We start from the raw sequence: 72,089 nt of genomic DNA, 5'->3' as shown, positions 1-72,089 counted from the left end.
GTTGCTAGGCAACTTATGCAAACAAATCAGGAGCCCTGGAGGGTTCTCAATTACCTCACCACAAAACTTTAAAGAAGTTTGTTTAAGAGCTCCAATGGCAGCGCTGTCAGTCTAATTTTAGGATGAGTATACCAACAGTGTTTTATATTTCAAAATATATTAAAATGCAATTATTCCAACTAGTCACTGTTGGGCTATTTGCCTTACGCAGGGTCATCCCCAGTCTTTTTGCCTCCTTCCTCCTGGTTTTTCTGACCTCTCGCTGTTGGCTCTAGGACTCTGAGCACTTTATCACTGCTGACCAGTGCTAAAGTGCAGGTGCTCTCCCATCTAAAGTTGGTATGATTGGCTTATACCTAATTGGCATATTTAATTCACCTATAAGTCCCTTGTACAGTGGTATCTCTATACCCAGGGCCTGTAAATTAAATACTACTAGTGGGCCTGCAGCGCTGCTTGCGCCACCCACTGAAGTAGACTTTCAAACCTGTCTCAGACCTGCTAGCGCAGGGCCTGTGTGCGCAGTTTTCTGCCACAGGGACCTGGCATCTAAACTTACTTGCCAGGCCCAGAACTCCCCTTTTACTACATGTAAGTCACCCCTAAGGTACGCCATAGCTAGCACTATGGGCAGGGTGCTATGTATGTAGAGGGCAGGACATGTGCCAAGTTGCGTGGCCTGTCCTGGTAGTGACAAACAGCCTAACTGGTGTCTCACTGCTGTGAGTGCTGCCTTCTCATAGGATTGCATTGGAGATGCCCTGCCTTATGTGTAAGGGGTATTGTCTGATTTATGAGGGGTAGCGTAGGCGTGTTTCTTATGGTTGTGATGGTGATAATAAGTGCTGCTTACTGGTGTGGGTGTATTTTTTATTACTATCACAGAAATGCAACTTCTAGAAAGTGCGCATTTATCTGTGCTTATGCTTGTGTTTTGCAGCTTGACTCCAATCCACGTCTGGGCAGAGTGACAGATGGGGCTTTGTGCATATTTCCAGACAGCCTGTACACAGAGAGGGTGGAGGTGTCACAGAGGTACATCTGCATACTGAATAGTCTTCCTGGGCTGAGAGAAGGGAGAGGCAGGGCACACCTGCGTTTGTAAAGACTGTGCCCTGGCCTCACACAATAGGGTCGTTAACCCCCCACTGATGTTTGGAGCCTGTGCTGAAAGGAGAGAGGGGGCACTCCCAGAACCAGCTGTAACTGGCTGGAACCTCCTCTCCCTACCATTGTAAAACACTGTAAGAACTGACTATAAGTACAGGGGAATTTTCCCCACAATTTGGAGACTCTTGGAATCATCTTGGAACTGGACACCAAAGGTTGAAAGGACTCACCAGGAACCGCCATGGACTGCTGCTGCTGTGCTGACCTGTGACCTGCCTGGTCATTGTGAAGGGCTTGCCACTTGCTGCCTTTCCCTTGTGCTGGCCTGTAGCTGGGCCCTCCACCTGAGGACCTTGTCTTAAGATTCTGCTCCCCAGGGGCAGGGTGCTGTGGTCCCTGACCCCGGCATCCATTTCTTCATGAGGGGTGCTTCTCCGTGGTTGCAGCTGCCATAGTGCTGATTGCAGAGCGCTTATGGAGCCTTGGGAGCTCGTAGGCTCCTTGCTGCATTGTGCCCCTTTAAATAAGATCACTGCAGCAGCCCGGGAAGCTGGAAGAACATTCGCGCACCGCATCGGGTGCAGGCGAGTGTTTGCTCGGGACCCAGGAGGGGTCTGATCTTCTTGTGGCTTCACGGCAGGACCAGGGGAAGGTGCGGGGAGTGCCCCCTGGCCTCTGCGTTAGGAGCAGGACGCTCCTTTTCTGCTGTTAGGTAAAACGGGCATTATTGTGGGCCACCCCCTTGGTGGAAGGGCCAGTGGAGGCCCGGGGGGCCCCCCAGAGATTGCAGGTCCCGGGAGGGGCCTGTCATTAAACCGGAGGGGGTGCGTGGTGCCCCCCTCCTGTCCTAAGTTGTTTTTGCTGGCTTTGGCCCCCCTCGTGAGGGCCGGTTGTGGCCCTGGGGGGCCCCCAATAATCACCGTCCCCGGAGGGGCCTGTCTATAAAAGAGAGGAGGTGCATGTCGCCCTCCTATGACCCCAGAGTATAAGGGAGGCCCCTGTTTTGTGCATAGGAGTGCCGGAGGCCCCATTGTTCGCCTTCTAGGCACTGGAGGTGCCTTCATCCAACAAGGTACTGTTTAAAGGACTAATATAGTTGCAATCCAAAGTTCTTTCTACAGACTTTTGTTTGATTCATATATTACCTACCTGCGTTTGATGTTTTTACATATGTGTATGCAAATGTTCCTTTTATGGGCATGACTTGCTAATATGTTTCCCTAACTTGCCATATGTTTTCTAATGTTCCTACTATGGGCGTTTTTTTTTATATTCTTATGACAAGTGTTCTAATGTGATAACGTGTTTCCTGACTACTACTTATGTTGCAGAATACTAAGTAACCTGTGTGTTATGTGTGACTACTGCTGGTTTGCAGAGTAACTAATGTGTAACGTTTTGACAACTGCTAAGGTAGCAGCATAGTACTGATATGTGATGGTTGGTCTGATAATTACATTGTGTACAATACAGTATATTTTCATATAATCTGGTGTTGTGTTTCCTTTGTGGTGGGGATATTGCGTCACATGTGTTGTGTGTGTTGTGCAAACGCTTTACACATTGCCTCCGGGTTAAGCCTGACTGCTCGTGCCAAGCTACCAAGGGGGTGAGCAGGGGTTATCTTGGACGTGTAACTCCCTTGCCCTGACTAGAGTGGGTAAGTTCTGCCTGGCTGAGGTGCATACCCTAGCCAACCAGAAACCCCATTTCTAACAGTCACTCTTTTCTTACAGGTTTTGATGGCCTAGAATTGCCAGAATTGTCACACTTCAGGATGTATGAATGTTAGTAGTTGTGTTGGGGCTGGCATTGGCAGCACTGGTAGGGGCAATAGGTGGTGCAGACTGCAGTCGCCTCCTTGGAAGGGCCTTGGCACTTAGATTTTTACAAATTAGGCACTGACTGACTGATTTTAGGCCTGCTGAAACCGATAGGCAGGAACTTAGTCATATGGAATCCCATAGCTCAATGCACAATAAAGTGGCTTATTGAAACATAATAGTGCCACACAAATGAATGTATAAACATACCAACAAACAAACAAATAAATAAATGAATAAATAACTGTTTACTGATCCGGACGCAAATCTTGATATTCATTTATTTATTATCAATGGTTAATCACGACATGGAACATCTGATAATAGAAGCACATAAACATAAATAACCACACTCCCAATTTTACATTAACAAACATTTTATTCAAGAATAGTGACTCATGCAGGTTTTGCATTGCATTGTTAGTGGAGCTGGTCATGTTGGACTTGATTACATTAACACTAGAAAGGGGGCTACATGTTTAGCTAATGGTACAATAACAAATTTTGGATGTGCAGCCTCTCACTCATTCTCATTCTGTCCCTCTTGTGCTCCTGCTTGCTCGCTCACGCTCTTTTGTTCTATCTCTCTTAGGTTCTCACTCACTTTCTCTTACATTCTGTCTGTGGCAAGTCCTGTGTTCAGTTTAGTAGGTCATTGAAACCCTCCAGCATAGCTGAATATTGTTTTTCACTCTCTCATTGAGTGCATATTTGTAATTTGTAATGTAGGATTTGGCTGTATGTACATTATGTACATTATGCTCAGTCTTCCATATTCTTCTGGGTAATTTATGTAATTTCTTGATTGCAAGAAGATTTATGTATATGCATGATTGTACATGAGGTACAACTGGAAAAGGGGAAATTCCATCTTGTTAGACCTGACAGCCTTAGGGTAGTCACCCCTAACTTTTTGCCTGCCTCCCTCCACTTTGTGGATACTGTTTTTGCTGGTTTTTAGACTCTGCGCACTTTACCACTGCTAACCAGGGCTAAAGTGCATATGCTCTCTCTCTGTAAACATGGTAACTTTGGATCATACCTGATTGGACTATTTAATCTACTTATAAGTCCCCAGTAATGTGCACTCCAGGTGCCTAGGGCCTATAGATTAAATACTACTAGTGGACCTGCAGCACGGATTGTGCCACCCACTTAAGTAGCCCCTTTTCCTTGTCTCAGGCCTACCAGTGCTAGGCCTGTGTGGGCAGTTTCACTGCCACCTCGACTTGGCATTTAAAAGTACCTGCCAAGCATAGAGCTCCCCTTTTTCTACATATAAGTCACCCTTAATGTGTGCCCTGGGTATCCCCTAGAGCAGGGTGCTGTGTAGGTAAGAGGCAGGACATGTACCTGTGTAGTTATATGTCCTGGTAGTGTAAAAAACCCTCAATTCGTTTTTGCACTGCTGTGAGGCCTGCTCCCTTCATAGGCTAACATTGGGGCTGCCCTCATACACTGTTGAAGTGGCAGCTGCTGATCTGAAAGGAGCAGGGAGGTCATATTTAGTATGGCCAGAATGGTAATACAAAATCCTACTGACTGGTGAAGTCGGATTTAATATTACTATTCTAGAAGTGCCACTTTTAGAAAGTGAGCATTTCTTTGCACTTAAATCCTTCTGTGCCTTACAATCCACGTCTGACTAGGTTTAGTTGACAGCTCCTTGTGCATTCACTCAGACACACCCCAAACACAGGGTACTCAGCCTCACTTGCATACATCTGCATTTTGAATGGGTCTTCCTGGGCTGGGAGGGTGGAGGGCCTACCCTCACACAAAGGACTGCCACACCCCCTACTGGGACCCTGGCAGACAGGATTGAACTGAAAGGGGACCTGGTGCACTTCTTAGCCACTCTTTGAAGTCTCCCCCACTTCAAAGGCACATTTGGGTATAAAACAGGGCCTCTGCCCTACCTCATCAGACACTTGCTGGAGAAGAAACCGGAACCAGAAACTACATCCTGCCAAGAAGAACTGCCTGGCTGCTCAAAGGACTCACCTGTCTGCTTTCTACAAAGGACTGCTGTCTTGCTGTTGCCCTGCTGCCTTGCTGAACTCTTGTCTGGCTGTGAAAGTGCTCTCCAAGGGCTTGGATAGAGCTTGCCTCCTGTTCCTTGAAGTCTCAGGACCAAAAAGACTTCTTCCTTTCACTTGGACGCTCCGTGCGCCGAAAATTTCGACGCACAGCTTGTTTCGCGGCGAGAAAAACGCCGCACACCGACGCTGATCGACGCGACGCCCTCGGGACGATCGAGACTTCGACGCACAACCTCGCAAGGACAAAGCCGCCCGACTTTCCAGGAGAAATCGACGCGACGCCTACCGTGAGTGCGAAACTTTGACGCACGGCCTCGCAAGGACAACGCCGCCCGACTTCCAAGGAGAAATCGACGCGACGCCTGCCGTAAGACCAAACTTTCGACGCACGGCCTCGCAAGGACAACGCCGCCCGACTTCCAAGGAGAAATCGACGCGACGCCTACCGTGAGATCGAAACTTCGACGCGCAGCCCCGCAGAACGACGCGCAGCCGGAAAACAAGCAGGAGAATCCACGCACAGACCCGGGACATCTGGTAATCCCCGCGATCCACAAAAAGAGACTGTCTGCGCGCCGGAAAACGACGCCCGACTTCCCCGCGTGGAAAAGAACGACGCAAGTCTTTGTGTGCTGAGGAGAAATCGACGCACACACCCTTTTTTCACGCATCCCTTTTCCTGTGGCCCTCTGAGGAGATTTTCCACCAGAAACCAGGTACTTTGTGCTTGAAAGACACTGTATTGCATTCTAAAGACTTAAGACACTTTATATCACTTTCCCTGTGATAGTTCTACAATTTTCCATTGCATCTTTATTCTTTTTGACCTACAATTATCCTGATAAATATTATATATTTTTCTAAACACTGTGTGGTGTATTTTTGTGGTGTTATATGGTGGTATTGTATGACTTATTGCACAAATACTTTACACATTGCCTTCTAAGTTAAGCCTGACTGCTCGTGCCAAGCTACCAGAGGGTGGGCACAGGATAATCTTGGATAGTGTGTGACTTACCCTGACTAGAGTGAGGGCTTTTGCTTGGACAGAGGGTAACCTGACTGCCAACCAAAAACCCCATTTCTAACATTGGTGATCAGCGGTGAGGATAGGACTTGTATTTGTGCAGTGACATACAGTAGCTAAGTATTTCACTACCTACCCACAGTTGAAGGTCAACTTGGTTTTTATCTCTTTTTGAAAATCCGTTTTTTCCTGACAATTTTCAAAAACTAAATCCTCACTCAACATGTCTCTGACTGGGTCTCAGACAGGGGACTTTGACCTAGTCCAGTTGGATACATACACGGTCAAGCAACTAAGAGGATTCTGCAGGGCATTAAGGGTACCCACCCAAGGGGCCTCCAGAAAGGAGGACTTTCAAGTGGCGCTGAGGGCCTGGGCAGAAGCCCATTTAGAGGATGAGGAGGAAGAGGAGCCAGAAAATGGCCCCTCAGAAGGATTTTCACTATCTATGGATGGTGTTACCACTGCAATTGTGCACCCTTCCAGACCAGGGAGCAGTGTCTCCATGCAAAGCCTGACCGCAGAGGAAAGGAGAGAGGAAAGGGAGTTCCAATTGCAAATGGCAAAACTGAAAATTGAGGCACAACAGGAGGAGAGGAGGGCAGAAAGAGAAGCCAAACAAGCTGAGGCTGAAAGAGCAGCCAAACAGATTGAAGCTGAAAGGACAGCCAAACAGATTCAAGCAGAAGCTGAAAGGGCAGCCAAACAAGCAGAAGCTGAAAGAGCAGCCAAACAAGTGGAAGCTGAAAGAGCTTTGGCTGAAAAGAAACTATTGTTAGCTCATGAACTGAGTCTCAAGGAGCTGGAGATCAAGGCAAGACAGTCTGAATCCAGTAATAATGGTGGCAGCATACAGACAGGACCTGCTGGAGAAAAGAAGGTTCGTATACCCAAAAATGTGGTGCCCAGTTTTGTGGTGGGAGATGACATAGATAAATGGTTAGCTGCTTATGAAGTTGCACTAAGGGCTCATGAGGTTCCTGAAGGGCAATGGGGGGTAGCTATGTGGGGTTATGTGCCGCCATTGGGGAGGAACACACTTCTCACATTGGATCCACCGGATCAAAACACATACCCACTCCAGAAAGCCACTTTACTTGCCAAGTTTGGGCTGACCCCTGAGGGATACCGTCAGAGGTTCAGGGACAGCACCAAACAAACCACACAAACATGGGTAGATTTCTTTGATTTCTCCAGTAAGGCACTGAATGGATGGGTGCGGGGCAACAAAGTAGCAGATTATAAAGGTTTATATGACTTGATCCTGAGAGAGCATATGCTTAATGTTACTTATACAGATTTGCGCCAGCACCTAGTGGATAGTAAGCTGACTGATACCAGGAAGCTTGCTGAGGAGGCGGACCTCTGGGTTAGCACCAGAGTGTCCAAAAGGGTACCTGGGGGGGACTCCCACAAAGGTGGTCAGGGTTCCCAACAGAAGAAAGAGGGGGGAGATAAACTTACAGATAAGGAACTCTCTAAAGGCCCCCAAAAGAATTCCCAGGGAGGGGGTGGCAACCCTTCCTTTTCCAAATTTGGGAAAAAGCCAGGGACATTTGACAGGTCAGGAAAATCTAGCCCCAAATGCATGGAGTGTTACCAATATGGTCACTACAAAGGCGATCCACAGTGCCCCAAGAGGGCACCGTCCACTACCGGACAGGCACCTGGGTTGACTAGTGTAGCACTCGGGGGGAGATGGACCCAACTAGCTTTGGGGAGCAGGTAGAGATTTCCCTAGTGTCCCTGGGGGAAGGAGAAATGGTGCCCAAGGCCCACATGCCCAGAAATACTTCCAAGTACCGGCAGTGGGTCACCATTGATGGGCAGAGGGTGGAGGCTCTGCGTGACACAGGAGCCAGTATGACTACTATCAAGAGTCAGCTGGTGTCAGCAGAGCAGATAGTACCTAATGCATTCCACCAGGTCAGAGTCGCTGACAATCGCGAGAGTCACCTACCGGTGGCTCTGGTTCCCTTTGAGTGGGGGGGGGTCTCTGGTACTCTGAAAGTAGCTGTGAGTCCTGCCATGCCTGTAGATTGTCTGTTAGGCAATGACCTTGAGCACACTGCCTGGAAAGAAGTGGAGCTCAGGTCTCACCTGGAGATGTTAGGGTTACCTGAGTGGGTCTGCATGACCACACGGTCCATGGCTGACCGAGAGGGAAGTCAAGGGCATCTGGAGCCTGGAACGATGGCCCAGAGAGCTGCCAGGAGGAGGGACCAGGGGTGCGGGAAACCGGCCCCCGCTGTTCCCACAGTGGCTGACGGGGCTCCTGAGGAGGAGGCTTCCGAGCCAACTGGGGAAGACATCGCCGCCCTAGGTGACTTACCTGAGCTTGCTGGCTGGCAAGTTGAGGGTGGACCCACCAGGGAGGAATTCTGCAAGGCGCAGAAAGAATGTCCCACTCTAGAAGGTTTGAGGAAACAAGCCTCAAACCAGGCAGCCGGCGACGCCTCTGGCGATCACCACCTATATTGGGAGAATGATCTCCTCTACAGTGAGCCTAAGGTTCCGGGCTTTGGGGCAGCACGTATGCTGGTGGTCCCCCAATGTTACCGAACCTTCCTACTGGGTCTGGCTCACGACATTCCCCTGGCAGGACATTTGGGGCAGGGCAAGACCTTTAACAGGCTTGTCACCCACTTTTTTTGGCCCAAAATAAGGACACACTCAGACAAATTCTGCAGATCCTGTCCTACCTGCCAGGCCAGTGGTAAAGCAGGAAAAAGGATTAAAACCCCCCTGATTCCACTTCCTGTCGTTGGCACCCCCTTTGAAAGGGTGGGCATCGACATTGTTGGTCCCTTGGACCCCAAAACTGCCTTAGGCAACAGGTTCATCCTGGTTTTGGTGGACCATGCCACCCGTTACCCAGAGGCAATCCCTCTAAGGACAGTAACTGCACCGGTGGTGGCCAGAACCCTGATGGGGATATTTACCCGTGTGGGATTCCCCAAGGAAATAGTGTCTGACAGAGGCACTAACTTCATGTCTGCATACATGAAGTCTCCGTGGGATGCGTGTGGGGTAACCTACAAGTTCACCACACCCTATCACCCCCAGACGAACGGTCTTGTGGAGAGATTCAACAAGACCCTGAAAGGCATGATTGGTGGCCTTCCTGAGGCCATGAGGCGTAAGTGGGACGTCCTCTTACCATGCCTTCTCTTTGCTTACAGAGAGGTCCCCCAGAGAGGGGTAGGGTTCAGTCCCTTTGAACTTCTCTATGGGTACCCTGTCAGGGGACCCTTAAGCATTGTCCAGGAGGGATTGGAGAAAGCTCCAAAGACACCCCCTCAGGATGTGGTCAGCTATATGTTGGCCCTCCGCAACCAGATGACCCGCTTCTGGAAAGAAGCCCAAGATAACCTTGAGGCCAGTCAAGAGGTGATGAAACAATGGTATGACCAGAAGGCCACCCTGGTAGAGTTTCAACCTGGAGACAAAGTGTGGGTAATGGAGCCAGTAGAGCCCAGAGCTCTCCAGGACCGCTGGTCTGGCCCATTTGAAATAAAGGAGCGGAAAGGGGAGGCCACTTACCTAGTGGACCTCAAAACCCCTAGGAATCCCCTAAGGGTGCTCCATGTGAACCGACTAAAAGCTCATTGTGAGAGGTCGGAGATCAACATGCTTCTGGTCACAGATGAAGGAACGGAAGAGGAGAGTGAACCTCTCCCCGACCTCCTCTCTGCACAAGAAGGTGATGGGTCAGTAAGCGGGGTCATTCTGTCTGACTCCCTGACTCTAAATCAGAAAGGAGACTGTTATGAGCTGTTGGAGCAGTTCTCCCCCCTATTCTCCCTTACTCCTGGGCTGACCCACCTCTGTGTTCATGATATTGACACCGGTGACAGTCTCCCTGTGAAAAACAAAATTTACAGGTTGTCGGATAAGGTGAAGGCCAGCATCAAGGAGGAGGTCTCCAAGATGTTGACTCTAGGGGTCATTGAGAAATCCAGTAGTCCCTGGGCCAGCCCAGTGGTATTGGTCCCTAAGGCTACTGCCCCAGGTGCGAAGCCAGAACTCCGGTTCTGTGTGGACTACCGGGGTCTCAACTCAGTCACACGGACTGATGCTCACCCCATCCCCCGAGCTGATGAGCTCGTGGACAGGCTAGGCGCTGCCAAGTTCCTGAGTACGTTTGATCTTACTTCAGGGTACTGGCAGATCGGCCTAACTGAGGGGGCCAAGGAAAGATCCGCATTTTCAACCCCGGATGGCCATTACCAGTTCCGGGTGATGCCGTTTGGGTTGAAAAATGCCCCCGCTACCTTCCAACGGTTGGTTAACGGGGTCCTAGCTGGCAAGGATGCCTTCTGTGCAGCCTACCTGGATGACATAGCTGTCTACAGTTCCAGCTGGGAGGAACACCTGCTTCACCTCAAGGAGGTGCTTCAGGCCCTGCAACAGGCAGGCCTGACCATCAAGGCCAGTAAGTGCCAGATTGGGCAGGGTTCCGTGGTGTACTTAGGACACCTAGTGGGTGGTGGCAAGGTGCAGCCACTCCAGGCCAAGATTGAAACTATCAAGGCCTGGCAACCACCCCGAACACAGACGGAGGTGAGAGCCTTTCTAGGCCTCACAGGATACTACCGCCGATTTGTCAAGGGCTATGGTACCATTGCAACACCCTTGACAGAACTCACTTCCAAGAAGCAACCTAGGTTGGTGAATTGGACAGAGGCATGTCAGAAAGCCTTTGACGCCCTGAAGGAAGCCATGTGCACGGCCCCCGTGCTCAAGGCCCCTGACTACTCCCAGGAATTTATCGTGCAGACAGACGCTTCAGAGCATGGCATAGGGGCAGTTCTAGCACAGCTAAATGAGGAGGGCAGAGATCAACCGGTAGTCTTTATTAGCAGAAGACTATTACCACGGGAACAGAGGTGGAGTGCTATTGAAAGAGAAGCTTTTGCTGTGGTCTGGGCACTGAAGAAGCTGAGACCCTACCTGTTTGGAACTCACTTCCTAGTTCAGACAGACCACAGGCCCCTCAGATGGCTCATGCAGATGAGGGGTGAGAATCCAAAACTCTTGAGGTGGTCCATTTCCCTACAGGGGATGGACTTTACGGTGGAACATCGCCCAGGGGTTGACCACGCCAATGCTGATGGTCTCTCCAGGTACTTCCGCCTTAGCGATGAGAGCTCCCAAGAGGTCGGGTAGCTCTCCCCACTTTCAGCTGGGGGGGACACATGTTAGACCTGACAGCCTTAGGGTAGTCACCCCTAACTTTTTGCCTGCCTCCCTCCACCTTGTGGATACTGTTTTTGCTGGTTTTTAGACTCTGCGCACTTTACCACTGCTAACCAGGGCTAAAGTGCATATGCTCTCTCTCTGTAAACATGGTAACTTTGGATCATACCTGATTGGACTATTTAATCTACTTATAAGTCCCCAGTAATGTGCACTCCAGGTGCCTAGGGCCTATAGATTAAATACTACTAGTGGACCTGCAGCACGGATTGTGCCACCCACTTAAGTAGCCCCTTTTCCTTGTCTCAGGCCTACCAGTGCTAGGCCTGTGTGGGCAGTTTCACTGCCACCTCGACTTGGCATTTAAAAGTACCTGCCAAGCATAGAGCTCCCCTTTTTCTACATATAAGTCACCCTTAATGTGTGCCCTGGGTATCCCCTAGAGCAGGGTGCTGTGTAGGTAAGAGGCAGGACATGTACCTGTGTAGTTATATGTCCTGGTAGTGTAAAAAACCCTCAATTCGTTTTTGCACTGCTGTGAGGCCTGCTCCCTTCATAGGCTAACATTGGGGCTGCCCTCATACACTGTTGAAGTGGCAGCTGCTGATCTGAAAGGAGCAGGGAGGTCATATTTAGTATGGCCAGAATGGTAATACAAAATCCTACTGACTGGTGAAGTCGGATTTAATATTACTATTCTAGAAGTGCCACTTTTAGAAAGTGAGCATTTCTTTGCACTTAAATCCTTCTGTGCCTTACAATCCACGTCTGACTAGGTTTAGTTGACAGCTCCTTGTGCATTCACTCAGACACACCCCAAACACAGGGTACTCAGCCTCACTTGCATACATCTGCATTTTGAATGGGTCTTCCTGGGCTGGGAGGGTGGAGGGCCTACCCTCACACAAAGGACTGCCACACCCCCTACTGGGACCCTGGCAGACAGGATTGAACTGAAAGGGGACCTGGTGCACTTCTTAGCCACTCTTTGAAGTCTCCCCCACTTCAAAGGCACATTTGGGTATAAAACAGGGCCTCTGCCCTACCTCATCAGACACTTGCTGGAGAAGAAACCGGAACCAGAAACTACATCCTGCCAAGAAGAACTGCCTGGCTGCTCAAAGGACTCACCTGTCTGCTTTCTACAAAGGACTGCTGTCTTGCTGTTGCCCTGCTGCCTTGCTGAACTCTTGTCTGGCTGTGAAAGTGCTCTCCAAGGGCTTGGATAGAGCTTGCCTCCTGTTCCTTGAAGTCTCAGGACCAAAAAGACTTCTTCCTTTCACTTGGACGCTCCGTGCGCCGAAAATTTCGACGCACAGCTTGTTTCGCGGCGAGAAAAACGCCGCACACCGACGCTGATCGACGCGACGCCCTCGGGACGATCGAGACTTCGACGCACAACCTCGCAAGGACAAAGCCGCCCGACTTTCCAGGAGAAATCGACGCGACGCCTACCGTGAGTGCGAAACTTTGACGCACGGCCTCGCAAGGACAACGCCGCCCGACTTCCAAGGAGAAATCGACGCGACGCCTGCCGTAAGACCAAACTTTCGACGCACGGCCTCGCAAGGACAACGCCGCCCGACTTCCAAGGAGAAATCGACGCGACGCCTACCGTGAGATCGAAACTTCGACGCGCAGCCCCGCAGAACGACGCGCAGCCGGAAAACAAGCAGGAGAATCCACGCACAGACCCGGGACATCTGGTAATCCCCGCGATCCACAAAAAGAGACTGTCTGCGCGCCGGAAAACGACGCCCGACTTCCCCGCGTGGAAAAGAACGACGCAAGTCTTTGTGTGCTGAGGAGAAATCGACGCACACACCCTTTTTTCACGCATCCCTTTTCCTGTGGCCCTCTGAGGAGATTTTCCACCAGAAACCAGGTACTTTGTGCTTGAAAGACACTGTATTGCATTCTAAAGACTTAAGACACTTTATATCACTTTCCCTGTGATAGTTCTACAATTTTCCATTGCATCTTTATTCTTTTTGACCTACAATTATCCTGATAAATATTATATATTTTTCTAAACACTGTGTGGTGTATTTTTGTGGTGTTATATGGTGGTATTGTATTACTTATTGCACAAATACTTTACACATTGCCTTCTAAGTTAAGCCTGACTGCTCGTGCCAAGCTACCAGAGGGTGGGCACAGGATAATCTTGGATAGTGTGTGACTTACCCTGACTAGAGTGAGGGCTTTTTCTTGGACAGAGGGTAACCTGACTGCCAACCAAAAAACCCATTTCTAACACATCTCATCTCTCCAATGGCACAATTTATCTGTCCCTCCATGGGAAAATACCTCACTCACCAATTTCTGATGGTGATCCCTTTCCAGCTTGGAAAGAGATTTACTCCTCAGTCAGCAGGACTAATCAGCAGAGTGGGAAGAAGGTGTCTGGAAGGAACTTGACAATACCACAAGCTTGCGTAAAAGGTGTTACGACACGTTCATGGAAAGCCCACTTTGGAACACCCAAGTCCAGCTGCTTGAGTCAGATTAACTGTTACGCAATATTACTCTACTGTAGGATAATAAAGTGCATGAGTAAAAGACCTTCACACGTAAAACGATTTTAAGCCATATGCGCTGAGTGAGTGAATCTAGGCCCAGATTTAAGAGGGCCTAGTACCTTATTGCATCACATTGGAGTAATATTTTTTTAATGCTAATGTGGTTCAACAAGGCCAAATTTGCCGTGCCAGATTTACAAAGTGGTGCAATGCATGCATTGTGCCATTTTGTAACCCCTTGCGCCACATTATGCCTGCACCATTGGGGGGCCCGCAAAAATGGTGCAGTGGAATCCATGAGATTCCACTGCATTATTTTTAGAGTTATTTTTAACACCTGCACAGAGCAGGCATTAAAAGGAGGCACACCATTAATTATAATGGGCCTCTATGTACTTTGCAGGATTAGCACCAACATTTTTGTCGCTAATTCTGCAAAGTACTATGAAAGTGTCAAAAATGTTGATGCTATTGCCCACACCCCGCGCCATAGTGCGCCATATATTAAATACAGGGCACACATGGTGGCGGGAGGGGGGCTCATGGGTCTGTAAGAAAAGTGGCGCCATCAGCGCCTTGAGACCCTCACGGGTGAGTAGCCGCACTTTACAAAAAAACAATTGATTGATTGTTTGTAATGTAGCGCCACTTTTCTTACATCTGGCCCTCTGTGAGGTATTGTAGTGAATACGTTTGTCAAGGCAAGCACTACATGTGTAATACCAATAGGCTTGCACATGCCAGGTATGATCATAAACGTAGAGAGAAAGGGTAGGGTAATGTAGGGCTCAAGGAGGAGAGGAGCAGTCATTAAAAACAGTCAAAATTTCAGAACTTTGTGGGGAGTCACGAACAGCCCCAATCTTTTTTTGCTCTACCCATGCATGACCAACATTGGCTAAAGAAAGAGGACGAGGGAAGTTTGAGTTTAGAGTGTTAAAGTTTCTCAAATGCCCCCAGACCTTCAGTGATTGTGGAAGGTGGCCCTATCCGCATGGGAAATAATGCTTTCTGTGTCGAGGGGGTAAAAAACATGGCGAAAGGAGGGGTGGACAAGTGTGTCTCTCCTACTATTTTACCTATGGGTTGATATAGTTTTCATACCTGTTAGTCTTCCCCTGTGGATATTTGTGACTTCAAAAAATAACAGAAATTCATTTTTGAGCACCACCTCCTTAAATTTCTGACCTGAAGTGAAGGACTTACTTCGAATGTTTTCTTCTGTGATATCCTCAGACAGGGTTTAGTGAGGATACCATTGCACAAAACGTATTCCATTTACATGCAGTTTTGTTACATTGTACTCAAACACACTTGGAATAAAGCATGTTTCATAGTCATGTTATACAAAGTAAATCATCTGGTAGCTATATTTCGCGCTCAGGGTTCTGCTGACGCACGGTCTTGTCTTCCCGCCAGGACCGGTGCTCTATGGCAGCGAAGCCCTCCAGTGAGGTACAGCTTTGCACGCTGTGACAGCCCTTACATTATACTCCGTCGGTGAGGAATGCATGTCTCTAATTCTGCTTCACCAGTAGTGCATTTCTTTATTAAAGAAATGTTGCCAACCTATGACACAGTAACTTGTGAAATAATCATGTGCCATAGAACTATGGAGCGTAAAAGGCCATTTATTAGGACAGGTTTGCAAACAGTTGGGCAACCTCAAAACAACATTAACATGTGTCAAACATTTTTGAAACGCCATCCTCATCTTCACCCAAGAGTTCTCACTTCTCACCAAGCCTTCACCACAAGCCCCAGACCCAGTGCTTAATTTGGAAATAAAAAGGTGCATGTGCCCAAAGCTCCCCTCTTAAACATGCAGCTGCTGCAATTAAATGTGCGAACATGGAATACTGAGGCAGCGTAATCCTGAAACCATATCTTAGAATCATTTAAAGCCACTCCCTGCCCCTTCAACTCAATCCTCCGGCTTTCTGCTTTCTCGCTTTGTGACGCCTTATCAGTTTTCTCTTTCTCCATCTTTCCCATATGTGTCTTTTGCTCGCAGCAAATGCTTGAGGCAGAAGAAAAAGCCCCGGCCCTAAAAAAAAAGTGCTGGTGCTCCGCACCGTAAACAACAAGCACAAATTAAGCACTGCCCAGACCTGTTTCATTCTTTCTCCTTTCACTCACTGACCTTCTTCCATTCCACAATCTTTCTCTCACAACATCTACAAATACAACCTCCATTGAAGCCTCCTACCCCTGTCCAAAGAATCCCTCATACCGTCTTCCTTCACCAGTGCTCCCTCCTCCCCGAGGGGTGGATACGCCCCATCTGACTCTCTACCCTCCCCAACTACCGCTGAGTCCCTTGCAACCTGCCTTATGATGGCATCCCTGCGTCCGATCTCCGTTTCTTCACTTCATCAAATTGTGTGGTGTGGGTGGGTGGAAAAAAATTCCCTCCCCTTTGCTGGTGGTGCAGGAGTCAGGAAGAGGCTTTCCCTGCCTCTCCTGACTCCTTAATTGCGACCCCTACAAGCCCACCCCTTCCCCTGTAGCTACCTATCCTGTGTGGCCCGCCTCCATTCCACAAAGTTTCCCGGGGGAAGACTAGCCTGCGTGTGTCACTTCCCTGGGTCCCTCTAACGTGCTTCCATCTCCATGCCACTTCCCTGCCACCCTGTAAAGAATGCCGGGGCTCAAGGTTTAGCCAACCATTATTTAGGGTTTTCATGTTTTCCTGCAGAGCGTGAAAGGAATTGTTACAACCGTCTTAAATGATTTAATTATAATATTCGCTGTGACAAGCAAAGCAGGAATGTTAATTGAAACTGCTGGGGTGTGCATATGGCTGGCAAGCGTGGCTGACTGCGGCACTCCGAAAGTCTCTGAAATGACGTTGCCGGGAGGAAAGAATATTTCTTAGAAAAAATATTGTCTAATTGAGAATTTGTGAGGTACACCTAACGGAATATGCAGATTTTTTAAAAAAAATTTAATATATTTCTTTATTGATAGTTTGGAACATATTACATGGAACAGTGCAGAACCATTATGAAGAAAAAACAAGCATTTGCAATCCAATAGGACTCGCATATTTTGAACAAGTTAATTGTCATCTTTTGACAACAGCTGCCACGAGCAAAAACAAAAGAGAACAATAGAAGAAACTGAGAAAAAACGACTTGGCAAAATAAAATAACGTTAGCTTTAAAAAATACTACTTTGCAGTTTTGTGCCTGCTGGGTGCATGTTTGCCAGTCACAGAAGAGCCTTCTGTTTGCAGGGCACTCAAAGTTAAAAAAGAAAACAAATAGTACCTTGATAACATTGAAGGAAGCGGACGGCACTAATTAAGTTGCATCAATTAATGCTTAATCCCTGCTCCACACAGAGAGACGGAAGTGATGCCAGGCGTGCCTTGGCAAATTGAGAAGCTGTAAAAAAGAGTGCCATGCAATCCAACAAATGCTGACAGACAGGCAGGCTCCAAGCCCTGTACTGAACACATGCTAGCACATGCACTTGCAGGCTCAACCCTAATAAAACAGAGAAAAAAAACATTTCTCCGGGTATCGAGAGTCTACATATAGCTGCATCATGTACCTGTTCCAGAAGCATCACAAGGTAGTGCATAACGAGAAGAGCTCTAGCAGTCACAAAAACAATCAGTAATATCTGTGGGATATACTGATGTCTACCTTTTAACAGAGGCATCATGTTTCACATGATCGTTTCCACATAGCACTTTCCACGTGACTGACCTCTATCACACCATGCAAATCACATGACCTCTCACGGACCGTACGCTGTCCATGATATCTAACAAACATTTGCAATACATTTGGCTTTAATGTGTTATCCTGCGGAAACACATGCATGTCCAAATGCACACTTGTGCAAGCTTGTGTTGACATGCGTTAGTGTTAGTGCGTACCTGATGGGGGATGTCTCCAAGTTTCTTTCTTAAGGATATGTGTTGGTATGTGAAGGTTGTGTATCGTGCGGGGTATCTAGTGGTGAAAAATAGGTTCTGACAGGCAGCTAAAGCTCTCTGTAAGCAAATATCAAATTTTGAGGTTTTGAGGTTTTCCAAAAAATGGCTAGAGATTGGCAGCTTCTCTGTGGATTGGGCAGTGTGTTCCAAAGCTTAGGGCCCAAGTAGTATAATGAACGACCACCCATACAGGCTATTTTGACTCTGGGGAGCTTAATGAGGTGGTAGTTGCTCGAACGGAGTGAGAGATTTTGGTGGTAATGTTCAACAAGCTGTTGTAGATAAAGTGGACCAACATTTGACCTATCTTCATGCACATAGCATAGGGCTTTAAAATGAATATACTTGTCCACCGGAAGCCAGTGGAGATCATGAAGCAGATTAGATATTGAGGGGTGCATGGGAAGATGAAATAGAAGCCTGCAGAATAATTTTGAATTAATTTTAGGCATCTGATAGAGGACTTGCCAGCCCCTAGATAAAGAACTTTCCCATAAAATCAAGGTTTGGATAACCATCCTTTGAGCCAGACAGTGAGTATCCTAATGCTTTTCTTTAACAATTTCGGGACTGCAAAACAAGTGGCGGCTCCCTTTGAGATTTGATTTTTCATGGATATCAAATGGTAACATTTTGTGTCACTGCATTGTAGTTTCACTGCTGAATGTTTTTTATGGCAGGCAATATGTTAATGTTGGCTGCGGGATAAACATAATTAAGAGAAAAAAAGCTCAGGAAAGCCAAGTTTAGCATTCCTAACACTTTTTTAACAATGTCCTAAGACAGCGGTCGCAAGAGAGATGCCGGGGGTCGCAAGGGACAAATTGGGGTCACAAATGCGACTTCCGGCGACCCCTAAATGATGTCCATGCCAAGTCCATTCATCCACACATTCCCCTCTAACTTTTAAATACACAATAAGCAAAAATCCTATATAAGACACAACACATAGACAAATGTTTGCGCATCATATATCTCCCATGATGTTTCAGACAACACACATTAATCATTGCCAGTGCTTTAAATGGGGCAGGTACTCTCTGGTATTGAGTACTTGCACTTCTTTAACTTGGATGGTAGAGTACCTGACCTTTTTAGGTCGAGCATTGAAGTGCGCAAGTGCTGCTTTTCTGACGTGTTGGTATGGATCTGAGCTTTTAACCACGTCCACCACATCCCCATCACTATCACTCGGTCATGGGCTTGCCTTTCAAAAATCCTTTGTTATCATTGGTAACTGCTTTACGTTTGTCCCTCCGTAGGGCGGTTTTGTTACCACCTTGGCCGTTGACCCTGTTACATGGATAATTGCACTCTTGCCGATAACTTTGATGAAGAGCGAACTTCTTTTTCCTTTTGTCTCTATCCTCCGCGCTCATGGCGGCGCTTTTAATCGGCTAGCTTATGTCAAACTGTTTTACTTTTTATTTTTAGTTTGTGTGGCAAGAAAGTTCCAGTTAGAAATTTACAACGCTAATAGTTGTAACTCGAGCAAACACAAGACCTATTGCATTGCAAATGCTTGTTAGTACTGCTGCAATCTATTCAAAGGGACAGAACCAACGCTTCTCAGGAGCAAAAAGATACACTCAAAAGTGAGAACCTGCACTTATAAAGTTCCATTTAAAGAACTGCTCATGCCCCAGTATTCATCACACATAGCCCATGAAGCACCACATGTCACCTACCACAGCAAAGCAGCTCCTACTTCAGCTGACTCGTCCACCAGGATGCAGGTGCTTAAAAATGTATTGGAGCATGAGTTTTGCCCTCAGCTGAGTACTGCAGGGGGCCAGCATAAGAAGGATCGCCCTGGTAGGTCTAGAAGGGAAATGTGACAAGTGTTCAGCCACATGGGTGGATCATACCCAAAGTCACAATCCCATTTACTAAGTTGGATTGTGCAGCACTTCATACTGCTGTGTTACTAACAGTACTTTCATTTTCTTATGAAGATATGCACTGGGCTAGATAAAAGGTATTGGGGGTGATTCTAAGTCTGGCGGGCGGCGGAGGCCGCCCGCCAGACTTCCCCCTCCAAATTACCGCTCCGCGGTCGGAAGACCGCTGAGGGTATTCTGGGTTTTGCACTGGGCTGGCGGGCGACTGCCAAAAGGCCGCCCGCCAGCCCAGTGCAAAACTACCTTCCCACGAGGACTCCGGCTCCGAATGGAGCCGGCGGAGTGGGAAGGTGCGACGGGTGCAGTGGCACCCATCGCGAATTTCACTGTCTGCAATGCAGACAGTGAAATTCTTTGTGGGGCCCTCTTACGGGGGCCCCACGGCAACCCATACCGCCATCCTGTTCCTGGCGGGCGAACCGCCAGGAACAGGATGGCGGTATGGGCTGTCAGAATCCCCATGGCGGCGCAGCGAGCTGCGCTGCCATGGAGGATTCAAATGGGCAGCGGAAAACCGGCGGGAGACCGCCGGTTTTCCACTTCTGACCGCGGTCAAACCGCCACGGTCAGAATGCCCAGCGGGGCACCGCCAGCCTGTTGGCAGTGCCCCCGTCATTTTAGCCCTGGCGGTCTTGGTCCGCCAGGGTTAGAATGACCCCCATTGTGTCTGTTGGTTGATTGTTGAGTTAGTTCTGTGCTCGAGCATCACACAGGACCTCCCTGAAAAGCCAGAGACTATTTAGCATCTCTGCCTAGAGAGTCAAAGGCAGTAGGGATTGTACTTGGTCCAGTATGCAGAGCCATGATAGGAGGGACACAATGGCAAATGACCTTAACCCCACTGTTGGGGTCTAGTAGCCTCTGGCTGGCCCGCGCTTCCACCCTTACTCTCTCAAATGAAAATAACGTTTTTGCAGAGAATGTTCAGCAACACTGAGTAATGCAGATGGCTATGTGTTTTTTTTAATCTGCGACTGGTGGCTTATAACACCAGTGTCAATACAACACTGACAGTGGTCAATGTTGCCAGCACCTGCTGCATAACATCACAAATATTTTCTGTTAGACCCGACAGCCTTAGGGTGGTCTTCCCCCTATCTTTTTGCCTTGCTCCTCTATTTTTTCTGATCTCATTTTAACTGGTATTAGGACTCTGCACACTTTACCATTTCTAACCATTGCTAAAATGCATGTGCTCACTCCTCTAAACATGATAATACTTACTTACCCCCAATTGGCAAAGGTAATTTGCATATATGTCCCTTAGTAAAGAGTTCCACATATACCCAGGACCAGTAATTAAAATGTTACTAGAGGGTCTGCAGCACCTATTGCCCACCCACTTAAGTAGCCCTTTAAACATGCCTCTGGCCTGCTATTGCAGAATATGTGTGTGCAGTTTTAAACTTCCAGTTCGACCTGGCAAAATAAACCTTTTGCCGGGACCATACTTTCCTTTTCACTGCATGTCAGTAATCCCTAGGGAACGCTCTGGACAGCCCAGAGGGCGGGTGCAATTTATTTAAAAAGTAGGACATATACTTGTAAGTTTTACATGTCCTGGTTGTGAAAAACTCTTAAATGTGTGTTTCCCTTTTGCAAGACTTCTCTCTACAATAGGATAACATTGGAGTCGCCTTACTACATTTTGTAAGTGTAATTTCCTAATGAGAAGGGTTCATTATTGCATGTTTGGTGTCTCTGGAATCCCATTTTAAATTACTAACTCGTACTGAAGTCAGATTGTACATTGCAGTTCTGAAAATGCCACTTTTAGAAAGTTGCCATTTTCTTGCCTTAGCCATTTGGTGCCCGCAGCCTGTATCTGGTCACATGATTGGGTGTAGTTGGAAGTTGGGATTGGTATATTCCTCCTAGACAGCCACACACAATGGGAGCTTAGGTGTGAGTGGATGGGTAATCACTTGAAGGTTGGGAGGGATGAACTGGACCTAGCCTCACTTACACCTGAATAGACTGTGTCCTGTCTCTACAAAGGGCTGCATACCCCCTGTAGTTAGTCTGGAGCCAGGGCAAGGAAGGCAGGGCATCTGTTCACTTCAAATGCATGCCTATAGAAGCTTCTCCCCACTTCAAAGGCTTCCTGATGTGAAGCCTCAGGGACATAACAGGCTTACAACAACATTGATTCCCTGCCACATGGTGTCACCCCAGTCCTGGACATTTGGAAGTGGGCTTAAGATGTTTTGGCAGCCTGTCTGGATCCAGCGGAACAAATGCATCTCCTCTGCTTTGCGGCACAACCCCGACTCATCTCTGCTGCTGCATGGATTGGACACGTCGCTAACACTTGCATTTCCACCACAGCCTGCATTGTCATCAGAACCCCTGCTGCACGGTGCATCCTTAGCACAGGCCCTTGCATCTCTCACTGACAGAAGCCTTGAGATCAACCATGAACTCCGCATCACAGCATTGCAGCTCCTTGCAATTGCTGCATCTCCCTGACTCCTTGATGCATCGCCGACTCCTGACTTCACATCACAAGCCCTAGTCAACAGGATCATTGATGCTGACCCAACAGGATCATGCACCGCAACCTCGCCGCATCTCAGAACTGATGCATCTCTTTAGCTGTGCAATGCATCTTATACTCGGATTCATGGAACACTCCGTAAACCAGGATTTAAGGCAATCTGTTCAGCTGGCCTAACTGGGCTCCTGTAGCTGGTCCATGATCCATGACAGTCAGCCTGAACTTGTGTCTTTGTCCCGGTCTGTCGTGACCAGATATCCACAGTTTGTGCTTTATTCCTTTTGGCTCCATTTGCTCTAAAAACGTTTAAATTAAATATCTCTGGTTATACTTATTGGATTATTATTGGATAAGAGCACAAGAAACTATATGGTCTTGTTTTATTTATTCAAAATTACTCTATTTTTCAAATACTGTTGTGTGATCTTTTTGTGGTGTGTTCTCACAGTGTTGGTGTTTGAAGTGTTGCACAAACACTTTACACATTGCCTCTAAGTTAAGCCTGACTGTTATGTGCCAAGCTACTTGAAGACTGAGCAGAGATTAATTTGGGGTTTGGTAGCGCCATACCCTGACAAGGATTGTGATTGCTGCTTGGCCATGGCTCACACCCCAGTCAACCAACAACCTAATTTCTATGTTTGCAGAATAGGCGGAATGATGCCATTTTGAGAGTACAGTGAAGTTGAAATTAATGCTGCTGTAACTTTGCTAACGCACTATTAACCTCTTTAGTGTATTGTCAAATGGCCAATCTGCCACTTTACCATTGGTGGAGTGCAATCAGATTGATATCATAGGCTTAGACCTGTGGAATGCTGCTGTTGGTTCACTGCCCCCATATGATCCGTTGAGCACCATCTGTAGAAACAGTGATACGGTCACATCAGTGGTGTACCACCACCATGGATTCAATACAAGTCCAACATCAGTTCAAGGCTACCAGTGTGTAATATCTTCTATAGTAGTATATTTAGAGCACTTTTAATGTAGTTTTGATGAAGTTGATTCATCCGTAGAATGCCCTCCTTATGGAATGACTAGCACTTTGTTGTGTGTAGAGAACTGTAAATGTGGCACCTCTGTAGAACATAAACTCTAGAGCACAGTACAATCAATGGCCCTTTAACAACGTGGAATTACTGCCATTTTAAAATCAGTGGCGTTGTGGCATCATTGGAGGGCTGCCAATGTGGAGTAACTGGTATTACTGTGGCACCAAAATACTGTCAAAATAGCATCACGGATACAGTAATATCACAAGGGTCCTGTCAGCATGAAACTACTGTTGAGTAGTATGATACTGTCAAAATAGAAATCAGTAGTACTAACGCATTAATAACAACAATAAAAGCATGAGTGAGAGTTTTAAGGTGACAGCATCCCGCTGATGTTATTATGCTTGTAAGCACTACATCAGTACTGTCACTGTAATCCCATTGGTATTCTAAGATCAGTGGTTTGTTGTCAACATATTATCATGGAGGTCGTAACATTAATGCAGTAGTGTCATCATAAAATCGTGACATTATATCCTCTCTGTATTACTTACAGCGTGTAATTATGTGGATTGTAATGTCGAAGATGAGTCTGTGTGAAAGAACTAGCACTGTCTGTGGCATTGCCAGAGTACTATTACTATAGGATCATGGATAGTGAATTATCATCAGCAGTCTCCCAATGAGTAATTACTGAAAATGAAACATCAGTAGAGCACTGTCTGCATGGAATTACTTGCACTGTAACATCGGAGTTAAGGCAGCATGATAGTACCAGCAATGTCTGTGGCATTGCCAGAGTACTGTTACTATAGGACCGGGGATATTGTACCATCAGCAGTGGACTGGCAACGTCGAATTACTGTAATTGTAACATCAGTAGAGTACTGCCAGCACAGAATCACTTGCATTGTAAAGTTGGAGATGAGTCAGCATGAAAGTACTAGCACTGTCTGTAGCATCTCCAGAGCACTGTTACTATAGGACCATGGATATTTTTGCCGCAGCAGTGGACTGTCATCATCAAGGTACTGTAATTAGAACATCAGTAGGGAATTGTCAACACAGAATTAGTTACATTGTGTAGTTGGAAATGAGTCAGCGTGAAAGTACTAGCACTATTTATAGCGGCGCCAGAGTACTGTTACTATAGGATCAGGGACATTATACCATCAGCAACAGACTGTCGCTGTGAAATTACTCTAATTGTAACATCAGTAGAGTACTGCCAACATAGAATTCTTAGCATTGTGAGATCAGCAAAGTTCTATGAGCATAGAATCCTGGAGTAGAGTAACATCTGGGGATGACCGTCAACATGAAATCTCTGTCACTGGAACGTCAGTAAAGTGATGCCAACTTGTAATCACGACATTGTAACATTAGTGGAGAATGGCACCAGAGAATGACTGGTGTTACAAGAGCGCCAGAGCTATATGGGGCATAGATCCCCGGTGCACTTAAACATTCCCAGCAGATATTCCTAACAACGGGTGAAAGCGCGGGCTCAGCTGCAAATTTTCACCGTGGCCGCCCCGAGCAGCACCCCCTTCATCTTCCAACGCTGCGGGGTTGTGTTCATATATCACCATGAAATACGGCCCGTGACACGTAAAACAGAAAAACTGCGAGTTCTATATTCTCAGAAAACTCCAAGTGACAGAGTCACTGAATAATGTTTGAACTCGGTATGAATCAGGATTTGTTTTTCCTCACACGGAGGAAACTTCCTTTCGTTCCAGAGACGGCCTTGGAGGCAGGGCGGGTAATGGATGGTCCCCCTGGAAGGGTAGTAGATGGGCCCGGGTCCTTGTGCGCGTGCAGCCTCGCGCCACTACTCACGGCAGAGGAGAGCACTCACCGGGATTGTTCCACTCCGTGTTATAGGAGGAAAGGGGGGCTGCAGAGTAAGGTATTTACCGTAATCAGGGGCCTTATATATTGGGATGTAACTGCTGCTGACATCCCTCGTGACTACTTTTTTATTAATGCCTGTGATTTAATCACTCTGACTTTTGTGCAGTGCAGTTTTTTTTGCACCTGAAACCAATCATGTTTATTATTATTATTCTTTTTCAATTTACTTCGACACACAGATACAATTGCCAGAGAGGGGTAATGGGTTAAGAGAAAAAAAGAAGTAAAAAAAAAAAAACACTGGCAAAACCAAATGGATTAGACTTGGCAAGCCTGCAATTTTGTTTCACTTTTTTTCTGCAAACATATGCAATACACATTAAAGGTTTATAATTAATAAAAAGTTAAAATTGCTACATCTAAAGGTGATGGTCTTATGCTTTACAAAACACAGCAATTAACCATCACAAAAAATACATTAAAAAAACAACAAACACAGGAATTTGCCCACCAACCCAAGCACTAAAGTCGACTTCTTTTGAGGAGGAAGTGTACAAGCAAAGTGCTTTTGCAATGAAGCAAGCCATTCCCCGACTCAGTTCCTAATGTTGCATGCTCTGGTGGAACGAAGCAAAACATGAATGACACTTGAGCAGACCAATGGATGAGGAATGCTGAGTTAAAGCCCCTTTGCAGATAGATAGGTCGGTGTGTGTATAATTATTTTTCTTTTTTTGGAGTATATGAGGTTAGTGAGACAGATAAAGTTGTTACTAAGTTAGACCTAAAAAGAGGGTGAGAAGTTAGAGCGAAGGAACCTGCTTTTGCACACCACACACTCACACACACACACTCACACACACATGCAGGAATGCATGCACACTCTCTTTCTCAGCCAATTGCAATGTTTTCGTACAATTCATAGTAGATAGTTACAACTTGTTCTGACCAGACAGAAATCATACTATGCTAATTAAAAATTCCCATTCATCAACATGCTGCAAAGTCAGGTTTTCAGTATGGGTGGGCGGTGAACTCTGCTCGCGAAATTTGGTGAGTTTGTCCCACTCTGCACTCTGCTTAGAGCATGGAGTTTTTTCCTCTTTCACGCCCGCCAAGGTTAAGTTGGTGACCGCAAGCGAGAAAAATCTTACTCCAGACCACCTCTTGGCGCGATTTCTCAACGGGGACGGTCATGGATGGTCACTACCACTTGCTTTGAGAAAACTTTGGTTCGCAATGAAAAAGCTCCCAATCGAGTAGAAAATCTACTTGAGCAGCAGAAAAGAAACAGCGCCCTCGTGCTGTGCGTGTGGTGCCATTTGCGCTGATTTTACAGCACAAGACAAACATACGGCGCTAAAAATCAGCACAAACAGGGCGACCTAACACACTCCACCATTTGTGGAATTCCAAGTAACGCAGTGGAGTGTTTTGGTCATATTGCAGAGTTTCACTTAGTGGAACTCCGCAAACTACGCCCAGGCCTAATTTTCAGTAGATTGTTTAAAAGGTACACACGACCTTTAGTGTCATTTCCAGGGACCTAGTTTAGTCAATTAGATTGGGGGGGGGGGGATGAATTAGAATTTTCCCAACCATCACTGCCATAGAAAGGGAAAAATGGATGAAATTAGTCTTAAATGTAAACCTTTTTATTTGCACCACTTAAGAGCCATCCTGTCCCTGGTTTATTCTTGACCTGTTTTGTATGAAAGGGAATAAGAGGGGTAGGTCGATACAAGGTCTGCAAAGTTTCATAGAGGCCTGTGTCTGGGCTGTGAGAGCTGCTAATCTGAGCAGAAACCCAATCACACACACTGCTAGCCCGACTGGAGGCCTCTGGACCCAACTACACAAGCCAGAATCCATTTATTTAGGGGATGTCAGACCCCAAACACAACTCCCTGCAGGTACGCCCCTGGTCACTTACTGTGAATTTGTGGGGGCTACAGGGCATGTTATATGCTCTCTCAATCCCCAAATTTGTGATAAAGTTTCAACCACTGGTGCATCATGACATGATTTAAATGAGAACGCAAGGGTTAGGAACACACTCTGTGTCCTTCCGAGCTCATATTCGTCATGTTCTGCAAACATTCGTGTAATACAGGTGCTTGAAAAATAGTGTCACGCTGCAGCCCCGCAGCTGTCCTTGGCGCTGCTCAATGTCACTGCTTTTCTTTGTTTCTACAGTTTCCTGCTTCCATCGGTGCACAATGTGTCATACACGCTTTTAGGCTGCTGTGCGCACGCGCTCTGATGAATACTGGGGTCGGAAGGCGTAGCTCATTGAAGCCCAGGACAGGTAAGGGACATAGGCCACACCCCGCAAAGGGTCATTCCGAGTGCTGCATCCTGTTAAAAGCTTCCGCACAAATTGAGCTAATTTCTTGAAGTTTTGCAGCAGAAGTGGGGAAAATGCATGGCCCAAGAGTGCGAGGAGGGGATCAATGTGCCCAAAAATATCACCGAAAAACAGTGCTTAATTTGTGCTTGTTGTTTCCGGTGCTGAGCACCGGCACATATTTGTGAGGGCCGGCGCTTATTCTTATGCCTCAAGCATTTGCTGCGAGCAAAAGATACATATGGGAAATACAAAAGAAGAAAAAACTAAAAAGCGTCATAAAGGGAGAAAGTAGAAAGTTGTAGGATGAGCTGAAGGGGCAGTGGTGGCCGTAAATTGATTGAAGAGGCCCGAGATGGCTTCAGGATACGCTGCCTCAGTATTCAGTGCTGGCAGATTTAATTACAGCAGCCTCGTGTTTAAGAGAAGGGCTTCAGCACCGGCACCTCTTTATTTACAAATTAAGCACTGCCGAAAACGTTTTCACAGGTTATTCCACCCTGAAAGCCACTATGTTTGAGTTTAGGAGAAAAATCTGGCATGAGGCCATGCACAAATATCATTTACTGTTAGAGGGGGGTGGTAGGTGTTCCTAACATGGCTCTGCAAATAACTCCATACGATGTGAAAACTAAGCCTTATGTCTGCTTTTTAAGGTATTCACATGCAGTCTCTTTCGACTCATGTTTATCATATGTAATTGGGCACATACACCACGGTTAGGCATTTGTCCACTTTTAAACTTTGTTGATTCACAACACATTACATACATTTCACCCACCAACACTAAAATTGTAAGTATTTTTAATGACAAAAGGTCACGGATTTCAATATACGTCATGAACACTGAACACATTTGTGTGATTTCTCAAATTTGTTGAAAATGTTTTACCTGATCCTTAATATACATGTGGTGCTAGGTTAAGTGCAGAAAGTTCCTTCTTCGTGCTTTGGAGAGGGGGAGCCTCGTAGTCACATTCGTCAAAGGCCACCCTCTCCGCACCACCTACTCAGAGCTCCATTTTCTTCCCAACGCTCGACATGGTCCGATGGGGGTGACCTTTGACGAATGTGTGACTACAAGGCTCCCCCTCTCCACTCTTCCATGAAGTGCGAACATCCCGTAGTCACATGGAGTGTTTTTGGTCCTAAAGAAAGCCGCAGACCCCTTGGTTGGCCAACTAAGGGCTGAAACATGTCGACCTAAGTAGGACAGGAGTATCATAATTGAGCCTCATTTGTCCCATTACACATTTTAATCATCCCTTCACCGCCTGTCAATAAAACGAGGTTGTCCTTTTAGTAACTGACAGGGATTTTGACTCGATACCTCCCTTTCCTGACTCTCCCTAAACTCTTCCGCAGTCTGTTGACAAGGGGCCCACGCACCATTATAGGATGCCTTGGCGACCGTGGGATGGCCAATGATGAATCATGACACCTGGGGTGTGTGTGAGGCCACCCCATTCTTTTTGAGCAAATGTCCATTGGGTTCTATAGGTGGAACGGCAGGATACACAATCCACCCACAATAGAGGAATCTCTCACATAGCATCGTGGTGTAGCCCCTAACCATGGCTCATGTGATAAGGGTAAGTTTGATATTGTGTGCTTGGTTGCTATATTGGAAGAGTACAAACATTTGCCCTATACATCTCTCTCCTCCCAGCCCTACAAATTGGAGGGGCACACCTGTTAGAGGTACACTGGGAAGCACACATTAAACTTCCTTCTATGTCCAGCTAATGGGAAATTCTTACTTTGGTACAGCTTTCACCTACAATGTAATTAGAGTAAAGCACTACAGAATTGAAGCCCTACAGGCTCATAATATAGCCACAAATGATTGGGGATATTTATTTTTGAATACCCAATAAAGTTACAGGTCGTGCACAGGCTGCAATGAATTCATTCAATGTCCCCTCTTTGTGAACATCACAGGCAGGCTTAGAAAGTAGTCGCACTAGCTCTGCCAGTGCACATCCACACTTTGAAGAGTGGACGTGCAAACAGACCAGATCCTCTCAGTCCAGCTGAGCTCAGCATACCTCATTTTAAGAGGTTCACACCCGGTGTTAGCACTCAAATTCATTTTACCACATCTTACAGTGAGTGAGACTGTTTGACAGCAGAGACAAAAAAAGGGCATCCCAAAAACCCACAAATCCAGAGGGTAAATAGGTCAGAATCCCAAATAATATAATCTCCCAAAGATCCTTGTTAGCTTGCAGAATAATGCAGTTATATTTACCAATCAAAAGCACAATGCAGGCATATTAAAATACTAAAAGGTTAAAAATAAACTCAAAACCTCAAATGAAAGAATACATTAAAAAAGGCTTTCAAAATAAGAGTATTGTGTGCATGAAACATAACAAAGTAGACCAGTGGATGTTTACAATCACCGCAAGCTTTCCCTTTTCCAAATCCTAGGTCCTTCCATGTTGAAACTGGACCCAGTGCCATCCCCTTACCCTCTTGCCTCAAGAACGTGGACCACCAACTCATCATCTACTAAACTGAAAAATCTCAGAGTGATCATTAATACTGAGCTCTCACTTATTCCACATGGTAATAATGTGACCAACTCCTTGATCTTAAGCATGAGGTGACTGTGTTTCCTTTCTTCACAACTTGGGTGCCTTACAAGGTGCAGGATATCACTGCCCTGGTCCTCCCGCATCTAGACTATGCAGTAGACTATTGTTAGGTGTCCCACTCTAGCTTTTCCTCACCCAGATCAAGAATGATGTCACCAGGCAACTTCCAGACATCACCTCCGCATTGGTGAGTGCTGCATCCTAGCCCTTTAAGCCACCATTAGTTCCTCTAACAAGACATATTTCATTGAAATCTCTCAGCATCTCTCACTGTATCCACGGTACAGGACCAATCGTCTTTCAACAGGAACTCTGCATCTACTACCAAAAGAAGACCCTCTGAACCAGATTCTGAGCATTTCTGTGCTCAGAAAGTCTTTAATTGGAAGTACACCATTTACAGTAGAAATGGACAAGCTCTGGAACTCCCTAACTCAAAGCATAAGGAACCCCTAAGGGACCTCAAATTTCTAAGAGCCATGACACAACATGGTTGCTCCCAAAAAGTCCTCTCAGGAAATAGGCTTTTCCTATAATGTGACCCGTCGCTCATCGATTAACAGTGGCCCTCATTCTGAGTGGGATGATTACTCCATTTACCGTTCATATCAGAAATATTAATTTACTTTTTTTTTTTATCACACGAAAAAAATGCATGCCCTTTTAAATTTTGCAGTTCAGACCTGTTGGAATTTAATGGTGGAAAATTGCCTGGCGATAATGAGCCATGCATTTTTTGGAAGGATAAGCGTTCTTCTGAGTACATCCGCCCCTTTTCGTAGCTGAAGACCATTAAAGGCCAGTTAGATCATCCTTTATTTTCATGGGAAGTCTTGTAGTTACTTGAAGACTTTCAATGCTAAGATACTTGAATGTCAGCAGAGTAGAGAAAGTCCAGTGAGTTGGCAGCCTGCACTGGGGGCTGAGCCCTAAAAAAACTGGAGCTCATCCCCACTTTATGAGGCCTAAAATTGCCAAGATTGTGCCACAGAATGGGAAAACCTGGCCCTGTTACATACACGGATGGTAATAGCTCAGTGTACAAACATTGGGCAACTCAAACTGCACCCCACAGAAGCTCTTTGCCTTACTGTTTTATGTGCAGCAACACGGGCTCCTGTACCATTAAAAAATGGTTAGTTCCAGTGCTTTAAGTGGGTAGGTACCATCGGGTACTGAGTACCTTTGCTTCTTTAATTTGGAATGAGAGTACCTGCACTTCTCAGCACTGCTGTATTAGATTTAATGTGAGAGTACCAGCACTTCTCAGGAGCAAACAGGTACTCAATAGAGCGGGGACCTGCACTTCGGTATTTCCATTTAAATCACTGGTTTGATCTCAGATTTTGGCTTGAGCGCCTGCAAAGCTCTGGTTCGAGCTATTATGCGCTTTTAAGGTGAAGGTGTGTGTTTGTTTTGCGGAAACTGTGAGGTGCCCGTGTTTATTGATTCCACGGTGGTGGAACAGACAAGAAACTCCTCCAACCCACGGCCTCGTCTCGGCTTCAGCAGCCAAGGCCCCCGGAAGAGAACAGCCTTCAGGTGCTCAATTAAGATCGATTTTTACGTGGAGTGGATCAACTTCTGCGACTGGGAGACTTCCAATGTGCCAATAAAATCTATTTCTCAGCGTCTAGCAGTCGATATCCCTCCTCCACAGGCGTTCAGCAGTTGGAATAATTACACATAATTACATTTTTCATGCCGGCAGACATTGTTAAGACGTGTTTCTGGCCTCTTTGAGGTCCTGGAGCATCAGAATGTTGTTGCGATACACGCACTATCGCCTAACGAACGAGCAATTACTGGTATGTAATTATGAACTGGAAATTACAAGGTCCTCCGGAGAGGAGCTCATCGCCACAGCCTCTTATTTTCGTATTGATTATGCTGCAGTATAAAGAGAGAACCAGAGAGAAACAAACAGGCTGCGCTCTTTGTGTGGGATTCAGAATCACTAATGAACTTGCAAAATTAGTGACGCCATTTTGGTTCAGTCTGGAAAGTGAGATGATCACATGAATGTTGAATGAAGTTGAGGCCACCATTTAACACGACTCGACAAAGAGTGGATAAGAATGCAAATGAACCCAAAGACCAACAGAACAATAACACTGTGACCTGACCATAGAAAGCCAGGCCAAAGAGTGCAGAGGTGAGGTCTCACAAGGGAACCCCTGTAGATGGTAATGCACCGCCGGTCACTGGGGAGCAACTTCAACTTGTCCAAAATCCAAAACGAAGCCCACCATCTTGACTACAGTAAAGCAAAAAATCTTCAATTTGGAGAGTTACTAAAAAAATATAAATAACTTTTTTTTTATTCATCAATTTATTTTGTGGAAAAGATAACACAGTAGTATCAAATCTAAGTTTTTTGGTGAAAATGTAAATTGAAAGCATGAAGAGTTTGGGAAATTGCTTGTTGAAAGGAAAGTTCAAGGCGTAAAAGGAAAAAGCTAAATATTTTTCACAAAAAATGGCTGTGGTAGTGTGTTGTCTAGTACAGTTGTGACTGCAGTAGTAGTAGTACAGAATACACACACGTTGAGGAAGAGGAGGGAGTTTGAAAATGGCAAAAACTATCAACAAAAATGGTAAAACGCATCAAGGAAAAGATGGACCCAAGGACAGGATGAAGAGCCAAGTTGGGAATGAAAAATGGAAGATGAAAATGACGTGGAGAAAATACAGAAGGACTCAATTATGTGAAAGACTCATGTAGTGGAACTTAAGATGTTTCAGGTACAGGAAGAAGTCACTCCCCCTCCTTCCAGAAGGAGCAAAAGGAAATGCGATAGAGGAAAGACAGGAGTAGAGAAAACAGAGGTGTGTGTGGCTGGGTTGCATTCCAAAACAATGCAGTTGCATTTACAATGGATTACATAAGCCCAAGAAAAGGTCATTTTAATAGTGATATCTTTCGACAGTCTTGGTTCATTAGCCTGGTGACTGCCATTTATTCTGAAAAGTAGGAAATGGTTTGAAAAGAAGATGTGATTTCACCAACAGTTATCAAATAGCAGCATCACAACTTATTCTACTCACCTGGTGTCATCTTTCTCCATTAATGACTAACAAAATGAAAAAATGTGCTGGGGTCTCCCTGCGGTGACAAGAAGTGGCCCTTTACAGACTGTCTGGAAGACATCAAGAGCCACATTTATCAATGTTTGATGCAGAGCAGTGTGGTATGTCAAACAGAGAGGGCAGGAATGCACCATATGTACTAATATATGGTGCATTCTCGCTCTCTCACTGCGCTGCCACACTGGGTGCTGCCTAGCACCAACACATGCATTGTAGGCAGGATTTTCTCTGTGCAGGAAGGGATCCTTAGAGGTGTTTTCTAAGAATGTGAATGCGTACTCAGGTTTACTTTTCTTGGTAAGTTTCAGAATGTGCCAAACTAAATGGATGGGAACACCTACACTCCAACCATGTAATGACTTCCCAGCGCAGAGTAATTCAGGACAGCGACTTGCCTTGCCTTGTGTTAATGATGTTTACAGTAGTGGCTGCTGTGGGGAGTGTGGGGTAGCATGCGGAGCACGGGGGGCTGGGGCTATAATTTTTTTTTAAAACTTACCTGCTCCCTCGGTGTTCCGCCGCTCCTACCGCCTCGATTCTTTTTGTCTTTTTCCTCCCATCTCAATCCTGATGCTGCTCTCATGCTGTTAGCAGCATGAGAGAAGTGCCGGGATTGGCATGAGTGGGCTGAAATATCCAGGGAGGGAGTGGGAGCCTGGGCTGGTCTCTACCCAGCTGTGCAAAACAGCCAAGTGGAGAGTTCTAAGTACACATATCAGTTTGGCTGACCCCAGACGGCCGGCCAAACTGATATGCGCACTTAGAAGTGCGCACACCACTCGTCCTCCCTGGTGATGTGGGGGTGGCTGGCCCCACCCTCTCTAAGTGGAAAATTAAAGTGATAATAAACTGCCTTTATTATCGCTTTATTTTTCTGCTTTCAGCAGCGGGGTGACGCTCCTTCGCCATAGTGGAGCGTCCGCCCCTGTATGTTTACCAAGCCATGCTATGCCATGCAAGGTGCACTTCCATGGCTTGGTAAAACTGACCTAAAGACTGATGGAAGGGCAGCACAATCTCTTGATAAATCTGGGCCTTTTCCTTCCAAACTAACCCTCTGTGCTCAGTCTTCAGTGAAAAGAAATATTGAGACTAAGATTCAGCTGCTCCAGTGGTGTAACAAGCTTTCATCCCTAGAGGGTTGCTTACTGTGTTAAAAGCAGACCCACAAATGTAGTTTTTGAAAGACAATCTTATGACCATAAAAAGGTTGTTTTCCAGAGTAAAGAATGCTATGTGTGAAGACTGTTCAGCAAAAATGTTTAATTTGAAAAATAGAGGCCCTAGATGAAATGGGCAAAATTCGCAGATGTTCTAATTTTTTAAAGAAGAGTTGTTGACTTTTTTTTACTACTTTTTAATAGAAATTAATATTTTTGCATGTTAATTTGACTGAGTTTTTTGATCAGTGCACCACACAGCATTTCACCAAGATATGGTGTATACAGAAATAGTATCTCCCTGTGCACGAGGACATTTGCAGATTTTAGTAGAATAGAAAAAAGAAGGTGATGGATTAGGTAAATTGGTGACACCAGGATAGGGCACACATTTTTCATGTATACATATAAACATAATTAAAGTTGCAGAGTGGTGTTGAGATTGAACTGCAAGAATGATCTTGGAAGACATGCAACCTGACTGCTGTGTCAATAACTTGAGCAGAGGGATGGAGCGAATTTCAGCTGGAAGGGAGTTCTGGTAGGATTATGGGTATCCCATGAGAGACCATCAGTTATTACAAAAAAGTCCCAGCAGATAATCTGTGGCACCAGGGCACTGCATATGTTTCAAACCATAATATCAAACCATAGTAGCAAAAGCAAGGTTATTGTGTGTGGGATGTTTAAGTGGAAAGCAGATCATGCCCAAAAATATTGTTGCCTCTGGCCAGATGTGCAGAGTACTCGATAGGGGTTGTAGTGTAGAAAAAGATGAGCTATATTTATACTTCTCAGGCTGGTGTGCATGACCTTGAGTGATACTTTTCAGCTTTGTGGGGAATGGGAGGTTGAGAAAAGGCTCAGCCAGTCATCTTGTTTTAAATGCTTCTTATTCCACGAGTCTTGCAGGGGTCAAGGAGACCCAGGCAGGCGAGCCTTGTGCGTGTCGGGAGTAGCTGTGTGCTTCATTTACACAGAGGATGAAGAGGCCAGGATCCTGGGTCCTGTATTGGTTTCTTGGAAGATTCGGCCTGTCCTTGTTCTTACGGAAATGGTGTTTATTGTAGGCATGCTCGCAGAAGTGCTTTATTTGATTGGATCAATGAAGGAGCTTTCAAGACCACGTAGGGGCATTGTGATAGCGCTTTAAAATGAAAGCACAAAACTCCCCAGAGCAGATAACTTTTTGTTACACATCGGATGTGTTTTGACACTCGAGTTACACTCGCTTAAAAATGAGGTGAATTGTATGGAAATGTTGTTGCACCAGTTTTAGCTGTGTTATTATTGATTTTTCAGATTTTTCATCTACTCTATTTACATGCAAACGGACGGTGAGAACAGTTTGTTCCAAATGGAAGACAGTGCAGTTTGCACTCAGATCCTAATCTGGAGTGACGTAAAACAAGCTGAAAATCAATATATGTTCATTTATTGGGACCACTTGCGTGAATATGATGTAGTAAACACACATGCCACCAGCCTTCATAATCTACATAATTGAATGGTTACAGCAAGCAATGCAGTGCAAGCTTCACTGACATGGAGAAACAGGCCCAGACAGTGTATGCAACAGCAGTACAGGCTTCCTTCACTCATAAATAGCACACACAGGATATGCAGCGGTAGAACCAGCTTTCCTCATACATAACACACACAGGATGTACAACAGCAGTGCAGGCTCCCTTCACTCAGAAATAACACACACCCAGGATGTGCAGCAGCAGTACGGCTTCCCTCCCTCATACATAACACACACAGGATGTACAACAGCAGTGCAGGCTCCCTTCACTCATAAATAACACACACACAGGATGTGCAGCAGCAGTACGGCTTCCCTCCCTCATACATAACACACAGGATGTGCGACAGCAGTGCAGGCTTACCTCCCCCTTACATAACACACACAGGATGTGTAGCAGCAGTGCAGGCTCCCTTCACTCATAAATACCACACACAGGATGTGCAGAAGTAGAACCAGCTTTCCTCACACATAACACACAGAGGATGCGCAGCAGCCCTACAGGCTTCCCTCGTACATAACACACACAGGATGTGTAGCAGCAGTGCAGGCTCCCTTCACTCATAAATAACACACACAGGATGTGCAGAAGTAGAACCAGCTTTCCTCACACATAACACACAGAGGATGCGCAGCAGCCCTACAGGCTTCCCTCGTACATAGCACACACAGGATGTGCAGCAGCAGTGCAGGCTTTCCACCCTCATATATAACACACATTGGATGTGAAATAGCAGTACAGGCTTCCTTCACTCATAAAAAGCACACACAGGATATGCAGCGGTAGAACCAGCTTTCCTCATACATAACACACACAGGATGTACAACAGCAGTGCAGGCTCCCTTCACTCATAAATAACACACACACAGGATGTGCAGCAGCAGTACGGCTTCCCTCCCTCATACATAACACACACAGGATGTGCAACAGCAGTGCAGGCTTACCTCCCCCATACATAACACACACAGGATGTGTAGCAGCAGTGCAGGCTCCCTTCACTCATAAATAACACACACAGGATGTGCAGAAGTAGAACCAGCTTTCCTCACACATAACACACAGAGGATGCGCAGCAGCCCTACAGGCTTCCCTCGTACATAGCACACACAGGATGTGCAGCAGCAGTGCAGGCTTTCCACCCTCATATATAACACACACTGGATGTGAAATAGCAGTGCAGGCTTCCTTCACTCATAAATAACACTCACAGGATGTGCACCAGCACTGCAGACTTACCTCCCCCATACATAACGCACACAGGATGTGCACCAGCACTGCAGACTTACCTCCCCCATTCATAACACACACAGGATGTGCAGCAGCAGTGCAGGCTTACCACCCCCATACATAACACACTGGATGTGAAATAACAGTGCAGGCTTACTTCACTGATAAATAACACACACAGGATGTGCACCAGCACTGCAGGCTTACCCCCCCCCATACATAACACACACTGGATGTGAAATAACAGTGCAGGCGTACTTCACTCATAAATAACACACACAGGATGTGCGGCAGCAGTGCAGGCTTACTTCAATCATAAATAACACACAAAGGATGTGCACCAGCACTGCAGGCTTCCCTCCCACAAATAACATACACATGATGAGTTGGAGCTGTGCCAGCTTCCCCCCTCTTGAATAACACACACAGGAGGGGCAGCAGCATAAATACCAAACACATGGGCAGCATCGGAGCAGTGCAAGCTTCCCTCCCACATAAATAACACACAAAGGATGTGCAGCAGCATTGCAGTCTTCCCTCACACAGAATATGTAGCAGCAGTGCAGGCTTCCAAACCTCATAAATAACACACACAGGATATATAGCAGCAGTGCAGGCTTCCATCCCTCATAAATAACACACACTGGATAGGTGTCAGTAGTGCAATCATCCCTCCCTCCTCAATAACATACACAGGATATGCAGCAGCAGTGAAGGTTCCCTCTCTCATGAATAACATACGCAGGATATGTAGCAGCAGTGCAGACTTCCTTCCAACAAAGTACCACACACAGGAAGTGCAGCAGTATTGCAGGCTTCCCTACTACATAAATAACACACACATGATGGGCAGCATCGGAGCAGTGCAAGTTTTCCTCCCACATAAATAACACACAAAGGATGTGCAGCAGCATTGCAGGCTTCCCTCACACATGCATAACACACACACAGGATGTGCAGCAGCATTACAGGCTTCCTTCCCAAAAATAAATAACACACACTGGATATGTGGCAGTAGTGTAATCATCCCTCCCTCCTCAATAACACACATAGGATATGCAGCAGCTATGAACATCCCCTCTCTCATGACTAACACATGCAGAATGTGCAACAGCAGTGCACGCATCCCTGCCTCATAAATAACACACACAGGATGTGCAACAGCAGTGCAGGCTTCTCTCCCACATAAATAACACACACATGGTGTGCAGCATCGGAGCAGTGCAAGTTTCCCTCCCACATAAATAACACACAAAGGATGTGCAGCAGCATTGCAGGCTTCCCTCACACATGCATAACACACACACAGGATGTGTACAGCACTGCAGGCTTCCATCCCTCATAAATAATACACACAGTATGTGCAGCACCATTGCAGGCTTCCCTCACACATGCATAACACACACAGGATGTGCAGCAGCATTACAGGCTTCCTTCCCAAAAATAAATAACACACTGGATATGTGGCAGTAGTGCAATCATCCCTCCCTCCTCAATAACACACATAGGATATGCAGCAGCTATGAACATTCCCTCTCTCATGACTAACACATGCAGAATGTGCAACAGCAGTGCACGCATCCCTGCCTCATAAATAACACACACAGGATGTGCAACAGAAGTGCAGGCTTCTCTCCCACATAAATAACACACACATGGTGTGCAGCATCAGAGCAGTGCAAGCTTCCCTCCCACATAAATAACACACAAAGGGTGTGCAGCAGAATTGCAGGCTTCCATCACACATACATAACACATACAGGGTATGGTGCATCTGTGCAGCCTTCCATCCCTCGTAAATAACACACACAGGAGGTGCAGCAGCAATGCAGGCTTACCTCCCACATAACCAACACACACAGGATGTGCAGCGTCAGAGCAGTGCAAACTTCCCTCCCACATAAATAAGACACAAAGGATGTGCAGCAGAATTGCAGACTTTCCTTACACACACATAACAAACACAGAATATGTACGAGCAGTACAGGCTTCCCTTCCACATACATAACATACACAGGATGTGCAGCAGCACTGTAGGCTTCCTCCCTAAAAATGAATAACATTCACAGGATGGGCAGTAGTGATTATCAACAATAAAGGCGGTGAACGGGTAAATGAGGATTAAGGGCAATCCTATAACCGCCAAAGCCATGGTGGTGGTCAGGCTGCCGCACTCCAGGTGGTCGACCACCAGAGGAACGCAGTACCCACCAGGAATATAGTTCCCAATGGCCTGATGGCATTCGGAGATGTGGTCAGCCACGGCGGCACTAGATTCAGCACCACTGCGCTGATCACAAGTCCAGTTTCCGCCAGCCTTTTCATGGCGACCCAATCATGAAAAGGCTGACTGAAACCCAGGCATGGCCCCCCCCGCCAACCACCCTCAAATGCGCACTGTCTGCTATGCAGACAGTACGCATTAGAGGGTGCTGGTGTGCTATGGTATAGGCGGCCAATATTGTAGCACTGTTCCTGGCGGGCTGTTGTAGTACGATGTTCCTGCAGGTCAGCCTGGTGGGAACATCGTAATATGGCAGGAGGGTGAGGCAGCACAAACTCGTAATGAGCTCCTAAGTATGGTGGATATTCGATTGTGCTTTGCCAATGTAATAAAGTTGCAAACATGGCTGAGAACAACCTCAGTTCTCTTTGTGTTTCAATGCTAAATACCCCCTCATACAGGTACTCCATATAAAGAACAGGGGCAACATGTTTATCTAACAGTAATGGGATCAAATGCATCACTAAAATTCAGACTAATAGAACTTAGACATGAGAAATAAAAAAAAAACAAGGACCATTCGGTATGTACCTGGCAACAAAATATTGGCGTGCATCTAATCTGAAACATGCTAGAAATTGAATTTGAATTGCAATCAAGGATTGTCAGGGGAACATTTAGTATCTTGACTCTTCCGCGTTGACCATTAACTTCAGTGTCACAGCCAGTGGCATTGAAAATAGACAAAGCAGTCAACCAGAACCCAACAGCAAAGCAGGGGCCGTTACCGAGGGATTATGCAGCCATTCATTGATTGGAAGACCATTGGTAGTTATGGTAAAATAATTGGCTAGGTAGGCTAGAATTTTGTAGACACTAATAAACAAAAGAAAGGAACCCTCATACCATATCATTCCAGGCTCTCTGAGATCTTTCTCAACAGACCCTCAACCACGTATCCTACCCTTAACAGTGAATGTTACCACCGTGGGGTGATTTCGTATGTGGCATAATCACAGGGTCTCCATTCACTTCAGTATTCCATTATCCAGATGAACTGAAGGATATCTCAGTGAGAAGGTGAGTGAAAGAATGTGAGTTAAAAATTACCTCATATCCAAAATTCCTATGTATTAGTGTCCGTAAAAAGGATAAGGTTAACGTTAAAAACAGGTGATGTTGTGAGGATCAGCAATGAATCCTATTCAACTAAAATTAAGGTTGACATGTTTCAGCCTGACACGGCCACTCAGGGTCCATGGCTTTCATCAGGACCTATTGTTAATTAGATTACCTGCAATTTTCAGGTAATCACCAAACCATAGTTATGATTTGTGGTTCAACTAGTGCCACAACATTGGGAGCACAGAGGGGAATCTGAGTTGTGTAGAACCACGAGCAGCCTCCTGCACTTTCTGCACACGTTTGTGTTACAATATAATAATCCAGTAACCAGTGTTATTTTATGATTCTGTTTACACTAACACAAATAAACCTATACAATGTTTTTTTGGTATCAAAGAACATCAAGCCAGAGAAAACCGAAAGGCCCCCATTATGAGATGTCCAGAGGTGTGTTCTCAGGGGGAGAGATACCACTCTGGGCAACTGCAAGTTTTCTGGTGTCTCCTGGCCAAGAAATGTCAGGTTCTCAAACTCTGACTCAATACTTCTGGGCCCAGGTCTGAAGACTTTAGAGAAGCAGCAGCTGCACCCAACCCCCTCCTGCACTCATGCACAGCATGGGAGAAGCAGAAAAAGCACGTTGGCTGAAGTAAAAGAAATGTTGACATACCACCTCTTCTCCCCTGCCAGTCTGAATCAGGGCCACGAAAAAAGCCCTGCAGCATGTAACTCCTGCTGCAAGCAGGTGGTAAACATGTGCAGATCTGCCCCATTATTGCCCTCAGAAGTGGCAATACATGGAATTGAACCTGATATTTTCGGTTCTGCGAGTTATTCACCATTCTGGAAGAAATAACTCATGACCCCGTTACCTCACAGGAAGATACAAGCTGGGATTCTTAATGTTTGCCTCAGTATCACCAAAGGGAGTTAACAAGAAATTTGTAAAGGGGCCGTTAGTACTAACATTATATAAGTCATTGAAATGAAGAAATCATAATCTACAGTGTGATCCCCCGAGTGGCTGTGCAGTTACACCCTGAGCTGCTGGCTTTGGAACTGGGGAACCAGGTTCAAGTCTCAGCGTCGGCTCAGCATCCTCATCCTGTGAGTCAGTGGAATGAATATGCCCTTGTATAATGTAACTAGTTCCCATATAATGCGCCTCAATACCTTCGGGTCGAGCTCACATATATATATATCACTGCAAACAAAATCCTGCCTCAGTACATTGTATAGGTACTATATGCAGTATATACAATATACAAGTACTGTGGCTGGGTTACAAGTTGAGAGGAAAAAAGTATACCTCAAATGGTCTTTTGTCAGTTTCGATATTTTTGCCGTAGGGACCTTGGGGCTTGGAAAGTGATGTCATTTTGTGATTTGGACTCATTTCAAGACGGTAGCTGTGATCTAAAATGGCAGCTCGCCTCCTGTTCAAAGACAGGGGCGAAGGCGTATCACAAACAAAGATTCAGAGAGACGTTTCAAAGTAATCTGGTCAGCAATGCTTGTCATGTGGAATTTTACCAAGAAAGGAAACAAAAACACCAGAGATAGGTCATTTGCTGGAAATATGGCAGATTGCCTACATGCACACTGCAGGGATACTAACGTTTGGTACTGTCGTAAAATTCACAAATTTGACACAAATTATTTTTTGAAGAATACAAGCATACGGAGCGAACATCACAAGCTGTGCTACAATTGTTTTTTCCGATTCCTAATTTACACGTGCAAAACGAACACTACTAGTTCACAATTAGACTTTGAGATACTCTATTTAGGCAGTAGTAAACAAATTATATCACGAGCAAACCTCGAAAGCCCTACGTTCCAGTTTATTTCGACTTCCGTCAGTCACACATTTCACACAGGTAAAAAAATGTGTGATAATCTTACATCTGTTTCGTTGACATTTTTTGCCATCCAAACCATTGTAGATGTCAGGTGGGTGTGAAGAACTTGTCATGAATGTCCCACACAGTTTGTCATCACAATTAAGCCGGTAATAATGGATTCAGGTGCGTGCTTATGCAACAGTGACGTACATTTTGACGCAGTACGTCTAAACTGGAGCACTTCTCAGTGGGACTGATGACGCGGGCAGTCCTTCATTCATTGATCTTTGGTGCTGCGTCATTGTTATCTCCCTCGCTTTCACGACATCCTAAGTCATCAAGCACTGAAAAGGTCAACGCAGGATAAACTTTCTTTGTTTCCACTTTACTTGTTGTATCAGCTTGAGGCTGGGTGTTTGATGGGTAGGATGTGACACACAATAGAATTGGCGAACCAAGGACCAGATGTAGCAAGTCGTTTGCATGGCGCAAACTGCGAAAAACGCAGTTTGCGCCATGCAAACGGCCTCCCGAGATGCTCATTCCCACATTGCGAGTCGGTACCGACTCGCAATTTGGGAATGCGACTCGCAAATAGGAAATGGTGTTCCCTTCCTATTTGCGACTCGCATCGCAATTCAGACTTGCTTTGTGACCGCGAATGCGGTCGCAAAGCAACTCGCAGTTACCACCAGTGTCACACTGGTGGTAACTCATTCGTAAAAGGGAAGGGGTCCCCATGGGACCCCTTCCCCTTTGTGAATGTCGACAAAAATATTTTTTCAGAGCCTACTCTGGAAAAACGAAATCAAATGGTTTCAGTATTTTTTTCATTTTGCAACTCGTTTTCCTTTAGGGAAAACGGGCTGCAAAATGAAAAAAAAAACTCCTTTATTTAAAAAGCAGTCACAGACATGGAGGTCTGCTGACTTCAGCAGGCCACCATCCCTGTGAGTGCAGGGACTCGCTATGGGGTCGCAAAATGCGACCCTCCTCATTAATATCAATGAGGTGGGCCTTTGCGACCCCATAGCGAGTCGCAGAAGGTGTCTGAGACACCATTCTGCATATGCTTTTGCGAGTCTGAAATTGCGAGTCGGTTCAGACTTGCAAAAGCATATCTTGCTACATCTGGCCCCAAGCATGTTTGATGTTTTTGCGGTGCATGGGACAGAAGCATATTGCTGCGCCCACGTCAGTATCTCTTGCCATCTTGTGGTTTAAGCCAAGTTAGCTACTATGAACAAGGCACATTTTCTTCAAACTTGGAAAATAGATTTTAAACACGAGAACAAACCCCCCCCCCCCAAGTAGCAGGTGGTCTGTGGAATAATGACTTTCGGATCTCCTCTTTTGTATGGAACACTCCTGCTAGGCTAATTAGACATAAGTATCTTGTGTTCAGTAGAGGGCCCTTGCAAGCAAGCAAAGAGTAGAGGCTTCCAATGACACATTCAAGTTTTGCACATACAAAGTCTGACCTAAAAATTATTATGTGGTTGGGTGCTTTTAAATGGATGCAGGGAGCGATGAGGTGAGCACCAAGTACAACATTCTTGCAGCTGAAGGCGGAACACTTCCCTTTCTCTCGTGCCTCTGTCCGTTCTTAATTGACAGCTCATTGCTACGTAGCTAGAACAACGTGCAGTTGCTGTTGATTTCAAATTGATATTCAGAAGGGTGTGGCCAGCTGAAGGAGGCTGCCTAGGTCCTGCCACTGGCCACCAATTTCGAGGCAGCGGTTGATAGGGGTGAGCAAAATATCCATTGCCTTTTTTTTGTTTCCCCTGGGAAACTGAAGAAAAATAAATTAGCAAAATCCCAGCTCAGTTGCTTACAGGATGACTGTCAGGGCCGGGTATGCAATTAAAATAATAAAAGTTACCTTATGATAATCACCTGGCCTCATCCCTGACAGAACTGGACTGACTGAACCGATTAATGCAATTTTTCTCAAGCCCTGCCCTCCAAACCCCTGTCTGTCAGGATCAGCTGGCCACAAGTGCCACATAATCCTGGCATTAGTGGTGCAGAAGAAGAATGGTGATGGGGTGTGGTGGACCGCCAGCCAGGTTCAGGAAGTGCCAAGGGACTCCCCTACCAGCTTATGAGGTCATAGAGGCTTACACAAATGACTCATCAACACCCAGTGAACTCTGGTCATACCATTAACAATGTACTGAGGAAACAACACTGCTGTCGGTTGCTTTATATAAAAATGTGTGTAAGTGGAATTTGCATAGCACAACCTTCTCCAAAAGGCAGTATAGCATAAGGTAAGGACCCCCAGACATCCAGGCGAGTCTTGGTATTCTTGGCCCCTTTAAGGAAAATAGTACCAAATATGAAACTATCCTCTGATAGCTCACCAGATATGGAGTGTCGCTAGTTGTAGACCTGGGTTGTGATTAGTGAACAAGATTTTTATGTTTGTTGATGTTACATGAATTACTGGCCTTGAACTATATTACCATAACCTATGTTCGTGCTTAAGTGTCAGTTTGGCAAGGCTAGGAGTCAAATAGGTGCTAAGGACCAGCGCAACTTTTGGAGTAAGTGAGACCACAAAGGGAGCGGGCTTGTTCCTGACCAGGATGCTTGTGGCCCCTAAAATTAGGGTGGAATAAAAAGTTTCTAGTATGAACAGAGATAGAATTTTGTGCATGAGGTTCCCTTGCTTTCTTGATTGGGGAATAATAATTAGACAACGCAGCAAGGTGAATTAGGGATCCATGGCCCTGATGAATGCCCGAGACCCGTTATTGCTTTTAAATATGGGCAGAAACATATTGGCCTTCTAAGAGGGGATTTGAAACATAACAGTCAAGATATCACCTTTCTCTGTTTTTAACAATACCTGTGTTCCCCTCAATAAAGGTGAAAGGCCAGCGAAGCACAAGACATTTTTAGTTTAATTGTCCGGTTTCCTGTTTTTATCCAGTAGTTTTTTATTACGAAGTCCCTTCTTCATCGAGTTACCAGGTGGTTGAGCCCGCCTTGGCGACACTGTCCTACCAGGGTGGAGAGAATAAGCCAATGATGAAGCATGACACTGTCAGGTGTGTGAGGCTTCCTCTTCCATAAAAGGAATGACCGCCCTGTGGTCTGAAAAAGGCAAAATAGATTCTCAATAAGAGGTCAGTCAAAAAAGAGAACCACAATTGGTCTCTCTTCTGTAGCAGTCATATTTAGTTGTGTGTGTGCGTGCTTACATGTGCCAGGCCTAGGACATTTGGGTCTATGTTAGCATGAATTTTTCAGCTTCTTTTGTTTGAGAGCCAGAAGCCTTTTTTGTTTTTGTGTGTGCTAAACTATCATGTTTTTGTTTGGCTTACAGTGTAATAGCTGAAAGGGATGTGTCCTTTCTTTGTAGTATTCACAGTGGCTGTTGTCTGCAAGAATTGTGTCTTCAACATGTTTCCTAATAAACTAATAGGAAAAAAAAAATTCTGTCATATGCTGCAAAATTCTGGATTCAAGTACACTGACTCACTTGCTTCACATATTCTTTAGGGTGGATAGGTCTAAAAGATCTTGCTAATCCCTTGGGGGCAAGTAAATTGACAGGGTGCAGAGATGCTGTCAAACGGGGTCCGATATGAGGGTGCCTAGAATACAAATACGTGGGAGCTTTTAAAAGACCATGCAAATACACCACACATAAGTGTCCTATTAGTCTAAAGACACTTTAGGCCTTTAGACTAATAGGACAGTTATGTGTGATAAGCAATGTTATTTAGTTTTAATTCTAAATCTTATTTTTATTCATGTTGGTATTCATTGCTAGGATGATAATTCTTATGTGATATTTAGGACAATAGCATAAAATGAATTTTAATTCATTGCAAAATGCCTGTTTTGGAGCACATAACAGCACACCTCTACATCAATTATGGAAACGAGATTCTCTGGCAGGTTTTCCGAGTCTAAGTTTCCATCTTTCATAACTCAATGACAGGGGTGAGAAATACAGTCCAGTTTTTCTATTCTCTACAAAGGCAATATTTACCATGGTGAATTGTTATAATTGGGACTTGGGTTGGCAGTCAGATTACCCCCTGTCCAAGCAAGGGCCCTCATTCTAGTCAGGGCAAAGGAGAAATACACCTGGTTAATCCCCACTCACCCCCTTGGTAGCTTGACATGAGCAGAAAGGCTTAACTCAGAAGCAATGTGTAAAGTATTTGTACCAACACACACAGTAATACAGTGAACAAAACACTACAAATGGACACCACACAAGTTTAGAAAAATAGGCAATATTTATCTAAATCAGATAAGATCAAAACCACAAAAAGCCAACATACACAAGTCAAGATATGAATTTTTAAAAGAATAAGTCTTACTCCATAGAAAACAATGGAAATGTTGATTTTATACAAAGTACCTGGTTTGCGTCCAAAATGAAACCGCATGGGCGAGCGTGCATCAGAAAAGTCTGATGGTCGATTCCTCACTCGCAAGTGAGGCTGTGCATTGTTTTTTTCCGGGTCGGGTAGGCGATGCCTAATTTTTCTCCCTAGCAAAAGAGTGATGCGTTGATTTCAGGACAGGGCACTCTGGATCCATGGAGATTCACGATGACTTGGATGCCCAGGGACGATGCGTGAGAAATCTGGCTGCATGGTGTTAGAAAACCACGCTGCATGGGGTTTGCATCATCAGCAGCCATAAGCGGCTTTTGCACCGTTTCTCCATCTCTGATACATTGATCTCCCAGCCGCGATGCAAGTGAAGCATCGATTTTAGCCATGATGCGGGTGGCGCGTCATTTATCAGCCACGTTACAGATGGTGCATCAAAAATTTCCCCACACAATGTTTTGTGCGTGGATTTCAGCTTTTGTTCTGCCAACTTCAACTTTCAAGGGCCCAGGGACTGGATAGGGCACCACTTGGCAGGGCAGGAATCTCAGCAGAGTGTCCAAGTGCTGGCAGAGGAAGGCTATGAGAGCCCTCAGACTTCAAAACAAGAGGGAAATTCAGTACAAGCCCTTGGAGATTGTTTTTCAAGCAGGAATGCACACAACAAAGTCCAGTCTTTGTCCCCTTTCACAGGCAGAAGCAGCAACTGCAGGATAACCCAACAAAGCACAGTCACAGGCAGGGGCAGCACGTCTCAGCTCTTCAGCTCTTCTCCTAGGCAGAGGTTCCTCTTAGTTCTGGAAGTGATGTAAACTCTGGGGTTTTGGGTCCAATACTTATACCCCTTTCTGCCTTTGAAGTAGGCAAACTTCAAAGGGGAGTCTCTGTTATGTACAGGATCCTGCCTTGCCCTGGCCAGGCCCCAGACGCACACCAGGGGGTTGGAGACTGCATTGTGTGACGGCAGGCGCAGCCCATTCAGGTGTAAGTAACCACTCCTCCCTCCACTCCAGCTCAGATGGATCATCATGATATGCAGGCTACACCCCAGCTCCCTTTGTGTCACTGTTTATAGGAGATTTACAAACAGCCCAGCCCAACTGTCAGTCTGACCCAGACAGGGAATCCACAAACAGGAAGAGTCACAGAATGGTTAAAGCAAGAAAACATCTAGGGCCAGATGCAGGAAACTATTTGTGAGTCGCAAATTGCAGTTTCCAATGCAGAAATGCATATTGCGAGTCGGGACCGACTCGCAATATGCATTTCAGAATCACAAATAGGAAGGGGTGTTCCCTTCCTATTTGCGATTCAGAGTGGTATGCAATACCATTTGCGACCGCATATGCGGTCGCAAAGGGTGTCGCAGTTACCCACTCGCTAATTGGAATGGGTCCCCATGGGACCCCTTCCACTTTGTGAATGGACCCAAAACTATTTTTTCAGGGCAGGTAGTGGTCCAAGGGACCACTACCTGCCCTGAAAAAATACCGAAACTAAAGGTTTCGTTTTTTTTTTAAGTGCAGCTCGTTTTCCTTTAAGGAAAACGGGCTACACTTAAAAAAAAAAAACTGCTTTATTTAAAAGCAGTCACGAACATGGAGGTCTGCTGACTACAGCAGGCCTCCATGTTTGCGAGTGCCTAGACTCGCTATGGGGCCGCAATTTGCGACCCACCTCATTAATATTAATGAGGTGGGTCATTGCGACCCCATAGCGACTCGCAGACGGTGTCTGAGACACCGTTCTGCATACCAATTTGCGAGTTGCAAATTGCGAGTCGCAGGGACTCGCAATTTGCAAGTCGCTAATTGGCTTTTTGCTACATCTGGCCCCTACTTTCTAAAAGTGGCATTTTAAAACTAACAATCTAAAAACCAACTTCACTAGCAGATGTGTTTTTAAATTGTGAGTTCAGAGACCCCAAAGTCCATATTTCTATCTGCTGTCAAACGGAAACTGCACTTTAAGGATACTTAAAAGGCAGCCCCCCATGTTAACCTATGAGAGAAATAGGCCTTGCAACAGTGAAAACTGAATTAGTCAGTATTTCACTGTTAGGACATGTAAAACACATCAGTAGATGTCCCACCTTTAACATGCACTGCACCTTGCCCATGGGGCTACCTAGAGCCTAACTTAGGGGTGCCTTACATGTATAAAAAGGGAAGGTTTAGGCCTGGCAAGTGGGTACACTTGCCAAGTCGAATTGGCAGTTTAAAACTGCACACACAGACACTGCATTGGCAGGTCTGAGCCATGTTTACAGGGCTACTACTGTGGGTGGCACAACCAGTGCTGGAGGCCCACTAGTAGCATTTGATATACAGGCCCTGGGCACCTCTAATGAACTTCACTTGGTACTTACTAGTAAATCAAAAATGCCAGTAATGGAAAAACCAATTACACATACACTTTACACGTGAAAACTTGCTGATCAGCAGTGGAAAAGTGTCCAGAGTACCAAAAACAGCAAAACCAGAGTCTAGCACACAGTCAAAACATGGGAAGCAGAGACAAAAAAGACGGGGAGACCACGCCAAGGAAGCCAGGTCTGACAGGACTCATGAAATCTACTGGCTATGACCTTTAAATTATTAGGGGCCGATGACAAAGAACCTTATGTGCAGCCTTTTTTTGTTTCAAAATTATTTATTTGAAAGAATCACAAATGACATAATACCACAGATGGAAAAAAAGGGCATTCATGGCAGCCTTTGATTGAAACAGCGGCAACATTACACATACATAGTACTGATGTACACAGAAATAGCACTTGGCCTCCTATGCAGTGACAGGACAAGTATCCCCTTCGCGGTGTGAGGGCCAGGAGGGCCTTTACTAGTAGGAGGAAAGAGTAGGGGGTAACATATAACTCCTGGGCCAAACAGACGGTGCAAGCATTCAGAAAGGGTATGTCCTGCCAATGCAGGGAAGCATAGGGGCAGTGGAGGTCAAAAGACCAAAGTCCCATCTGTGGTCTAAATAGGTCATCATTATTAGGAAGGATGAAAGGAGGAATATGGGAGGTAAAGGTAGAGAGTACAGGGGGTCCGTTGCAGGAGATCACTAAATATGGATGGCCTTGAGTGAGCACTGCTGGGAAAATAGGCAGGTGGGTCTGGCATCCATGATGTAGAGTACCAATATGGCGGCAAAGTAATGATAGTAGTATAAGAAAGAAAAGGACAGTATGGAAAACTGCATATGGCAGAATCTCACTGTAAGGGATACTGAGCCCTTGCGCCGTAGAAGTACCATGGACAGGCGTGGGTATGTGCGGCGTTGCTTCTGGGGGTTCTAATGAGTGCTGGAGAGATTATTTCCACAAAATATTTGGTCAGGCTCAAACTAAACTGGAAGTGCCTGAAGGTGTTTTCATTTCGTACTTAGAGGCGAGAGTCACAAGAGTTGTCTGCTTGTCCAAGTGAAGCTTGTTAAGCATTTAATAGTTATAAGGAAAACACCACCAACATTAACTCCAAAGTTTCAGTTTTTGAATGCAATAGAGGATGAGTTAGGAATTCCTGTGAACTTGTGTCTAGAGGTGGGTGGAATTTGTGGGCTTTAACTCCACAGAAGTCCGCGGAGTTACATAAAATCTCCATGAGATTATGCAAAACTCTGCTAAAATGTGGAAATAATGCAGCTCGTGCTGTTTGCACTGCAATTAAGCGCCGGTGGGGCAAGCAGCACTGAAAATCAGTGCTAACGGCACCATGCGTTGCGCAAGAGTGCCCAGCCATTCAAATTGACTTTGCTGCCGCTCGAGTAGAAAATCACTTGAGAGGCAGCAAATTTACTCGCACAGCAGCCCTCTCTGACTGCTTGTGTATTCGAGCATTAGAAAATGGTGCTGGAAGGCTCGGTGGTGACTGGAAATCGCACCAAGGGGTGACAAATCTCGCTTGCAAGCATGTGCTATTGAGCCTCACGATGTTCCTGTGAGGCATGAACAGAAGAGTAATTCTGCCACAAGCCGACTGACAGAAGGAACTCTGCACAATGCAGAGCTACCTAAACTCCTCAAATACGACAAGCAGAATTATAATTGCGTCCATCCCTACAACTGTCCCACACTGTCTGCTGATAACAGGGAATGGTTGCCACTATAGGTTCCCTCTCATATTGGGAACACACACTGTTTAAGCAACTGAAGTGGATTGAAATAGAAGCTGCTGATGTTAGAGATTTTTTTGCTAAATATGCTCCAACAAATTCTCCAGCTCCATAACATCTTAAAGATATATTACAATGCCGTTAACATAAATTCAATACATGCTCTTCTTTCAAGGAAGACATCCACTTGTCATAAGGCCTTCATATTGTTAGGACAACAATGGCCTCCATCAGCAGAAATAGACCTCATCCTGCAAGGCACCAACAACATTTTAAGAGAAGTAATAGGGACATATCACCAGGTTAGGCAGTATGTGTCGCAGCAGTGAGACACAGAGTAATGGTTATAGCTCAGATACCTACCCTTGCCCATGACCATGCAGTTAATCCATAAACTATCAACTAAGCACAATAAGAATCAGTTTTTGATTGCCAGGGGAACATTTGTATTCAAAGCAATGTTGGCTCATTGTACACCGCAGGATAAATGAAGCATAACAAATTTGTGCTTTAGTATGGGGATGGTACCAAACCATCAAAATGGTCCATCATACGAAGATAGAGTTCCAACCCTATATACAACATTCATTGTATACTTTCAATAGCTGTGTTGCTATAAGTCCTTAAAAAGATTCTATTAGAGCAGGATGCCTCTTTGGCATTAGAGTTTGGCATGAAACGGATAGGTAAAATTGATATAATTGCAGACATTGCTATTGATAAGATAATGATCTTGATAGTGCAGTGCTGCTAATATGTATGTACCATGTGGCCACTCCTTAGGTTCAGAAAGAAGCAGGGATCTTTCATGTTCATGTCTCTATGGCTAAGGATACTCTTGGGACCAAACACAAAAAGCCCTAATTATAGTCTACATCAGAAAATTAAGATTATTCTAAAGAAAATAAATATAATACGCAGAATTCCCTGGTTTATGGATCAACAATCCAGGGTGGATCCTGCAAAAAAACATTATATAATACAGTAAAAACTTGATAAATATGAAAGATATCAGTGCCACCTCTGTCCCCAGTGCTCTGATGAACATTATTCTCACTTCATGTAGGGACCAGAGGATAGTTCTGATGTAAACAAGCATCCCCACTCCTCCCAGATACTCTGTTGTCTTCTAATGGACTTGCGCAGAGTAGTTGAAGGACCAATAATCATTTCAAAACTGGATTACCAAAATTAATTGTATGGTACCTTGCCAAACTATCAGGTGGCACAATTACCTTTACAAACTGACACAGTAGGAGGACCCTGTTTCTTCACAGGCTGCCCCTGATGATCAGGATCAATTTCAAGATGTTGATACTAATTTAAAGGTGACTTCTATGTGTGGTCCTTGTATGTTAGACATAAAGCGAAAAAGTACCTGCCCCAGACTTCTGAGTACTTGAGACCATGTGATGTCATGCTTGTAAGAGCCCAATTAAAAAAGAGTGAATCATGGAAGAACAGGGATTTGCTGTGCTTGGTCTTAGACTATGGAACACACTTGCACTTCTCATTGGAAAAGAACCATAACTACGCGCCTCTTTCATTGGCTTAACAGCATAGTCTTCTACTAACTTCTTATCTTCTCTTGTTGTTGTTCGGCTGGTGTCTAGATGTGATTTGGTTTGTGTTGTACATTAAATAAATAAATACAGATTATTTCTTCTGGAGTGTTTTGAAACTTGGATGCAATTAAACATAGGAGCTCTGGGTGCAGGTTTGTCTGCTAAAAGAAAACAAAAACTTCAGATTGAAAACAATGATGTGCTTCATAGCCCTAAGTCCTGGATCTGTTACTGTATCCCTTCTGCAGGCTCTGTTGAACAAACACTTTGTCCTACTTGTGTTAAACTGAGCTGCAGCCTCTACACAGAAGTATGCCGATGACACAGTAGGTACCAATCAGAGACCAGTGCTTTAAATGGAAATATAGAAGTGCAGTTACTCGTTATTTAGAACATGTTTGCTCCCAAGAAGTTCTGGTACTGTCCCATTGAATGTACTATGGGAGCACTGAGAAGTGCAGGTACTCTCCCTCTCAAATTAAAGAAGTGCAGATACACAGGACCGACCAGTACATGGCCATTTAAAGCTCTGTCAGCCACCCTACTGGTTTGCCAAGGATGGTTGATACCCTTCAGACATACTATCATTGACATGCAAAGTTAATAGGGGAAGGCCAGAATGATGGAGTATGAACTGAGATTAGGTGATTTTGACTGTCTACTGAATGATGCCAAATCGAAAAGGTCAAGTAAAGGTGAACCTTAGCATCAACCTGGAACTAAAACCTACATACACTAAGAGACACAGGGGCCCTGATTTATACTTTTTGGTGCAAAACTGCACTAACGCAGTTTTGCACAAAAAGTTTAGCACCGGCTTGCACCATTTCTGTGCACCAGCCGGGCACCATATGTATGTAATGGTGCAACCCGATGCAAAGGGTAGGCTAGGGGCATATTTATACTCTGCACAGAATTAGCGTCATTTTGTTTACTCTAATTCGGTGCAAAACCAACTCCATATTTATACTTCGGCACTAGACCCATCTAGCACCAAGTTTATGGAGTTAAAGTCATTTTTTGGTACTGGAAACCTACCTTGCCTTAATGAGGTGCAAGGTAGGCGTTCCAGTGCAAAAAAATGACTCTATGGCCTTAACGCCATATTTATACTTCTGTGCAAAAATGGTGCACAGTAGGGAGGAGGGGTCAAAAAATGGGGCAAAGCTTGCTTTGCCCCATTTTCTAACACCTGGGTCAGGGCAGGCGTTAGGGGACCCGTGAGCCTATTTCCATGGTGGGACACCATGGAATAAGCCCACAGGTACCCTCCCCAGGCCCCAGTGACCCCCCCCCCCCACACACACACCAGAGGGACTGCAGAGGATAGGTGACCCCATCCCAGGGAAGTACAGGTAAGTATTGCATTTTATTTTTTAAAGTACTATAGGGGGCCCTGAAATGGGCCCCCATACATGGTACAGGGTGCAATGGCCATGCCCAGGGGACCCTGGTCTCCTGTGCTGGCCATTGGGGTGGTGGGCATGACTCCTGTCTTTTCTAAGACAGAAGTCATGTGTTATGGATGGTTTTGCAACAGAAAATGACTCTAGGCAGGTTAGAGTAATTTTTTTACTCTAACCTGCCTAATGTCATATTTTGGTGCAAAACCCTCTTCATCCATACCGCCAGCCCCACCGACTAATGTCATTATTTTTATTTACGCTAGCCTACCATTTGCAGGGGCTTCACCATTACATAAATAGGGTGCCCGACTGGTGGACAGAAAAGGTGCAAACCGGTGCTAAACTTTTTAGTGTAAATCTGAGTTAGTGCAGTTTTGCATCAAAAAGTATAAATCAGGGCCCTAATGTCAGAAAAATGACGTTAGTCGGGTGGGGCTGGCGGTATGGGAGAAGGGGGTTTTGCACCAAAAAATGACGTTAGGCAGGATTGAGTAAAATAAATGACTCTAACCTGCCTAGAGTCATTTTCTGATGCAAAACCATCCATACAACATGACTCCTGTCTTAGAAACGACAGGAGTCATGCCCACCACCCCAATGGCCAGCACAGAGGACCAGGGTCCCCTGGGCATGGCCATTGCACACTGTGCCATGTATGGGGGCCCATTTCAGGGCCCCCTAATGGCACTTAAAAAAATTAAATAAAATACTTACCTATACTTACCTGGGATGAGGTCCCCATCCTCCGCTGTCCCTTTGGTGTGGGTGGGGGTGTCCCTGGGGAGGGCACCTGTGGGCTTATTCCATGGTGTTCCACCATGGAAATAGGCCCACAGGTCCCCTAACGCCTGCCCTGACCCAGGCATTAAATAATGTTGCAAAGCAAGTGTTGAACCATTTTTTTACCCTTCCTCCCTCCCGCGCACCATTTGTGCACAGGAGTATAAATATGGCGTTAAGGCCATATAGTCTTTTTTTGCATGTGAACGCCTACCTTGCATCTCATTAAGGCAAGGTAGGTTTCCACATCCAAAAAATGACTTTCACTCCATAAATTTTGGTGCAAGGTGGGTCTAGCGCCACAGTATAAATATGGAGTTAGTTTTGCAACGAATTAGAGTAAAACAAAATTCGGTGCAAACAGAGTATAAATATGCCCCACAGTGTCTGATATCTCTGCAGGGTACAGGTTTAATAAGTTTTGCCATTGCCCCTATTCTGAGAATAACGTCATTATATAGGATCCAAAAATTAAATGTGCTCTTCAGAAAACAGGCGTCAGTCAAGTGGGTGAAACTGTTGTTGTTTTTAGGATTTAGGCAAGGAGACCAGGAATAGCAATTCCCACTGCTAGGCCTTCCAAGAACAAATTTGATGGCAATTAAAACAAAACTGTCGTAGAAGCTCCTGCAGAAAGCTAGGTCAGCAAATTCACCGTGCCTGCTGTTACACCTTGTCGTCTGTAGCCTTGCTGTCAGAGGCCGCGAAAAGTTTAAAATGCAATTAAAATAATTGAATGTTGAATTCCAAACCCATGAACTACTGTGTTATTTAAAAAAGAGCGAATCCGAGCCCAAAGTTAAATGAACTTGGAGTCGCTCTAGAAGCAAAGGACTGTTACAAGGGACATGAAGCTGGATTTACTATAATTATTTTTTAGCTTTCACTACATTTCGTTTTTTTAAAACGCCTTCCATGGATTGTGTTTTAACTGTTTGTAAGCATTTCTTTTGTAACTTACCTTCGCCCTATTAATCACGAGGTGACATCAGGGAAGGGCAGGAAATGTAGCATTGAGGGTTGTTACATCAGCAAAGAGGAAAGAGAAATGCTATTTCCTTTTCATTTTACTCAGGGCCTTTGGAGTTATGTGGAACAGGGCTGAATAAACTGGGAGGCAAGAAAAAGGCAGATTATGCTGAGTAATGTTTGGGGAGGTGCTTCATTTTTTTGTTCTTTTAGGATCGCATGCGCAAGCGCTCTGGCCTGTTGTAATCTCTGTGGCTTTTCACCACCGCAACTCTTGCTATTCATTCTTTGTTGTGCTTGTCTTAAATGCTTCATTTTAGTTGGTGAATTTTGTGAAACGTCCCTCCTTTGTGTGCTGAGTTCCCTCCCAGGCTATTTCACTAAGTGAACATTTTTGTTGGCCATCGCACTACGTCACGCTTCCTCCTGTTACAGCGTGTGATGGCCCCTCCTCCGGTTTCGGTTTGCCTTTCATCCCAGCCGTGATCCTTTCTAGACATTCACGCAGGGAGCCTATAACCCTCGTGCTCACGCTTAAGGTGGCAGTGGCGTTTTGAATTGACTTGCTTCTGTCAACTGTTTTATTTTTCATTTTCAATTTATGTGGCCAGAAAAGTCCAGTTAGGAATTTACAACGTTCATAGCTCTAACTCGAGCAAACGCGAGACCCATTGCATAGCAAATGCTTGTTACACTTGTTCAGACTGGGCAAACGTTTCACCATATTCTAACATCTAAACATAACAATCACTAAATGAAAGGTGACAAGCTAACCTTTGCAAAAGGCCTGCCACTGTGCAATAAGTATGGCACCGTTTTAAGTAACTTTTGATCAATTCGTACTGGAAACATTCTTTAGGTAAAAAAATAGCTGCAAATTACACAGTAGATGATAGAGTATGTGGCAAGAGTGATAGATTAATAATTATGTGCAAAATGCTGATCACCAAAACACACAATTGCAGGACCTGCTTTTACTTTCCAAATTTACATACGTGAAAGAGTGTTTTCTCCACCCCCTGGGCTCCTGTTCTTCTCAGTCATGGTCCCCATCACATATACTTCTAGCAACCCAATTCACCTACCCCCATTAATACTTTGACCACCAGCAATAGTACTAGTCTGAATGGTACTACTGCTTTAATATTTGCACACATAAGGAGAGGGTGATTGCGTATTGTATCACTTCTACTGATGCTCCTACTGCTAGTATCACTTGAATAAAGGCAAAAAATACTGGCACTGTTACTAGTACTACTACTTGTTGTGCATATAACTGGCAGCAGTACTACTGTCTCCATATTAGTAATAGTGTTAATACTACTACTAGAGGTACCAAAAGTGATACTACTAGCTACATCTACTACTACTGCAATGCTCCTAATAGCAGTGTTATTATTTTTATTGTTAGTATCAGTAGTGGAAGTAATATTAGTAGAAAAGGTAGTAATAGAAATACTAGTAATCGTGTCACTACAATTAATAGTATTAGTGTTACAGCGAAGCCACTATTGTTGCTATTACTGGCATCGGAACTGCTAGTACTGAGTGCACCAAGTACTACCTATAGTCCTATTTGTACGACAACTGTTGATTGCTATCACTACTAAAAGTACCACTACTTCTGGTCATCTCTCTTACTAACAGTTAGGTAGTGCGCCTGCTACTATAAGTAATTTCTGTTGAAGTAACCCTAGTACTGGTCTCTTTACTATTACGTATGCTACTTGTAGCACTGCCTTTTCTGTTCCTGCTCTAATATTAGTACCATTGCTAGCAGGTCAGCAGGTTCTAATACTTTGATTACATATGATGTAATGTTCTCATTACTTCTGTTACAAATGGGGTCTCTGGTTGGCAGTTTGTTTACACGCTGTCCAAGCAGGGACCCTCACTCTAGTCAGGGCACTGGAGATGCACACAAAGTATTTGTACAAACACACACAGTAATACAGTGAAAACACTACAAAATGGAGCTCTAACTATGTGTGGGTGTATTATAATGGGAGAATACTAGGCGCTCTGGGTCGCGAGGTAAATATCAACGGAGAAGGTCGAATCTCTAAATGGTGCACTCTTGAGAGACCACACCCAAAAGGTCTTAATAGATGCTAAAGCACTATTCCAAACATAAAATACAAGAGGCACTCATTGTAACATGAAAAATAATAGTACTCATGAGTCAGTGTGCATAAGCAATATTTTGTCATATATTTCTGAAAATTAATAAAATTATTCCCAACATAATCCTCAATTGCAATATCGCTGTCCAAATCCAAATTGTAGACTTAATTGATCTATTGTTCCAAATTTGCTACGATCCAAAGTCCAAGTCCAAACATCTCCAATTAAAGTTCAATCATATGCTTCAAAACATGATATAGCTTATTATTCAAACTTTAGCAGCCGCATCCAAATTGATAGCCATATTCTTCAAAAGATGATATAGCTTATTGTTCAAACTTTAGCAGCCGCATCCAAATTGTTAGCCAACACGTGTTTCGTCCGGGAGTTTCCCAATGACTTCATCAGGGCTGTAAATTATATAGGTACCTATTATTACATGTGTATCCATACTTCCTGATTACAAAAACCTCCACCAGTGTATGGACATGAATTATTTTTTTTTTAATGAGAAAATGTAAAAATATATATATATATATAACCATCGAACATATCCAACCAAATCAATATCAGGAAACTAAATCAAGTTTTCCAAATAGAACTATGAAAAATAACCATAAAGAAAGGACTACAATACTGGCGGCCATCTTGGTGAGAGTCTCACGTTTTCCAAATAGAACTATGAAAAATAACCATAAAGAAAGGACTACGATACTGGCGGCCATCTTGGTGGGAGTCTCACAAGGACATATACAATGGTCAAAATTAAAGAAAGAACTACCACATATAACGACTATCTTCAAATGAAAATATCTCCAGTGCTAAACTATTAAATAAAGACTTGGAGAGAGCATTGTAATACATACCCTAATAGGAGTGCTCATATTAAAAATAAGATGTCGTAAATAAAATTTAGATACCAACCGAAATTAGAATTTTATGTGTTATTGATAATTAGTGTAAGACAGCAAACCATCTTCGGTGAAGATTAGTAAATAGTTTTAGAGAAAATCAGTAATATGTAAAGAAAGTGCAGTCAATATATTAGTAATATTTGAATAATATATCCCCAGAGATTATATCTAAACTTCATAATATAATTAGTTGCAGAGATTGTTACATACATAATTTCGTTAATAATACAAAGCATGGATCACAAAATTAAGTGTGCACTGTTTTCACAGAGAATCAAATTTCATCGCCAGTACATACTATCGTTGATCAATAGATACATTAATTATGATGAATTACATTTCACATTAGACCAGAATCTCAATATACCCAAATAATGTCAATTTACAAGAATTATATGAACTTACGTAAATGACAAAATGTAATCAAATATCATATTGACACTATTGAAATAAGTAACCACTGCTGAATACTGTTAATATGTAAGATGTGTTTCCCCTAGTCACCAAGAAAGTATTCAAGTTCCCTATCCGTATTTAGACCTGTCTCAACTGCCTTTAATCGTAATATCCACATGGCCTCTTTCCTCCTTAGTATCAACTCCCTATTGCCTCCTCTTGGATCAATTCCTACATGCTCAATACCAAAAAACTCAAACGATTTGTAAGGTCCTTGAACTTCACATGATACTATATGTGCTACTAAATGGTATCTACAATCCTCATGTGTAAGTGCATTGGCATGCTCACCTATCCTAGCTCTTAGTGGACGAATAGTACTCCCCACATAGTACCGTTTACATTTACAAAGCACCATATATATCACAAACGGGGTATCACAGTTAATATGTGTTGTGATCCTAAAGGTCTTTCCCAAATTATCACTAAATTCTGTCCTCTTACGGCTTGCCCATTTACATAATCCACAATGCCCACAGTTCCGAAAGCCTATTGTGTAGCTGGACAGCCAGTTCCCCTTATTGAAATCTAGGGGATAACTCGGACTTAAGATGCCTCTCAAACTTTTACCTCTGGGAAATGTAACTTCCGGTTTAGCACCGACAATACCTTTTAAGGATTCGTCCTGTAACAGAATATGCCAATGTCTATGTACAAGCTTACGTAATGTTTTTGAATTCTGAGTATAGTCTGTTATTAATCTAACTTTTCCTTGCTCTATTTGGTTGTCATGTACCCTAGGTTTCAATGTATATTCCCTTTGGATGTTTTTAACTCTCCGTTTTGATTTACTAATAAGCTGCTTGTGGTATCCCCTTTGTTCAAAGCGCTTGCACGTATCTTCGATGCATGTCTCAAACTCTTCGTCCTTACTACAATTGCGCCTAGCTCTGACCATTTCACCATATGGTATCGCAGAAATCTGATAGTATGGGTGGGCACTTGCTGCATGTAAAATAGAATTACAGGCAGTGGACTTCCTATACAACCTGCTTTGAATGCTATTATGTTCAATATATAGTTGTACATCCAAAATGTCAATGCTAGTATTGCTGTGCTGGTAAGTAAATTGAACATTCATATCATTTGCATTAAGGTATTTACAAAATTCAGTAAGTTGTTCCACACCTCCTGTCCAAATCATAAGACAATCCTCGATATAACGACCCCAGAACAATATGTCCGAGTGCCACTTGGCAGCCTCTGGGCCCCAGACCCACCTCTCCTCAAACCAACCCATAAATAGGTTCGCGTAAGAGGGGGAGAATCTCGAGCCCATTGCCACACCTTGTTTCTGTCTGTACCAATCTGTCTTGAACAGAAAGAAGTTGTTATTCAAAATTAACTCTATCATATCTAGTATCATTCTTGTGTGTTGCCACAACGTGATCGATTTTCTATTAAGAAATGCCTCTACGGCCTTCAAACCTAAATCATGTTTTATGCATGTGTATAAAGAAACCACATCTAAGGTGACAAGTGTCATGTTAGTATCCCATTCAAAATCACTTAGAATACTCAGGATGTGTGTAGTATTCTTGATGAATGATGGTAAATTATTGACCATGGGTTGGAGGAAAACATCTACAAATTCAGATATTTTTTCTGTAGGTCCTGAGATCCCCGAAATAATAGGTCTTCCTGGGGGGAATGGTAATGCTTTATGTATTTTCGGTAAAGTATAAATACATGGATATCTGGGCCGGGCATTCAGCAAATATTGGTATTCATCTTTTTCCAGTAATTTCGATTCGTACCAATCCTTCAATTTCTTCTGTATACAGTTGATCAATCCCGGAATTGGGTTATATGTAACTTTCTCATAACAACATTTATCCTGTAATTGAGAAGCAATTTCCGTCTGAGAGTCATTTATATTCATTATCACTACATTGCCCCCTTTATCAGTTGGTCTGATGATAATTTCTTTGTTCTGCCGTAAATTCTTCAGGGACATTTTTTCACCATAGCTCAGGTTTGAACCTGAAAAATGTGGCTTAACTTTATCCAAATCTCTATACACTAAATCAAAGAAAATGTCTAACTTGTTATTACCAATAAGCTTAGGAACCCATTTGGACTTACTTTTGAGACCACTACTTATACTGATATTGTGTGTGATGTCCAGATCATTTTCCACCTGAGAGAAAATAATTGGAAATTCCTCATGTTCAGAGATAGACAGTAATGTCGCTGTGTCTTGAATATCTTTAATTGAAAATTCATTTAAATCCCGACTCTGAGTTACATTATCTTGATTCTGTATATCAGATTGATAAAGCGAGAAATGTTTCTTCAATTTAAGTTTGCGATCAAATTTAAATAAATCTATTTTCAACTTATTTACATCTCCTCGATCCGTGGGGCAAAAATTAAGGCCCTTTTCCAACAATGTCCTCATATCAGATGTAAGAGTCAAATTGGATAGGTTAACAACATTTATACAGTCAGTTGTCTGTGGTCTCATATAAGGGACCCAGACATGAACACTCGAGTTTTGATACTTTGTCGATATATACGCGTACTCGCGCTTTACGGTTTGACCCATTGGAAGGTGGACTGATATAATTGATATCAGGTAAGCTACATGCTTTAGGTATAAGATTATTCTTGATTTCAGGATAGGACATTGTAGTAATGCTTTTCTTTAGAAAGGGACTTAGGAGAGAGATATAATTACGATATACTTATATACTTGGCTTAATTCATTTAGTGGAGGAACTTATTTAATACGATATGTTAATTTTAGTATGAATTCTGATCACATAAAGATGGGATCTTAGGATTCACTATGGTTCTGATTAGTTTCCTGATATTGATTTGGTTGGATATGTTCGATGGTTTTATATATATATATATATATATATATATATATATATATATATATATATATGTATATATATTTTACATAGCAGATAAGTGGCATATTGGAATTATCCTGGGATTCGTTTGTAAGGAATACTTATGCTATAGGACGGATCAACATATATGTTTAGGTAAGAGCATGGGCTCATTTGCACGCGTCTTTTAGTAGCAAGGAAATCACCAGGGTACGGGGTCAATTCATATTCAATAAATAAGAGCGATGTAAGTAGGTTTCATTTTCTCGATATTCACTTGCTAATTCTTACATCCTAACACCATGTTCACCTTTCACTCAAGAATGGGTGACACAGTATCTAATAATATTATATATGCTCGATATCTAAGGGTACGATACTCTCATACTTTGGGAATTAGGGTGCACTGAGAACTAATAAATGTCTGCATCCCACCATTGTGTTCACAATTTACTCCACAACTTTTCCACTAAATTTTTACATTCCTTTCATATCTTTTTCACCCCTTTTTTACATTTTCTCATAACAAATTTTTTTTTTTCATGTCCATACACTGGTGGAGGTTTTTGTAATCAGGAAGTATGGATACACATGTAATAATAGGTACCTATATAATTTACAGCCCTGATGAAGTCATTGGGAAACTCCCGGACGAAACACGTGTTGGCTAACAATTTGGATGCGGCGGCTAAAGTTTGAAAAATAAGCTATATCATCTTTTGAAGAATATGGCTATCAATTTGGATGCGGCTGCTAAAGTTTGAATAATAAGCTATATCATATCATTACAAAATGGAGATAACTCTGGTTTAGAAAAAATAATCTGTGTTGGAATTCTGGAGCGCACGGAGTCAGCAAGAGCCACAGTTCAACAGTGCCAATTTGGATCCATTGATCCAATTCGAGGTTCATAACCAAGGAATAAGAAAATCTGCATTGGAATTGTGTAGGGCCAGAGATTTGGACAGATCTATATGTGAGCTTGGTGCTGTGACGCCTCACTCGCCTCGCCCAAATGCCCTTCTAATCAGATTATGTACAACAGGGAGCTTTGAAGGATGAAACAGGACCTCTGCTCAAACTCACGTATGGATGATTCACATTTCTTCTTATAAATTTGATTGATGGCATTGATACCTTATTGTTCTATTGTTACAGTGCATCCCATTTCCATCCACTATCCTCAGAAGACCTTTCGAAATGCTGTTATTTAGTGCAATTAACTCACTACTGTGAGTAGCAAAGCTTTTGTTCTTCTTTTGTGACATAACAGTGCTCTGTCCTGGACCTGGCACCGGCCTCCTGAAGTTCATGTTTGTTTCAGTGTTAAAAAACTCCATTCCACGAGCCTGCGCACAATAACAGATGGGTTTGGAACCCAAATGCAACATAAAATTGTAGGAGGGTAAATCTGTAGAAAGGGGATTCTGGTGGACATTGTAGATAACTTGGTTTTCACTCCTTAGATTTCATGTTAGCCAGAACCTCACAGTTACAAACATTCCTATTAATCACAACTATGCATCTATAAGTGTATAGATTGGCAACTCTCTGCTAGCATTTTTTTACTATGTGTTGTAGCTCACCAGCATTTACATTTGATTACAGTAATGTAGCCAACCATCAAAAAGACTTGGCATTGAAATGTTCTACTGTGGCCTTTCTAGAATCCTATCCTGTTCTCGCTCACCCCTAACACACCTCTCACCTCTCTTAGAAGATTTGCATGACCCTCTCATAATTTGTTTTTTGCCAGTTAAACTAGTCAGTTGACATTAGTTTTAGGAGGTGACTGAGTACAGAATAAAGTTTGGTCTTGCAAAAAGACTAATCACAAGATGTGAGGAGAAGTCCCTGATGCATTGTCAGAGGTTGTTCCAGGATTTGGCAGTTTGGTAAGAGAAAGATCGACCTCTCCCTCCAATTCTGCTTCTCTGGATGAGTATGTGTAAACACGTGAGAGTGATGTTAAGTGAAGTTGTCTGGTGGCTTGGTGGAAGTGAAGCCAGTGATTGAGGTATGGGGGTCCCATGTTGTGTAGTGACTTGAGTGCATGTGTGAGCAGTTTGAACTGGCAGAGTTTCTGGATGGGAAGCAAGTGGAGCTGTCTCAGTAGTGGTGTGGTGTAGGTTCAGCGCAGGAGGGTCAGGACGAGTATGGCAGCAGTGTTTTGAATGGTTCGAAGTCTGTGACGAAGATAGGTTGGATGCCGGCATAGACTGCATTGCCGTAGTCCAACCCGCTTTTGATTAGGGCCTGCTTGATGGCATGCCTGATGTCAAGTTGGAGAAACTTGATTATTTTACTCAACATGCAGAACATCAGGGAGCATGAGGAGGTGATTGCATTGACCTGGGACTTCATAGTGTGGTTGGTGTACAGGATAAAGCCTAGGTTCCTAGCGTGGTCAGTTGGGGTGGGTGTGTGTCCGAGCTCGGAGGGCTACCAGCTGGGGTACCAAGGTGTGTTTTTTTCCCAAAGAACAGCTCTTCAGTTTTGTCGGTGTGTGACAGAAGATGGTGCTGAAAGCTGCTGAGATATTGAGAAGGATGAGCACAGCAGTCTGTTCACGGTCAAGGATAGTGCATATGTCATCTGTGGCAGCGATGAGGGCTCTTTCTGTGCTGTGGGTGTTTTGGAATCCTGGTTGTGAGTCATCCAGGAGTTTGTGGAGTTCTAGGTGGTTAAAGAGTTGTCTGTTGATGGTCTTCCCGATGACTTTGGCTGGGAAGGGGAGCAGCCAGTTGGGTTGGTCCTTGCTGAGTACTATGGAGTCAGCTGAGGGTGTTTTGAGAAGGGCGGTGACTTTAGTGTGTTTCCAGCTATCTGGGAAAGTGGCTGTCTTCAGGGAGGTGCGGATGATGGAAGTGAGTGCAGAGCTGATTGTGGCTATACCTAGGTTGTAGATATGCTGGGGGCAGCGGTCTGTGAGCACCCTGAGTGGACTGTCTTCATTATTGCTGCTGTGTACTTGATGGATAGAGGGTTTCATGCTTTCTGTTGGTAGTCTTTGGTTGATGAAGTTAGTAGGCTGGGAAGGTTGATGATGGTGCCAGGCGTTTGAAGTTGCTGTAAAGCTTGGTGATTTGTTTATGGATGAAGTCTGAGATTGTTGAAGAGCTTTTGCGTAGGGGTGATGCTGCTGGTTGCAGCTGTTGGGCTGGTTAATTTCTTGACAATGGTGAAAAGTTTCTTGCAGTTGCTAGAGCTAGATTAAATTATCAGTGTCAGGGCCTTTTTCGTGATCTGTTTCACTAATGGCAATAGTGTCTTAGTGCAACCTTATAGGTGTTTCTTGTAGTCGTTCCTCGGGTGATACTCCATTTACTTTTCATCTGCTTGCAAACCCTCCTGGATTCTCTGAGGTCAGCGTTGTATTCTAGCAAGCATTCTATGAGTCTGTTTGTTCTAGGGCAATCTTTCAATATCTTGACATCTTGATATTTATTACATTGAGGATTTATCCACTTAGCTAGTTGTCAATGTGATCCTGATCTATTGGATTTCTACAATTTGACAGTCATTGCTCAAGTTTGGTTTATATGCTTAATGTGCAGCTGATGCCTTCTTTATTGCTTAAATATGTTGAGTTTCTTTATGTTATGTTTTGATGCCTGGAACATGTTCTTCATTTTATCTTTAATGCATATGAGCATTAGGGCCACGTTTTAATATCTGTTCTTGTGTAATGGGAACTTGTTATAAAAAACTTCAATAAGCAGATTAAAAAAATCTCTGAGGTCTGCACACATTCTCACGTCTGTGCCACCAGCCTTAGTTACCAACACAACTGAGGAAAGCCATTCCTAATGCACAGTTCTTTCAATAACACCTTGATCTAAAAGTTTGCTTAGCTCAACATTTAATTGCTGTTTCATTGAGAGTGGTATCGGAAGTAACTTGTGGGCCTCAGGAACTCCTCCTTTGTTTAATTTGATACAATGTTCAAAGTTTTTCAAGAGCCCCAGTTTATCTGTGAATACATCTGGGAATTCTGAATAGATGTCATTGTTGGTTAATATACACTCCACAACCAGGACTAGGGCAGGTTCCTTGGGGCCTACAGTTGAATTCAGCTCTTGTTGGTCTTTCCACCTAAGTATATTATGGCCTTCTTTGTTATTTAAATCTGCTATTCTGTTCAGCTTGCTCTGAAAAAAAATCTCTTACCAGCATTCCTTCCAAAAAGGGTGCTCCAACAAACCAGCATTTTCTGGGAGTACCTAGTTGGAAATTTCCCGCCTCCCCACACCTCCTTCTCCATCCGTTTTCCATCTTTTCTTATTCCCTTGCTGAGGCATCCCCGCGGCCCCTCCCACCTCCGCCCACCTCCTTCTCCGTCCGTTTTCCATCTTTTCTTATTCCCTCGCCGCTGCGTCCCCGCGGCCTCTCCGGCCTCCCCCACCTCCTCACCGTCTGTTTTCCTTTTGTTTTTTCCCGCCGCTGCTAATCCCTGCGGCCCCACCCCCCAGCCTTCCCATTCGCCCAGCACTCCCTCCTCCCAGCTGCCATTCCCTACCTCCTCCCCATTTATGGCAGCCGCTGCGCCCTCGTCCCACCTGCACCCTTTCCAGCCCCACACACAATCATGACCCCTTCACCTGCCACACCTGTCATTCCTCCTGCTCCTCATCCCTCACACCACACACCAAACATAGCGACCCCGACAACAAACACAACACCCCCAACGCAATACACACCTGCTCTGTCCCCACCCCCACCAACCAGCCCTGCAGCACACCACCCCACAACCAGAACACACCCCGCAACAACACCCTCATGCACCACACCAACACCACCCACCACAACCACCTCAACTGCCTGCTCCTCAACACCCGCTCCCTTCACAAACATGCCATAGAACTCTGGGACCTCATCACATCACACTCACCAGATATCGCCTTCCTCACGGAAACCTGGACCAACCCCTCCTCGGAACCCGACATAGCCATCGCCACAACCAAAGGATACAAACTCCAACGCAAAGACCACCTCAACAGGCCAGGTGGTGGCATCGCCATCCTACACAGGGACACCATCAAAGTCACCACCAGCTCCCAAGACACTATCGACAACACAGAACACATGCACTTCCTAATCCACATTAACAACAGCTCCACCCTCAGAGGTACACTAATCTACAGACCACCAGGACCACGCCCCGCCTTCTGCGACACCATCGCCGACACCATCATCTCGCACACCCTCACCTCCACAGACTACATCCTCCTTGGTGATTTCAACTTTCACTTGGAGAACCTTCAAGACCACAACTCTACCTCCCTCATAGACAATCTCACCAACCTCGGACTCAAACAAATGGTCACCGCACCCACCCACTCAGCAGGACACACGCTCGATGCAATTTTCACCTCAAGCCAACACATAGCCTACACCCACACCACCAAACTCCTCTGGACTGACCACCACTGTGTCCACTTCTCCTTCACCAAACCCCCCACACACCACCATCAACACACCACACCCTACCGCATGTGGGACAAGATCCCCACAGAACGCCTGAACTCCCAAATGGCTCACAAACCCCCCCCCCCCACACCAAGGACCCCAACACAGGAGCACACAACCTCTCTAAATGGATCACTACCTGCGCAGACACACTAGCCCCCCTCAGAAAACACATCGCCACCCGCAACATCAAGAACGCCCCATGGTTCACCCCGAACTCCAAGCGCAAATGCCGCCAAGCGGAGAAAATATGGTGACAAGAACCCTCTACAACCAACTTCTCCACCCTCAAAGCCACCATTCGCACCCATCACCAACTCATACGCACCACCAAAAGAGATCACTACAAGACACGCCTTGACAACAACTCTCAAAACAGCAAAGAAGTCTTCACCATCATAAATGAGCTAGCCAAACCCAAAGCCAGCAACATAGACCCCACACACACACAGCCCCTATGTGACCCCCTCTCCAACCACTTCCACCACAAAATCCTGGACATCCACAACAGCTTCATACCACACACACCCACCACACACACCCCTCACTCACCCAACTCAACCCACACTCATGACCCCCCACCACACTCACCACCTGGGCTCCCACCACACACGAAGAAACTGAAAAAAAACATGAACTCCATTCACTCCGGATCCCCCTCCGACCCCTGTCCACATCGCATCTACAACAAAGCCAGCCCAACCATCGCCCCCATGCTCCGTGACATAATCAACTCTTCTTTGGACTCCGCCACCTACCCAGACCCCTGGAAGCATGTGGAAATCACCGCTCTCCTTAAAAAAAACAAAGCCGACCTGGAGATCCTCTCCAACTATCGCCCCATCTCCCTCCTCCCTTTCCCCGCCAAGGTTGCAGAGAAACTAGTCAACGCCCGCCTATCCCACTTCCTCGAAGAAAACAACACTCTTGACCCCTCACAATCCGGGTTCCGCAAGAACCACAGCACAGAAACCGCCGTCATCGCATGCACTGACGATATCAGGACCAAAGTCGACAAAGGCGAGACCGTCGCACTCATCCTCCTAGACCTCTCCGCAGCCTTTGACACTGTCTACCACCTCACACTCCGCACATGCCTCCACATAGGAATTCGCCACATAGCCTTAGACTGGCTCACTCCTTCCTCACCGACCAGACCCAGAGAGTCTGCCTTCCACCTTTCCACTCCACCGCTACCAAGATCATCCGCTCAGCCCCACACTCTTCAACATTTACATGATCCCCCTAGCCAACATCCTCCGTTCACACGGAATCACTATCCTCTCCTACGCAGATGACACCCAACTCATCCTCTCCCTCACCCGCAACCCCACCACTGCCAAAACCAACCTACACGCTGCTCTCCCTGACACCGCCAACTGGATGACAACTAACCACCTCAAGCTTAATTCCAACAAAACCGAGATCATCATCTTCAGCCCCAACAAAACCATATGGGATGACTCCTGGTGGCCCACCGCCCAAGGCCCCGCACCCACCCCCGCAAACCACGCACGCAACCTCAACATCATCCTGGACCCCTCCCTCTCCATGACACAGCAAATCAATGCACTAACCTCCTCCTGCTTCCACACACTCCGCACTCTAAAAAAATCCTTCAAATGGATTCCCCCTGAGACCAGGAAGACAGTCACCCATGCACTCATCAGCAGCAGACTAGACTACGGTAACGCCCTCTACGCCGGCACCACACTCAAACTCAAACGCAAACTCCAGAGAATCCAGAACACAGCGGCATGCCTCGTCCTTGGCCTCCCCCGCCATGAACGAATCCCACCACATCTCAAATCCCTTCACTGGCTCCCCATAGACAAGAGAATCACTTTCAAGATCCTCATCCACGCACACAAATCCCTCCACAACACCGGCCCAACCTACCTCAACGAAAGAGTGAACTTCCACACTCCCACCCGCAACCTCTGATCAGCTGACCTCACCCTAGCCACAGTCCCCCGCATCCAACGCACCACCACAGGAGGCAGGTCCTTCTCCTACCTCGCCCCCAAAACTTGGAACTCCCTCCCTACCAACCTTCGCAAAACCAAAGACCTCCTACTCTTCAGAAAGAACCTCAAGACATGGTTGTTCGAACAGTGACCCTCCTTGGCCCCCCCTTAACACCCACCCCCCCATGGGCCATGAGACCCTCACGGGTGAGTAGCACGCTCTATACATTTTTTTGATTGATTGATTGGAACACAATTTTATCTACTCCTTTCTCAACTGTTCCCGCAGAGTGCACTTGCTTGGTACTAATTTCTCGACAGACACTTGCATGAAAAATGGTCTTTAATCACAGCTTTCTAATGTGGCGCTCCACCTCCTAATGCTAACATCAAATGGCTAGGTCAACCGATAGAGACTGTTGGTGACGGGGTCAAAAGAACATTCTAGGAGAAGAGAAGGACAGGCAAGATGAAGAAGAAAAGTAGAGGGTTACAGGGATGCAACAGTATCACCTTGCAACAATTGTTTTCTTTTATAGGTGTTTCTAGATGTGAATCCATACTTTCAAAATCAACCTCTCTACATGTTTCATATGACAGAATCCAATCCAATATGGTTGTGCTATTGATAACTTTTCAGATTCATTTATGGGAATTGAATCATAGTATTCTTTACTGCAAAAGCTATGTGGTTCAAAGAGAGGTTGGGGTCGGTGATTACAAGTCTCTCATGCGGTTTCCCTTTTTCGCTCTGGTGGAGCTTAGGGAGATTTGATCTGCTATCTAAACTAGTTGATTCCCCACAACTAGCTCTATCGAGAAACATGGGAAAGCAGGTTAGTACTGTGTCCTGTCATCAAGCAACCCTAAGACAGCCACTCCATTAGTCTGGTTAAAAACCAGAAGTTCTCCCTCTCTTCAAATCAATGAAGGCCCATATTGGAGATCTGATCTTCTGATGTATACCCTTGCACCATTCCTGACAGACAGATTGTATTCCATATATACTTTAAGGGTTCTGGGTTAGTCTCCTTCAGCCATTGACTACTTTTTTCCAGAGCCTTAAGCTATTGTCTTAAGACATTGTCAACCATACCCTGGGTAAGTCCACATGAGTATATTAATCCACACTTTTTCTAATTGTATATACAGATGTGTCCTTCCACCTTCATCTGAATGTACAAGTGACCCAATAGCCCTGAAGAGTGAGCTCTGGCAAGGGCATTTGAAAAATGGACACTACAGAGGAATAGTTGCTATCATTTCTGTAGCTTCCGTTTTTCAGATGTTTTTGCTAAGCTCACTCACTAGTGCCTATTGGAAAATGTGCATTAGCAAGTGAATAGATTTTATGTTTGAATCGCACATGCACAACCAAACTGCATGCCTCAAAAACAGAAAAGCTATTGGATTTGCCCATGCTTTATTAAAATACATGCTTTAGCACTCCGTTGGAGTCTGTTTTAGTAGGAGCACCACTGCAAATCTTCACTGCTCAGATCTTCCACTGTTCCAAAAATAGGGCCTGATTTAGAACTCGTTGGACAGGTTACTTCATCAAAACGGTGATGGATGTCCCATCCACTAAAATCTAAATACCATAGAAAATGAGAGAATATAGATTTCGGCGGGCAGGATATCTGTCACCGTTGTAAAGGAGTAACCCCTCTGTCGAGTTCTAAATCAGGCCTTCAATGTTTCCCCACTCCACCGGTGTAATCCTTGGTCCTGGCAAATCCTCTGCCAAAGGGCACATGTCAAAGTGATGGTCGTCCCACCTAGCAACCACACAGTGAAAATGGCCTACACGTGCAGGGAGAAAAGTAATTGGGAAAACAATCTGCAGCCTTATGGAGATTATTTTCCTAATACTAATAAGTTTGTGGAATGGGCCCTTTAAACTTTGCACTCACTTGCATATCTTCAGTGCTCTGAAGAGAGTGTCAGCAGCTCGCTTCACAGCACAGAGATTTCTGCCATGCTGGCTAGAATCCCCCAATAATCCGGACAGTCCCCTCACAGTTTTATGGAGAGAATGGCCTTCATCACCAAGGTGTGCTGACAATATCTCCACTAGTTTCTAAATCACCCCTCTATCTTTTGTAGTTGCACCAGAGGCACTTGCTTCAGTCGCATTTCTTTTTTCAGAGGCAGAAGCGGTCATTCTGACCCTGGCAGTTGAAAACCGCCAGGGCACAGTGCCGCGGAAGCTCCGCCAACAGGCTGTCGGTGCTTCATGGGCAATTCTGACCGCGGCGGTAAAGCCGCGGTCAGAAAAGGGCAACCGGTGGTTTCTCGCCGGTTTACCTCTGCCCCAAAGAATCCTCCATGGCGGCGCTGCTCGCAGCACTGCCATGGGGATTCCGACCCCCTTCCCGCCATTAACGGGTGTTGTGGGGCCCCTGGGGGCCCCTGCACTGCCCATGCCACAGGCATGGGCAGTACAGGGGCCCCCTAACAGGGCCCCATAATCATTTTCAGTGTCTGCCTAGTGTCTGCCTAGCAGACACTGAAAATCGCGACTGGTGCCACTGCACCCGTCGCACACCAGCAACTCCGCCGGCTCCATTCTGAGCCGGCTTCATCGTTGCTGGGGCTTTCCCGCTGGGCGGGCAGCCTTTTGGCGGTCGCCCGCCCGCCCAGCGGGTAAGTCAGAATGACTGCCGCGGTCATTTGACCGCGGTGCGGTCTTCTGGCGGGCGGCGCCCGCCGCCCGCCGGGGTCGGAATGACCCCCAGAGTCTTTTGAATTACTTCTCCTTGGGATATATGTCATTGTCTCTCTTGTACTCCTCTTCAAAACTTGCAGCCAATAAGGCAGCTCTTCGGCCTCTTTGTGCTCCATGTGTCAAACTCCAAGTAATGCCTCTGTGCTCTGCTTTTGAGTCTTCCAGGCCTCAGCTGTAGTCTGATCTCATTGGCCTTCAGTTGGGTGATGTTGAGGGCGACTCTGAGCAGCAACTCAAGGCAGGTTATTCCCATTCCTTCCCTAAATTGTCAGGGATAGCTTCTTATGCCATTGATCGGGAGTCTATGATCTCAATTAATT

This window comes from Pleurodeles waltl, chromosome 10 (genome assembly GCF_031143425.1).
Source record: "Pleurodeles waltl isolate 20211129_DDA chromosome 10, aPleWal1.hap1.20221129, whole genome shotgun sequence".
In the NCBI taxonomy this organism is placed as follows: Eukaryota; Metazoa; Chordata; class Amphibia; order Caudata; family Salamandridae; genus Pleurodeles; species Pleurodeles waltl.
Note: the sequence above shows the minus strand (reverse complement) of the source record.